The sequence below is a fragment of the Oncorhynchus mykiss genome, chromosome 30 (genome assembly GCF_013265735.2).
Source record: "Oncorhynchus mykiss isolate Arlee chromosome 30, USDA_OmykA_1.1, whole genome shotgun sequence".
NCBI lineage: Eukaryota > Metazoa > Chordata > Actinopteri > Salmoniformes > Salmonidae > Oncorhynchus > Oncorhynchus mykiss.
Genome location: NC_050570.1, coordinates 46,033,074 through 46,094,021, shown reverse-complemented (window position 1 = coordinate 46,094,021; position 60,948 = coordinate 46,033,074). Strand labels below are relative to the sequence as shown.

General features: G+C 42.2%; 1 protein-coding gene across 1 annotated transcript; it reads right to left on the bottom strand.

Annotated features, from left to right (window-relative positions):
- Nucleotides 1-5,924: 5,924 nt before the first annotated feature.
- LOC110521019 (thyroid hormone receptor alpha-like) lies at nt 5,925-31,139 on the bottom strand. The gene is made up of 10 exons (XM_036969007.1): nt 31,081-31,139; nt 30,368-30,468; nt 24,300-24,549; nt 12,751-12,812; nt 11,576-11,697; nt 10,949-11,096; nt 10,591-10,796; nt 7,829-7,975; nt 6,860-7,118; nt 5,925-6,500 (listed from the first exon to the last, which is right to left on the bottom strand). Exons 3-10 carry the CDS (start codon nt 24,353-24,355, stop codon nt 6,250-6,252), a joined length of 1,251 nt encoding a protein of 416 aa, XP_036824902.1. The 5' UTR covers nt 24,356-24,549; nt 30,368-30,468; nt 31,081-31,139; the 3' UTR covers nt 5,925-6,249.
- Between the last annotated feature and the right edge of the window lie 29,809 nt (nt 31,140-60,948).

The following is a 60,948-nucleotide window of genomic DNA, read 5'->3' as shown; positions in this document are numbered from 1 at the left end:
CTTGTCCAGATGGGTTAGGGCAGTGTGCAGTGTGGTTGAGATTGCATCGTCTGTGGACCTATTTGGGCGGTAAGCAAATTGGAGTGGGTCTAGGGTGTCAGGTAGGGTGGAGGTGATATGGTCCTTGACTAGTCTCTCAAAGCACTTCATGATGACGGAAGTGAGTGCTACGGGGCGGTAGTCATTTAGCTCAGTTACCTTAGCTTTCTTGGGAACAGGAACAATGGTGGCCCTCTTGAAGCATGTGGGAACAGCAGACTGGTATAGGGATTGATTGAATATGTCCGTAAACACACCGGCCAGCTGGTCTGCGCATGCTCTGAGGGCGCGGCTGGGGATGCCATCTGGGCCTGCAGCCTTGCGAGGGTTAACACGTTTAAATGTCTTACTCACCTCGGCTGCAGTGAAGGAGAGACCGCATGTTTTCGTTGCAGGCCGTGTCAGTGGCACTGTATTGTCCTCAAAGCGGGCAAAAAAGTTATTTAGTCTGCCTGGGAGCAAGACATCCTGGTCCGTGACTGGGCTGGGTTTCTTCCTGTAGTCCGTGATTGACTGTAGACCCTGCCACATGCCTCTTGTGTCTGAGCCGTTGAATTGAGATTCTACTTTGTCTCTGTACTGGCGCTTAGCTTGTTTGATAGCCTTGCGGAGGGAATAGCTGCACTGTTTGTATTCGGTCATGTTACCAGACACCTTGCCCTGATTAAAAGCAGTGGTTCGCGCTTTCAGTTTCACACGAATGCTGCCATCAATCCACGGTTTCTGGTTAGGGAATGTTTTAATCGTTGCTATGGGAACGACATCTTCAACGCACGTTCTAATGAACTCGCACACCGAATCAGCGTATTCGTCAATGTTGTTATCTGACGCAATACGAAACATCTCCCAGTCCACGTGATGGAAGCAGTCTTGGAGTGTGGAGTCAGCTTGGTCGGACCAGCGTTGGACAGACCTCAGCGTGGGAGCCTCTTGTTTTAGTTTCTGTCTGTAGGCAGGGATCAACAAAATGGAGTCGTGGTCAGCTTTTCCGAAAGGGGGGCGGGGCAGGGCCTTATATGCGTCGCGGAAGTTAGAGTAACAATGGTCCAAGGTCTTTCCTCCCCTGGTTGCGCAATCGATATGCTGATAAAATTTGGGGAGTCTTGTTTTCAGATTAGCCTTGTTAAAATCCCCAGCTACAATGAATGCAGCCTCCGGATAAATTGTTTCCAGTTTGCAGAGAGTTAAATAAAGTTCGTTCAGAGCCATCGATGTGTCTGCTTGGGGGGGGATATATACGGCTGTGATTATAATCGAAGAGAATTCTCTTGGTAGATAATGCGGTCTACATTTGATTGTGAGGAATTCTAAATCAGAATGTTAGGCGCCGTGATCAAGCTAGGGATTAGGGTAAGACTGCAGGAGAAGAGAGGTATAGCAACAGAGGGCATATATAGGGCAAATACAGGGGGAGACATCACTTTAGTGCAAAATAAATACCTGTCAATGGCTTTGAAGGAGAGGGGAGGGGGACATGTAGCGAAAGCTCATAGATGGCTGGGCGTAGGATTGGATGTGTGGGGAGGACAGTCAGAGAGTCATCTCAAAGGCTTTGTGGCTCTCTGTGGCAACCACTTTTCACACTTTAGGAGAAAGGGGGTTGCTACTGTGAATGATGCTGTAAAAGTACAATATGTGGCATGTTGCATCGGCTAGGACTCTCGGTCTTGTCTTGTCTCGTCTCTGGACCTGCCACATTGAGAACCAGGGTATCCATCCACAGGTGAACACTGCTGAACTGAGTTAAAGATTGGAGTTTTTTTCGTGTTTTCTTACCACGGGCTTTTGCCTGGCCCGTCCATTGAGCTCATTTGGCTTCCAAGGTGTACTGTCTGTCTTTTCCTCCGAAAGAAAGTTTCCTTTGAGTTTGTCATCAGACAGAGAATATTTATACCACCAGTGGGTTTGTTGTTTCTCCTGTCTTGAATCCTGGGGAATCCAGTATGAGTATGATAAAAATATGATAAAAATACTTATCAATACTCAGTATGATAAAAATACTTCAAAAAGAAAAGTGTAAAAGGTCTGCGGCCTCTCACATTTCAGGGGTCATAGAACCATACTGAACGGTGTAGTAGGGGAACAAACAGGTCCATATTGGCAGCTGTGGAAGTGTATTTATTTGCACTCAGAGGGGCAGCTGCTCCGACATGGGAGGTGAGGTAGAATCTGTCAGTGACATCCCCCCCCCCCCCCCCCCCCCCCCCCCCGCCCCCCCCCCGTCCCGTCCCTCAACCAATCCCACATCAGAGGGGGCGGGAGTCCTGTGTGATGGGCAGGGCAACATGGAGGAGACACACACAGTCTGCAACTAGGAAGTGCAGTGCAGCCCAAACGGGAGATGTAGTGGAGGTTTGGGATGGGTGGAATGACACAACCTAGGTGAGGATCAACTGTCATATGAGGTAAAAGAACAGTATTGTTTTGTGTGTGTACACACAGAGGTATGTATAGGAGAGGTACACATATACCCAGGTAGACAGTTATGTTAACTGTATATGTATATTCAGCAAAATATATATATGCATAAGGGTTAAGAGAGGTATGTAATCTGATGAGAAGTATATGGAGGTAAACCAGTGGGTATTATGCAGGTACAGAGATACATGTGCATGCAGTTAGACCGGTGTACTGTATACATGCAGTAAGATAGGTATACAGGACTTGTACAGTGCCTTGCGAAAGTATTCGGCCCCCTTGAACTTTGTGACCTTTTGCCACATTTCAGGCTTCAAACATGAAGATTTAAAACTGTATTTTTTTGTGAAGAATCAACAACAAGTGGGACACAATCATGAAGTGGAGCGACATTTATTGGATATTTCAAACTTTTTTAACAAATCAAAACCTGAAAAATTGGGCATGCAAAATTATTCAGCCCCTTTACTTTCAGTGCAGCAAACTCTCTCCAGAAGTTCAGTGAGGATCTCTGAATGATCCAATGTTGACCTAAATGACTAATGATGATAAATACAATCCACCTGTGTGTAATCAAGTCTCCGTATAAATGCACCTGCACTGTGATAGTCTCAGAGGTCCGTTAAAAGCACAGAGAGCATCATGAAGAACAAGGAACACACCAGGCAGGTCCGCGATACTGTTGTGAAGAAGTTTAAAGCCGGATTTGGATACAAAACGATTTCCCAAGCTTTAAACATCCCAAGGAGCACTGTGCAAGCGATAATATTGAAATGGAAGGAGTATCAGACCACTGCAAATCTACCAAGACCTGGCCGTCCCTCTAAACTTTCAGCTCATACAAGGAGAAGACTGATCAGAGATGCAGCCAAGAGGCCCATGATCACTCTGGATGAACTGCAGAGATCTACAGCTGAGGTGGGAGACTCTGTCCATAGGACAACAATCAGTCGTATATTGCACAAATCTGACCTTTATGGAAGAGTGGCAAGAAGAAAGCCATTTCTTAAAGATATCCATAAAAAGTGTCATTTAAAGTTTGCCACAAGCCACCTGGGAGACACACCAAACATGTGGAAGAAGGTGCTCTGGTCAGATGAAACCAAAATTGAACTTTTTGGCAACAATGCAAAATGTTATGTTTGGCGTAAAAGCAACACAGCTGAACACACCATCCCCACTGTCAAACATGGTGGTGGCAGCATCATGGTTTGGGCCTGCTTTTCTTCAGCAGGGACAGGGAAGATGGTTAAAATTGATGGGAAGATGGATGGAGCCAAATACAGCACCATTCTGGAAGAAAACCTGATGGAGTCTGCAAAAGACCTGAGACTGGGACGGAGATTTGTCTTCCAACAAGACAATGATCCAAAACATAAAGCAAAATCTACAATGGAATGGTTCAAAAATAAACATATCCAGGTGTTAGAATGGCCAAGTCAAAGTCCAGACCTGAATCCAATCGAGAATCTGTGGAAAGAACTGAAAACTGCTGTTCACAAATGCTCTCCATCCAACCTCACTGAGCTCGAGCTGTTTTGCAAGGAGGAATGGGAAAAAAATTTAGTCTCTCGATGTGCAAAACTGATAGAGACATACCCCAAGCGACTTACAGCTGTAATCGCAGCAAAAGGTGGCGCTACAAAGTATTAACTTAAGGGGGCTGAATAATTTTGCACGCCCAATTTTTCAGTTTTTGATTTGTTAAAAAAGTTTGAAATATCCAATAAATGTTGTTCCACTTCATGATTGTGTCCCACTTGTTGTTGATTCTTCACAAAAAAATACAGTTTTATATCTTTATGTTTGAAGCCTGAAATGTGGCAAAAGGTCGCAAAGTTCAAGGTGGCCGAATACTTTCGCAAGGCACTGTATTAGATTTGCCCCAAACATAACAATTTTGTATTCAATTTTGTATTCAAAATGTGTATTCATTTAATTGCTTTGTCACATTTTTTGCAGTATTACTTTAGTGCCTTGCTGCAAACAGGATGCATGTTTTAGAATATTTTTATTCTGTACAGGCTTCCTTATTTTCACTCTGTCAATTAGGTTAGTATTGTGGAGTGACTAAAATGTTGTTGATGCATCTTCAGTTTTCTATCACAGACATTGAACTCTGTAACTGTTTTATCATTAGCCTCAAGGTGAAATCCCTGAGCAGTTTCCTTCCTCCCCGGCAACTAAATTAGGAAGGACATTTTTCTAGTGACTGGGTGTATTAATACACCATCCAAAGTATAATTAATAACTTCACCATGCTCAAGGGAATATTATTCAATGTTCTTTTTTAATTTACCCATCCTCCATCAACCTTCTTTGCAGGGCATTGGGAAATCTCCCTGGTCTTTTTGGTTGAATCTGTGTTTGAAATTCACTGCCCCGACTGAGATACATTACAGATAATTGTGTGTGGGTTACAGAGATGAAGTACTACTTCAGAAATTATGCTAAACACTATATTATTGCACACAGAGTGAGTCTATACAATTTATGTTATTACTTATTTCAGCTTTTCAGTTTTTTATTAAATTGTATCCTTTTTTTCAAAAAACATAATTCCTCTTTGATATTATGGGTTATTGTGTGAATTATAGTGACCAAAAATCTAAACTGAATCTATTTTAAAAAATCACACAAAATAACATAAAATATGTAAATGTCAGGGGAAGGAATACTTTCTTAAGGCAAAATACAGTTTTATATCTTTATGTTTGAAGCCTGAAATGTGGCAAAAGGTCGCAAAGTTCAAGGGGGCCGAATACTTTCGCAAGGCACTGTATGTGTGAGGGTAAAGGGTTGCGTATATAAATGCAGGTACTCTTGCACCATTGCACAACAAATTGGATATTGTTTGTATTCATAAATAGGTATGTGTGTTTGCATTGTCATAAAGGGAGGTAAATGTGTAACTCTGCACATCAGGGGTGGAAGGGAAGAGTCCAAAAGAGAAAAGTGTGGGGGTACACTTGGTAACTGTCCCAGTGGAGGCTGGTGAGGAGGCTGGTGAAGAGGGGAGCTGGTTGGAGGGTGGAGCCCCCTGATGGAAGCTCGATTGTGGAACAAAATAAAGTAGCTATCTGCCCTCCTCGAGTGATGGGCAGCTCTGAAAAGCTATCTCAGTCCATGTACTGTATGAATATGTTTGTCTATAGTAGTGTGTGTGTTAGGTGAATGTAGATGTACATCAGTGGCTGTATGTGTGAGGTTTTGTAAAATTGTGTGATTGTGAATGTAAGTGTGTATGTTAGTGTCAACCATCTGCCTCTCAGAGTGATTGCCTTCCACTAACACAGAGCTCCATCAGTACCAGTACTCCAACCAGACCTTGTGGGTTTGGGTTTGCATACATGTGCACCAGGTGTATAACAACACAGGAGCAGAACACCGCTCAGGGCTGTTAGCTTCTCTGTTAGATAGAGACGCACAGCACAGCCATAGACCATCAACTCAGAGGGGGGGGGTGGGGGGGGGGGGGGGGGGGGGGGGCGCAGCCAGAGAACCCCAACTCAGAGAGAGGCCCCACAGCCAGAGAACCCCACTTTAGAGGGGGGCTCCACCCCCATACTCAAAGTGGGGCCCAGCAGCCACAAGAGCCCCAAGTGCAAATCACCAAAACAGCTATGCAAAAGAAAGCCTTTTTGTTTTTCTCTGTGACTTTTTTCTTGGTGACTATCGGTGTTGCTGGTGGTGATATTGTGTTTCACAAAATGAGGAAAGAGGCCAATTGTTACTCCTTTACTTTCCCCCCTCTCTCTTCTATCTCTTCCAGGTCAAAAGTCAGGGGTCAGTTCATACTTCCTGGTCCTCGAAGACCTCAAGGAAGAGCGGAGGGAAGAGTTCGTTGGGACACTCTACCTTCATGTGGAGGAAGCGGCTGGCGTGGCACGCCCCGATCATCCTCAGGTCCGTCACCTTCATCAGCAGCTTGGGCCAGAAGTGGGGAATGTTGTGCTTGCGGTGGTTGATGTAGTGCTCGAAGGCAAGCAGGTACGTCTCCTGGCACTTCTCGATCTTAACTACCGATGTCAGGCCAGAGCGATCTGAGAGGAACGCAAAATACATACCTTTAAAGACCAATAATAATAATAATAGAGAAATGGTAGAGATATTGAAGCTTGTTCATAAAATGTTACAAACATAGGGAGACCTTCAGTGTGTTCAATACAGTTGTTATTTGGTCATAAAGTGGTCATGTCTGTTCTTAAAGTGGTTATGTCTGTTCATGAAGTGGTTATGATCCTCTGAAGTCCTTCCATTGATTGCCTGTTTTATCTGTTAATAGAGCAGTTGCGTTTGTTCATAGAGCTGATATGTCTGTTCAAAGCACTTATGTCTTTTCATAGCTATTATGTATGTTCATAGAGTTGTTAGAACCTTTCACAGCCTCCTGGCTCCTCACCTGAGCTCATGAGGAGCACAGCCTGCAGCAGGGCCACCTCCGAGTCGTCCAGGTTAAACTGCGCCAGACTCTTGCCCAAATCAAAGATGGCGTCCGACACCACGCCCAGCCCGCCATTCTTCAGCTGCTCCCTCTTCACCGCCATCTCGCCGCTCAGGGTAAGCGTCTCGCTCTCTGGGTCGTAGCGCACGGCGGCGCGAAGCGACATGATCTCCATACAGCAACCTTTCAATAGGATGATCTGGTCCTCACAAGGCAGCTGGAGGGAGGAGGGGAGAGGGAAACTGTTAGAGTGTACAAAACATAAACACAATCAGGTCATCCCATGGCAGTGAGGGGCATGTTAGGAAACCTATAGTCAGCTGAAGTAGAAAGCACTTAAGGTCAAGACACACACACACACACACACACAGCAGGTCTCACAAGGTAACTATAGGGCATATGTACATTATACACACAGCCTGGGAACATAGTGACAGAGATAATATTACTAAATATCCAGTCATTCTAGCAGCTACCATAACCACAACAGTTAGCGACATTATTCCTCTGCTGGCCAGTGAGACAGTTATTTAGTCCAGCTACAGACTACATAACTGGTGAATCACAACCTTTCGGGACTGTTTGTCGGGGACTGTGGATGAAGGTGAGTAATGTGTGTGTGTGTGTGTGTGTGTGTGAGAAACAGCAGCATTATGTCCTCATTATAGAGCAGTATGAGTCATATAGAGGAGGCAGTGGTGAATATACAATTTAACAAGTGTAATAACGCACGCACGTAGGAATGAACAGACAGACACACCATAACAAACAGTTCTGCTGAAGGAGGAGGTAATCACAGTCAAATCTGTGTTGATGAGCCCCATTAGAGACACACAGGGCCAAATGAGGACACAGGACAGACAGACACACACAGCAACTTACACAAAAACACACAGGCACACACTACACAAAGCGCTTTAAACCCACCTCTGAGAACATGGTTAGTTTTTTGGCAAAGTCGACGACGCGTGTGATGGCGGGGGTGATGATCTTGGTGAACTCGCTGAAGGCCTCCAGGTCTACCTTGTCTCCGTCTGGGGTGGGAGCCCCGGGGGACTGACCTATGTCCTCAGGCTGGGGGCACAAGATGGCGTCTAATGAAAAGTCCCACTGGGCAAACACAGATCAATCAACCTTCTGGTTTGATATTTCGGTTGTCACTGGCTTCAAATTTATGGGTTCAAATTTATGCTCATTTAAGGGTTCAAATTTATGCTCTAAGTATTTTGTATTTATATACTTATTTTCATTGCATTTGAGTATTTTAAAATAATGTGGCAGAAATAAAGTACTTCTATTTGAAATATTTTTTTATTATTTGTAAATAGTTGTTTCCAAATACATTATTTCAAAAACCCCTAGGACTTAACAGACCTGAGTTAAAATGCATGGAGTATTTAAAAATGTGTACTTGAAATTAAACGTGTGTGTATTTGAGTACTTTCCAAGTGTATTTCCAAATACATTCCAATATTCCACTACCTTTATTTTCAAATATACAGTACCAGTCAAAAGTTTGGACACACCTACTCATTCAAGGGTTTTTCTTTATTTTTTACTATTTTCTACATTGTAGAATAAAAGTGAATACATCAAAACTATGAAAACAACACATATGGAATCATGTAGTAACCCAATATCTTTTAAACAAATTAAAAAATATTTCATACTTGAGACTACTTTACTTCAAAGTAGTCACCCCTTGCCTTGTCAGCTTTGAACACTCTTGGCATTCTCTCAACCAGATTCATTAAGTAGTCACCTGGAATGCATTCTAATTAACAGGTGTGCCTTGTTAAAAGTTAATTTGTGGAATTTCTTTCCTTCTTAATGCGTTTGAGACCATCAGTTGTGTTGTGACAAGGTCGGGGTGGTATACAGAAAATAGCCCTATTTGGTAAAATACCAAGTCCATATTATAGCAAGGACAACTCAAATATGCAAAGAGAAACGACAGTCCATCATTACTTTAAGACATGAAGGTCAGTAAATGAGGAAAATTCCAAGAACTTTGTCAATAAAACCATCCAGCGCTATGATGAAACTGGCTCTCATGGGGACCACCTCTGGAAAGGAAGACCCAGAGTTACCTCTGCTGCAGAGGATAAGTTAATTAGAGTTACCAGCCTCAGAAATTGCAGCCCAAATAAATGCTTCACAGAGTTCAAGTAATAGACAAATCTCAACATCAACTGTTCAGAGGAGACTGCGTGAATCAGGCCTTCATGGTCAAATTTCTGCAAATAAACCACAACTAAAAGACACACATAATAAGAAGAAACTTGCTTGGGCCAAGAAACACGAGCAATGGACATTAGACCAATGGAAATCTGTCCTTTGGTCTGATGAACCCAAATTTGAGATTTTTGGTTCCAACCGCCGTGTCTTTGTGAGACGCAGAGTAGGTGAACGGATGATCTCCGCATGTGTGGTTTCACAGTGCAGCCTGTTTAGTGTGTGTGCGCATGTGTGTGCGTGAGTTGACTGAGTGAGTGAGTGAAGCGATGTACTGAGTGAGTGAGGTGATGTACTGAGTGAGTGAGTGAGTGAGTGAGTGAGGTGATGTACTGAGTGAGTGAGTGAGGTGATGTACTGAGTGAGTGAGGTGATGTACCGAGTGAGTGAGGTGATGTACTGAGTGAGTGAGTGAAACGATGTACTGAGTGAGTGAGTGAGTGAGTGAGTGAGTGAGTGAGTGAGTGAATGTACTGAGTGAGTGAGTGAGGTGATGTACTGAGTGAGTGAGTGAGTGAGTGAGGTGATGTACTGAGTGAGTGAGTGAAACGATGTACTGACTGAGTGAGTGAAACAATGTACTGAGTGAGTGAGTGAGTGAGTGAGTGAGTGAGTGAGTGAGTGAATGTACTGAGTGAGTGAATGTACTGAGTGAGTGAGTGAGGTGATGTACTGAGTGAGTGAGTGAGGTGATGTACTGAGTGAGTGAGTGAGTGAGGTGATGTACTCAGTGAGTGAGGTGATGTACTGAGTGAGTGCGTGAGATTGTACCAGTGCTCCTTCTGTTATGCTTGTTTTCGAGGCTGTTGTTATCAACACCTCAGATATGCACTGGATCAATCCATTCTGAGCAGATCCACGTCGACTTTACTTTGAACAATAAAACCATTTAACATAGCCTCTGCATGCTATGTCTCCTTGGCCTGGTTGCCATGCAACAACTGTTTGGACCTCAGCGCCAAGGCAACTATCGTTACGGAGACACGTGTGTATGGGGAAGTACTTTCCTCTCAGAGGGGGCTACGTAGAATTGGTTGCTTTGGCAACAGGGCAGATTCAGTAATAGCTTTTCTGAATGACATTCCTATTGTTAGTACAGAGCAATGTCTCCCCACAGGAGGTGGTGTTCCTATGTGACAAGCAGTCCTCAACCAATCATTGCAGATGACATAAAACAACTATCTGACATAGAACAATGAGTAAGGAGATGTGACTTGTGCAATTCAGTCAGTGAGTCAAACATCCATTCACGAATTGGTGAATGGACCATTATTTTATGAAGATTTTTAATTTACTGAGTAAACCAATACACCCACAAATCTACCTGTTGTTGATTAGCTTAACTTAGTCTCGCTTAGCCCTGGCCTATCTTATTTAGCCTAGCCTATCCTATTTTAGCCTAGCCTATAGCTTAGCCAACTTTAGATTAGCATAGCATTAGCCTAGCATCTCACCAGGAACTTGCGTTTCTGTTTCCAGTGGGAGCCCTGCGCGTTGGTGTGGTGGTGGGCCTCTGTCACATGGCGGATCAGCTCCCACTCCGAGCTGTCGGGCTCCGGACGGGTCTGTAGAGTCTTCACGATCTCGTCCTTCTTCCTCTTCTCCCGGTTCTCCTCAATCAGACGCCGCTTGGCTACCCGCTTAGAGTCGTCCAGCACCACTAAGGACACAGAGTTGTTTTGTGAACCTACTGTATTTCAGTATTAAATGTAGAAGTAATTGAAATGTAAAGCAGCGAGAAGGTAGGTGTGATATATTGTGAAATATATGGTTGACACTTATGGTCCCACACTCATGGAGTGTGACACTCACGGTCCATAGCCATGCCAACTGCGATGCACTTCCTGAAGCGACACAGTTGGCACTGGTTCCTTGTGATCTTGTCGATGATGCAGCAGCCATCGTACTTACAGGAGTAAGCCGGGTGAAGGTTCTTCTGGATAGTTCGCCTGAAGAAACCCTGTGGACATTGCTTGCATCAACTTAGTTATTTCAAAGTACGATATCAACATAATGACGTTATATCAACCACATTGGTAGTTCATTAGCTTAGGGGCTAAGTTTAGAAAAATACAACTGGTTCTGCAATGTTGAAAATCCCATAAGGTGTGGAGACCAAAGTTTATTTTTCAATTTCAACTTATTTATCAAATAATTCTTTAAGAAAAGTGCAAGGGTGACAATATACGGTATTTGGATGCAACTGTATATATTTTTTAAATGTCACTAATATAATATGTCAATCATTTTGCGATAATTGTCGACAATTAAATTATTAATATACACAGTTTGAGAAATAACACTTCCTCCTTTAATGCATATACAAAGTAAAATCAGGTTATTCCCTAGTAGTTACTGTGGAATGCCTAGGTCATATAAAATGTTACCCAACCAGTCCTTGAAGTCCTATACAGGCCAGTCATGGGCCATGTCTCTCACCTTGCAGCCCTCGCATGTGATGCAGCGGTAATGGTAGCCGGTGGCCTTGTCTCCACATACCACACATGGCTCATCCTTCTCCAAGTAGCTGGGGATGTATCCTGGGACAGAGAGGCTTAGTGCTGAGGGAGAGATGGAGAGGAGGAGGAGAGAGGAAGTAGAGGAGAAAGAAAGAGGAGGAAAGAGGGAGTAGAGGAGGAAGAAGAGGGAGTAGAGGAGGAAGAAGAGGGGAAGGAGAGAGGCAGCAAAAGCGGAGGAAAGACAAAGTGGAAGAGAAAGGAAGAACATGAGGAAGATGAGAGGGAGGGAGCAGAGGAGAGGAAGAAGGGAAGGAGAAGAGAGAAGTGTTAGCATGGAAGCAACAAAAGCACATGTACAGGAGAAGTGTGTATGCCTGTGTTTGATTAGGTCTGTGTGTGTCTTGTGTGGGCACACACATATACCCACACACCCTTACCTAATAGCACTCCAGGGGAAATCCTAAAGTCACTCACCACCTAAAGTCTTCAGAGTATTTTTATTTTACCTTTATTTAACTAGGCAAGTCAGTTAAGAACAAATTCTTATTTTCAATTACGGCCTAGGAACAGTGGGTTAACTGCCTGTTCAGGGGCAGAAAGACAGATTTGTACCTTGTCAGCTCCGGGGTTTGAACTTGCAACCTTCCAGTTACTAGTCCAACGCTCGAACCACTAACCACTAGGCTACCCTGCCGCCCCGGTAGAGTAGAGAAACACATTTACTGCGTGGTGGTGCTAAGACCACACAGCTAGCTGAAACATAATTTTTCTTGATATTTCTAACTTGGAATCCCTTCTTTTCGAACAATCTATGTAAAATAACTGGTTTCTCTCTCCAATTCATCTCCTGAAACGCGTGCCCGCGTCTGAGTCTAAAACACTGAAAGCAATTATTTGGCAGATTCTCCACATACACCATATGGTTTAAGTAGAGAAAATACATATTTTTAAAATGATTTCACTGACCAGCTAGGAATGCTGTGTGTTTAAAACATGCCCCTCATAAAAATACTTTATAGAAATGTATCCAAAGCATGTGGCTGAGTGGCTAGAGAGTAAGGGCTTGGAATAGCTAAATGATGCAAAAATGTGTAAATGAGCATTGACTTGTCATTAACTGAGGAATAGTGGTCAATGGCTTGTACATGAACTTACCAGACATGCTCTTCAATGAACATGTGCTGTTCTTTCTCTTCCTTTTTGGTCCATTCGGCCAGCTGGGGGGGGGGGGGGGGGGGTTAACTTTTTAATTCAAACATACAAGCACCTTAAAAAATAACATTCCAAAATACAAGCCACCACCCACCAACCAATCACCACCCTGTAACCATAAATCCCAACACACACCAAAACACAATCAAAAAAAGACAACTACAAAGCAGGGCAGCCATACATATCTCTTCACAAGCTGATTACCATTTCATTGACAGGACAAACTACCTCCCATCCCCCAAACAACATATTCTTCTGAAAATCCCCCAATGTCATTCAGTTACTAGGCTCACAGTAACCTGGTTCCTATACGTAATCCACATGACATGACCATCTTAGTGACCTAACAAAACATACACCAGGCATAGATCTGGACTGCTGCCTGAAAAAACACGAGTGAGTGAGTGAGTGAGTGAGTGAGTGAGTAACATTAGAAACAGAGGGGGGAGCTAGAAAGAGAAATATCATTATTATGAATCACAAAATTCATAAGACAAATGTAGTTTCTGCTTAGAAAATTGAGGTTTCCTAACACACACCACACACATTAACATCAGTTGATACCCAATGTTACAACACATCTATTTGGGTATTTCAGTTTTATTTTACCATCAAAGTCATTGACGTGTGCTGCTGCTCCCCTTAGGAGGAACTGTTTTCTTTAGCCTGGTCAAGCAGGCTGACCACTGCACTCATGCTTCCTTTCACTTCACTTGTCTGAAGGGAAGCTATGGCAGATCAGGCTAGTTTCATAAGGACAGAGTTCTTTCTCTGTCCTGGACAGGTCCCGGTGTCTTTCTCTATGCATAACCTCTCTGACATGGTCAATATAATACACAGTCACTCCCTAACAACACCATTAGTTTTTGGCTCTTTCATTCGCTCAGCCTCAAGGGTTCTGTGGTTATGTGGAGGGGGAGGAGCAAAGGACATTCACTTAACCATGCTCGTGCACACACACTCACGTACACACACATGTACAGGCGTCACAAGGAAATGAGTTCCCTTGACACCATCATTCATCCATGTATGACAGTTTTACAGATCAACCTCCATCAAGTATCCCTAAATTGTGCTTCATCTAAATGACTGGTAACATCAAGTTACAGTTGAAGTGAGAGTTATGATTGGCTTAGCACATTGCCTTCAATGTGAGTTCAGTGATTCTCCGTCTTCTCTCCTCCTCTGTACCCCTCTCCGTCCTCTCTCTACCTGTCCCTTCTCTACCCATTTCTCCATTCAATCTCTCCCGGTTCCCTCTCTCCCCTTCTCCATCAGAGATATGTTATTCCCAAAATGGTTTACCCTCCTTTTCAAATGTGAAACGTGGCATTGGCTGTCATATGCTCACACGCACACACACACACACCTGTTGATGCAGTAGGGTTGCAGAATATGCATGGCTGCAGTCTGTATATCCCCCTGAGAGATCTGAATAGTATATCCTTCCAGAGCGATCCTCTCGGTACAGTATCTAGGATTCTGTGATGTTGGCTGGGTGCTTCAGCTCTCACTACTCTCTCTCTCACTCTCCCTCCCACTCGCTTTCCCTCTCCTTTTCTGGAAAGGAGTATGTTGCTTTCACTCTCCCAACCTCTCTCCCTCTTTCCATCTCTCTCGCCATCCTTCCCTCTCGCTCATGCTTTCATCTGTTGACCCCTTCCCCCTGATGACAGCCAATTGGTGATAACTAGGGATGCACCTTCATGAAACGTTTGGCCAATACCCATAAACAATATTTACAATTTTAGCGGCCTTTTAAGCATTCTAGTACAATGAAATAGTTTAAAACACACACAAAAAAGTTTTTTTTCTGGCATTTACACATGTCCCCATTACCAGTAAAGCATAATCAAAACCTATTTCTTTCACTTACTTGCTGTGCTGTTTCATTGTTTAGTCTCAACCAGGATTTCATCATTCATGTCAAGCAGTGAAGTTTCAGCTCTGTCTGTCCGTGGCCTCTTTTCCTCGGTGCGCACTGTGTCCGTTTCCAGCTTGTCCAGCTGTCTAACATTTCACGTAAACCCTGTTTGTCTGCATCAAAGTAGCGTTCCTTGTACCTAGCATCGAGCATGGGGGCGACACAGTAGAGGCTCAGAGAGAACGCTACCGAATCGCTAGTTCACAACCTCTAGTAGAGTACTCTTATAAGTTAACTCGACAGCCTGTGTTGGCATTTTTGTTGAGCAGGCGTTTCAATGCCATGACAGGTTATCACGTCTGCTGCAGACGCAGTTAGAACTTATTTCTCGAGTCAGTTGTTTGAATAGTGCTAGGAGTTCTAGGAGTGTTCATGTTCCAAGTTTCAAACATGTTCTCAAATGCCATTGAAATGGCAGCAGCGGTATGAGAACCAGCACATTCTTGAGCATGCAATACGGCTTTCCTCAGTATGAAATCCTATATTTTATGTGGCGTCATTACGTCATCTACCTACGTTATATTAGGTATGCACGTCAGCTTTGACATCGGTTTTGCACATCGGTGTTAAACTAGACATCGGGCAAATGCCGATGTTTGCATTTTAGCTAATATCGTCCGATTCTGATATGCTCATATATATCATGCATCCCTAGTGATAACTATCACCTCATGTGATAGAGCTTTAGAAGAAACCTCTGTCTCTCTCTGTTCCATCCCTCCCTTCTCAAAATCCCTCAGTCCTCCCCCTCAGAATTACTTGATCTTTAATCCCAAATCACAGAGGCTTTGCTTATGTAATCATGGAGATTGTAGAATACAATGGGACCCACAGCTACCATGTTGTGACATTTTTATGTAACACCTGGTAAGTATTCCAATGATAGTCTTTGAAAGGTGTTACAAAGGAGAAAAAAAAATAGGTAAATGTGTTTGATTGATCAATAATATAAATAGGTGTTTTATCAATTGCTCTTAGTTCTCAGTGTTTTGAAATTCACTGCCAGTGTTGAATTTAGAGAAAACACAAACTGAAACACAAGCAGTTTTTCATATATACACTGAACAAAAATATAAATGTAATATGTGACAATTTAAGATTTAACTGAATTACAGTTCATATAAGGAAATCAGTCAATTGAAATAAACCAGTCAGTATCTGGTGTGACCATATGCCTCATGCAGCGCGACACGTCTCCTTTGCATAGAGCTAGTTGACGTTGGAGGCGGCTTATGGTAGAGAAATTAACATAAAATTATATTGCAACAGCTCTGGTAGACATTCACAGTCAGCATGCTAATTGCATGATCCCTCAAAACTTGTGGCATTGTGTTGTATGACAAAACTGCACATTTTAGAGTGGCCTTTTTTTGTCCCCAGCACAAGGTGCACCTGTGTAATGATCGTGCTGTTTAATCAGCTTCTTGATATGCCACACCTGTCAGGTGGATGGATTCTTTTGTCAAAATAAAAATTCTCACCAACAGGGATCTAAACAAATTTGTGCACAAAATTTGAGAGAAATAAGATTTATGTTGGAACATTTTGGGAATTTTTGGGGCCAACACTTTACATGTTGCATTTATATTTTTGTTCAGTGTGTATATACAGTACCAGTCAAAAGTTTGGACACACCTACTAATTGAAGGGTTTTTCTTTATTTTTACTATTTTCTACATTGTAGAATAATAGTGAAGACTTCAAAACTATGAAATAACACATATGGAATCATGTAGTAACCAAAAAAGTGTTAAACAAATCAAAATATGTTATATTTTAGATTCCTCAAAGTAGACACCCTTTATTTGATGACAGCTTTGCAAAGTGAAAACATGTTTTTAGAAATGTTTGCACATGTAATGAAAACGAAATAAATAAATATCTATTTTACGTAAGTATTCAGACCCCTGAGTCAATACTTTGTAAAAGCACATTTGGCAGCGATTACAGCTGTGAGTCTTTCTGGGTAAGTCTAAGAGTTTTCTACACCTGGATTGTGCAACATTTGCCGATTTATTATTTTCAAAAGTCTTCAAGCTCTGTCAAATTGGTTGTTGATCATTGCTAGACAACAATTTTCAGGTCTTGCCATAGATTTTCAAGTAGATTTAAGTCAAAACTGTAACACGGTCACTCAGGAACATTCACTGTCTTCTTGGCAATCAACTCCAGTGTAGAATTGGCCTTGGGTTTTAGGTTGGTGTCCTGCTGAAAAGTGAATTCTTCTCCTAGTGTCTGGTGGAAAGCAGACTGAACCAGCTTTTTCTCTAGGATTTTGCCTGTAGGATTTTGCCTTAGCTTCATTCACTTTCTTTTTTATCCTGAAAACATCTCAGGTGCTTAAAGATTACAAGCATACCCATAACATGATGTAGCTAACACTACGTTTGAAAAAGTTAATAGCTTTGCCACATTTTTGGAGCATTTACTTTAGTGCCTTGTTGCAAACAGGATGCATGTTTTGGAATATTTTCATTTTGTACAGGTTTCCTTGTTTTCACTGTCAATTAGGTTAGTATTATTGAGTAACTACAATGTTATTGATCCATCTTCAGTTTTCTCCTATCACAGACATTAAACTCTAACTGCTTTAAATTGACCATTGGCCTCACGGTGAAATCCCTGAGTGGTTTCCTTTCTCACCAGCAACTGAGTGTCACGTTCTGACCTTAGTTCCTTTATTATGTCTTTGTGTTAGTTTGGTCAGGGCGTGAGTTGGGGTGGGTAGTCTATGTTCTTTTTTCTATGTAGTATTTATGTGTTTGGCCTGGTATGGTTCTCAATCAGAGGCAGGTGTCGTTCGTTGTCTCTGATTGAGAACCATACTTAGGCAGCCTGTTTTCCCCACTTGAGTTGTGGGTGATTGTTTTCTGTGTCTTCACCATACAGAACTGTTTCGTTTTCGTTTCTGTCTTTCACTTTGTTATTTTGTATTTCCGTGTTCAGTGTCTTGTCATTAAAAATGACGAACACTTACCACGCCGCACATTGGTCCGATCTGTCATACTCCTCGTTGGAGGAAGACGAATTTCATTACACTGAGTTAGAAAGGATGCCTGTATCTTTGTTGTGACTGGTTGTAGTGATACACCAAGCAAAGTGGAATTAATATGACCATGCTCAAGGGAATATTCAACGTCTGAGTTTACTTTTTTTTCTTCTTTAAAAAAAATCTACCAATAGGTATTTGTGGTTGAATCTGTGCTTGAAATTCACTGTTCGACAGAGACCTTACAGATAATTGTATGTGTGGGTTACAGAGATGAAGTAGTCATTCAAAAATCATGTTAAACATTATTACTGCACACAGAGTGAGTTTATGCAACTTATTATGTGATTTGTTAAGCACATTAACACTTTCACTCCTTTACTTATTTAGGCTTGCCATAACAAAGGGGTTGAACACCTGACAGCTTTTGATAATTTATTAATTTGTAAACATTTTGAAAAACCTAAGTCCAATTTTCCATCATGGTGTATTTTTTTTATTCAGGCTGTAGTATAACAAAATGTGGAAAAAGTACATTGGGTGTGAATACTGTTAGGCACTGTATATACAGTACACACTATACAGTGTATTCGTAAAGTATTCAGACACCTTGACTTTTTCAACATTTTGTTACATTACAGCCATATTCTAAAATGGATTATATTGTTTTTATTCCATCAATCTACACACAATACCCACATTGACAGAGCAAAAACTGTTTTTAAGAAATTATGCCGATTTATTAAGAATAAAAAACTGAAATATCTTATTTACATAAGTATTCAGACCCTTTACTCTGTACTTTGTTGAAGCACCTTTGGCAGCGATTAAAACCTTTGAGTATTCTTGGGTATGACGCTACAAGCTTATCATGCCTGTATTTGGGAAGTTTCTCCCATTCTTGTCTGCAGATCCTCTCAAGCTCTTTGTGGTTGGATATGGAGTGTTACTGCACAGCTATTTTCAGATCTCTCCAGAGAAGAGAGATTGGGTCCGGGCTCTGGCTAGGCTACTCAAGGACATTGACTTGTCCCGAAGCCACTACTGCGTTGTTTTGGCTGTGTGCTTAGGGTAGTTGTCCTTTTGGAAGATGAACCTTCGCCCCGGTCTGAGGTCCTGAGCACTCTGGAGCAGGTTTTCATCAAGGATATATCTGTACTTTGCGCGGTTCATCTTTCCCTTGATCCTGACTAGTCTCACAGTCCCTGCTGTTGAAAAACATCCCCATAGCATGATGCTGCCACCACCATGCTTCACCGTTGGGATGGTGCCAGGTTTTCTCCAGACTAGCTAGGCAATCAGCCCAAAGAGCTTGGTTTCATCAGACCAGATAATCTTGTTACTCATTGTATAAGAATCATTTAGATGCCTTTTAGCAAACTCCAAGTGGGCTGTCATGTGGATTTTGCTGAGGAGTGGCTTCCGTCTGGCCACCCTACCATAAAGGCCTGATTGGTGGAGTGCTGCAGAGATGGTTGTCCTTTTGGAATGTTCTCCAATCTACACAGAGGAACTCTGAAGCTCTGTCAGAGTGACCATTGTAGTAGAAATCAAGTAGTAGAAACAACAAGGGTGATCAATGGAAACAGGATGCACCAAAGCTCAATTTTAGAGTCTCACAACAAAGGGTCTGAATACCTTATTAATAAGGTATTTCAGTTTTTTATTTTTAATAATTTGCAAACATGTCTAAAAACCTGTTTTCACATTGCCATGATGGGGTATTGTGTGTAGATTGATGAGCAACATTTTGTATTTAATACATTTTATAATAAGGCTGTAACGTAACAAAATGTGGAAAATGTTAAAGCGTCTGAATACTTTCCGAATGGACCTTACCTACAAAAGTATGTGGACACCCGTTCAAATTAGTGGATTTGGCTATTTCAGCTACACCCGTTGCTCCATAGACAAACATTGGTAGTAGAATGGCCTTACTGAAGAGCTCAGTGAATTTAAACTTGGCATAGTCATAGGATGCCTGCTTTCCAACAAGTCAGTTCCTCAAATGTCTGCCCTGTTAGTGCCGTTATTGTGAAGTGGAAACATCTAGGAGCAACAACGGCTCAGCCACGAAGTGGTGAACCACACAAGGTCACAGAGTGCTGAAGCACGTAAAAATCGTCAGCACAATAACTGTTTGTCAGGAGCTTCATGAAATGTGTTTCATGAAGCCTAAGATCACCATGCGCATTGACAAGCTTCGGTTGGAGTGGTGTAAAGCTCGCTACCATTGGAAACACGTTCTCTGGAGTGATGAATCACGCTTCACCATCTGGACGAATCTGGGTTTGGCCAGGAGAACCCTACCTGCCAAAATGCATAGTGCCAACTGTAAAGTTTGGTGGATGAGGAATAATGGTCTGGGGCTGTTTTTCATGGTTCGAGCTAGGTTCCTTAGTTCCAGTGAAGGGAAATCTGAATGCTACAGCATTCATTGACATTCTAGACGATTCTGTGCTTCCAACTTTGTGGCAACAGTTTGGGGAAGGCCCTTTCCTGTTTCAGCATGACAATGCCCCCGTGCACAAAGAGAGGTCCATACAGAAATGGTTTGTCGAGATCGGTGTGGAAAAACTTGACTGGCCTGCACAAAGCCCTGACCTCAACCCCATTGAATACCTTTGGGATGAATTGGAACGTCAACTGCAAACCAGGCCTAATCGCCCAATGAATGGAAGCAACTCTCTGCAGCAATGTTCCAACATCTAGTGGAAAGCCTTCCCAGTAGAGTGGAGGCTGTTATAGCAGCAAATGGTGGACCAACTCCATATTAATGCCCATGATTTTGGAATGAGATGTTTCGGAGAGCAGGTGTCCACATACTTTTGGTCATGTTGTGTATATATAAACCACATCAGGGAACAGGATATCATGTTAACACCTTTTCACAACTTCCGGTGAAATTGGAGGGCACGCAATTCAAATAAATAATCATAAAAATTATGGATATTAAACATTTAGGTACATACAAGTATCTTATATCGGTTAAAAGCTTAAATTCTTGTTAATCTAACTGCATTGTGCGATTTACAATAGACTTTACAGCGAAAACATGCCATGCGATGTTTGAGGACTGCACCCCACATCAAAATATTTTTCAACCAGCACAGGCTTCATAAAATCACAAAGAGTGATTAAATATTCTCTTACTTTTTGAAAATCTACCTCTGATTTGTAATCCAAAGGTTACCAGGTTACCAGGTTGCAAATCTGCAATCCGAAGGTTACAACATGCATGATCATTTTGTTAGATAAAATCCTTCTTTATATCCCAAAAAGTCAGTTTAGTTGGCGCCATCGATTTGAGTAATCCACTTGTTCAACATGCAGAGAAAGGAATCCAAAAAGCTACCGCCAAACTTTGTTAAAACAAGTCAAAATACATTTCCATTTAATCCTCAGTTTAATTACATTTTAGGGTACCTATCATATTTAATATGGAAAGAAGTATGTTCGATAGGAAAGCAAAATTAGCAGGTGCGCGTCCTCTTCGTCATGCTCGCACAGACTGATTTCCAACTGACTCCCTGTACTAAAACTAAATTCTTCCTCGTTTGGGAAGAAACAAGCCTGAAATCTTGAACAAAATCTCATGGAAGCCATAGGAAATGCAATCTGGGAGCTGGAATTGCATATGCCCCATAGCTTTCCATTGTAAGAGCATGGGATCTCAAAAAACACAATTTCAGGTTGGTTATTCTTTGGATTTTCTCCTACCATATCAATTGTGTTATAGTCTCATACATTATTTTAACATTTCAACAAACTTCAAAGTGTTTTTTATCCAATGGTACCAATTATATGCATACCTTGGCTTCTGGGCCTGAGTAACAGGCAGTTTACTTTGGGGACGTCAGTCAGGCGGAAATTCAGAAAAAAGGACCCTAGTCTGAAGAAGTTGATGTTTGACAAGTCTTGACCACCGACTGACAGACCAAACATATATATTTTTTTACTGAACCTTTCATTACATTGAGATTGGATTAATGGTCTGCTGGCTGGTTTCTTTTCACAGATCCTCTTTACCTCAGGAGGTCTTATGTATCTGGTCCTGTTCCTGTTCACTCAGAAGTCAGGTGTGTGTATCTGCCTATTAACTTGGCTGGGTTCTTGGACTGTATAGCTTTCAGTAATCAAGGCTGTGATGTCATACGCTGGCATCACTGATATGACTATTAGCTGATGTCACTATCTGGCCGTGATTAGAAGTACTGTGCTTTGTGATAACAAAGTAAACTACGTTAACCACCTAGTAAACTAACATGCGTAAACATTCTCTCAGTCACTGACCAGCCCATTAGGCCAAACATTAGTCAATAACTGCGCACACACACGTGTACACATGCATGCGCACACACACAGTCCTAGGATGTCACCCATGCAGGAAAAAGCTTGTGAATAATAAACAGGCTTGTTGTTGCAGGACAGGACATAGTGTTTGAGTCTGATGGGAACACAAGCTGGTCTCAGAGCATTTCATATTATTCTGTAAGTAAATCCATGTACCCCATTTGGTATGATATGTTACACTTGGCATTGTTACATAAGACAGATGGTTACTGAAGGCCAAAACTAAAGTAGGGTGGTTGGTCTGGCGTATAACGCAAACGTCTAGCAACCCAAAGGTTGCAAGTTTGAATCTCATCAGACAACTTAAGATGCTGTCTTAGCTACTTTGAAACTAAGTAGCATGTTTGTAATTCGTAACATATCATACGAAATAGGTGATGGACATCCACAAATTAATACATACCACATGAAACTTAACATATTATACTAAATGGAGTATGTCAGATTTAAGTACAGAATAATTCGAAATGCTCTGAGATCAGGTTGGGGAACAACATAAATACAGGTTGGGGAACAACATAAATACAGAGAAATGTTGTTAAATCTTATTGACAGACATCTCTGGGGACATGCTGTGTATGTACACGCGTCGTGTGCATCAAGTTAAACACTGACCCCATTTTACAGGACACGTAATATCAGTCAAGGAAGGCAAGTAGAGTACTGAGAAATGTAATTATTTTTTCTTCACTTATCTAGATAATGTTTTATCGAATATTCTTAACAATTATCTAAAGCAGGGCTCTTCAACCCTGTTCCTGAAGAGCTACCGTCCTGCAGATTTTCGTTCCAACCCTAATCTAGTGCATACGATTATAATAATTAGCGGGTTTTTAAACTTAATCAGGTCATTTACAACTGAGGTTGGGGCGGAAACATACAGGAGGGTAGCTCTTCAGGAACATAGTTGGAGAGCCCTGATCTAAAGTGATACTGAAAGAGTATATTGATCAATGCATTAAGTTAATATCAATATCCACTTGTACCTGAAGTCAATGAATAATAAAGGTTTGAATTTGAAACAGCTTGAGGACTCTTTGGTTCCGCTGTTGATCTTCAGATTGGATAAGCAAGGCCCCAGAATATATTTGTATTCATAAACGCTTCCTTTTTCACACTCCTTATTAAATTAAAGCTGGTAAGTGAAATGATGTGGTGGGCGCCAAACTTCCCTGAGTATGTTCAGACGCTGCTCTATAGAGTTAATCCTAATGCGCACACACAGTAGCGGCATCACTGTGATTGCCCCAGGGCTCCGTGTGTGTGTGTGTGAGACCAAAGAGCTGAGTGACTCAGAGATCACCGGGGGGGGGGGGGGGGGGGGGGGACGACTAATGCATGTGCACAGACATACTCTGCGCGCACACACACACAGTGACATACACACATGCACACAGATGCACACACCCACAGAGCGACACACACACACACATCGAAACATAAATAGTGACACACCAGAGACAATCCCCTGCTGGCGTCACATATGGATGTGTCCAGAGTTGTCATCCGCTTTCCTGCCGTTCCATCTGACCACCACTTACTCCTAATCCTACACTCTGTTATGTTAATCCCTGCACAGTGGACACACACACACACATGAACGCATGCACACATAAACACAAACACTCACACACCATACACCTCCACCACATCCTCTGTAGTATAGGCAAAATAATCCATACATCCTTTCATTAACATATAAAATACAGTACATTCGACACACACAGATTTTAAATCTAATGTTTGTATTTCTCTACCGCGGTCTGTGCTCATTTAAAAATGTGACTCCAATTTGCTGAAAAAATTCAGCATCTGCACATTTAATGAGAAGGAAGGCGCTACGAATGTGAGGGCACGTGTTGGGCAGGAGGCAGTGCTTCTCAACAACTCCCTCTACATTCCTCCCCTCATTTTTACATTGTGTTTACTGTAGATCTATGGAGTGTGTATGAGCGTCCAAGCCTATGTGTGTGTGTGTGTGTGTAACTGGATGTATAAATCTGGATCTCCAGATTTATACATTAAATTGCATTATATAACTTCTCTCTCTTCCTCTCTACATATGACACACCGTTATGCAATCCTCAGAGGCAGCGTTAAAAAATCCTTTGGGATGAACTAAGTGCAGTATTGTGTATCTGAAATGTTACGGACGTTGTTGTTACAAACCCACACACAGAAATCCCCCTCGTACACACCAGGGAACTGGGAGGAACATGGACTGACCGTTTCACATCTCGCTCTGATGAGTTGGGGTCCTCAACGTTGGAAATGGGCTCCATTCACCTCAATTCCATCCATTAGCCAAAGAGCGGAGACTGAGGGCGGGCCCCAACCTCACTAGCCTGCTCAGCATTCACAATTTTCCCCGATTTCCATCGATGGATGGCAGCAGTGATCCGTTCCCCGGAGATGGTTGTGTGGAACATCGGTGGGGCAAGCCCACCCCCAGTTCTAGAGTCTAACACGTGATGTGCTGAGAAAAGGAGACAAACAGAGAAATTAGAAAAGGTTTGAACCATGTTAAAGATTAGCAGAGACGAACAGATACATAAAATATACATAGTAAGACATAAATGCATTATGAGACCACTGGTAATCTTTATGAATTTATAATAGCTGTTATATCTAAAAGGTATATTAATAGCTGTTGATCGATTTTACTGAAATCATTCATCTGAAAGTATTATGGCATTTAAATGTTTGGAGAGCAATACATAATTCATGACAATTTTGTTGTTGTTGTCCCCTCTAATTGGGCCCAAGTTTCATGAGCTGAAATAAAAGATCCCAGAATTTTTCCATAGCTTATTTCTCTCACATTTTGTGCACACATTTGTTTACATCCCTGTTAGTGAACATTTCTCACTTGCCATGATAATCTATCCACCTGACAGGTGACTAAAATGTGCAGTTTTGTCACACAACACAATGCCACAGAGGTCTCAAGTTGAGGGAACGTGCAATTGGAATGCTGACTGTAGGAATGTCCCCCAGAGCTGTTGATAGAGAATTTAATGTTCATTTCTCTACCATAAGCCGCCTCCAACGTTGTTTTAGAGAATTTGGCGGTACGTCCATCCTGCCTCAGAACCACATACCATGTGTAACAACTCCAGCCCAGGACCTCCACATCCGGCTTCTTTACCTGTGTGATCCTCTGAGACCAGCCACCCAGACAGCTGATGAAACTGAGGAGTATTTCTGTCTCTAATAAAGCCCTTTTGTGGGGAAAAACTCATCTCAACTGGCTGGGCCTGGCTCCCCAGTGGGTGGGCCTATGCCCGCCCAGGCCACCCATGGCTGCACCCCTGCCCAGTCATGACATCCATAGATTAGGGCCTAATGAATTTATTTCAATTGACTGATTTCCTTATATGAACTGTAACTCAGTAAAATCGTTGAAATTTATGCATTTTGTGTTTAAGCAATAAGGCCCGAGGGGGTGTGGTATATGGCCAATATACCACGGCTAAGGGCTGTTCTTACGCACTAAAGGCTGTTCCCGAGGTGCCTTATTGCTATTATACACTGATTACCAAATGTAATTAGATCAGTAAAAATAAATGTTTTGTCTTTCCCATGATATACAACACTCCTTCAGTGGTCTCCAACTGTACTTAAAAGCTAGTAAAACCAAATGCATGCTCTTCAACCGTTCGCTGCCCACACCCGCCCGCCCGACTAGCATCACTACTCTGGACGGTTCTAACTTAGAATATTTGGACAACTACAAATACCTAGGTGTCTGGCTTGACTGTAAACTCTCCTTCCAGACTCATATTAAACATTACCAATCCAAAATTAAATCTAGAATCAGCTTCCTATTTTCAACAAAGCCTTCACTCATGCCGCCAAACATACCCTCGTAAAACTGACTATCCTCAACTTCGGCGATGTCATTTACACAATAGCTTCCAATACTCTACTCAGCAAACTGGATGCAGTCTATCACAGTGCCATCCGTTTTGATACCAAAGCCCCTTATAACACTCACCACTGCAACCTGTATGCTCTAGTCGGCTGGCCCTCGCCAGACCCACTGACTCCATATCTCAGCTCACTGGTCACGATAACAACACCCACCCGTAGTACGTGCTCCAGCAGGTATATTTCACTGGCCATCCCCAAAGCCAACACGTCCTTTGGCCGCCTTTCCTTCCAGTTCTCTGCTGCCAATGACTGGAACGAATTGCAAAAATTGCTGAAGCTGGAGACTTATACATTTCCATCATTGACTTTAAACATCAGCTATCTGAGCAGCTAACCGATCGCTGCAGCTGTACATAGCCCATCTGTAAATAGCCCAACAAATCTACCTACCTCATCCCCATATTGTTTTTATTTACTTTTCTGCACACCATTATTTCTACTTGCACATCATCATCTACTTATCTATCACTCCCGTGTTAATTTGCTATATTGTAACTACTTTGTTACTATGGCCTATTTATTGCCTTACCTCCTCACGCCATTTGCACACACTATATATAGACTTTTTAAAAAATATTGTGTTATTGACTGTACGCTTGTTTATTCCATGTGTAACTCTGTGTTGTTTGAGTAGCATTGCTTTGCTTTACCTTGGCCAGGACGCAGTTGTAAATGAGAACTTGTTCTCAACTGGCCTACCTGGTTAAATAAAGGTGAGAAAGAAAAAAAAAAAAAATATATTATATATATATATATATATATATATATATATATATATATATATATATATATATATATATATACATACATATACCACGGCTTTCAGCCAATCAGCATTCAGGGCTCGAACCACCCAGTTTATAATTATATTTTTGTTCAGTATAACTCAGCTACCAGGAGGTGTGACTAAAAGCTGGTGACACAGTGCAGATTGTGTGTGTATGAGACTGACCATTTGTCTAGGAAACCTTTCCTTTGAGCTTTTGTGAGTGGCTTGCCCATGGCTAATTCTGGATATACAATGCTTATCTGCAAAAAGCCACAATTCTGAATTTGTGTTGCAGCCCAACTGCAGTCCCTCCACTTGGTTTGCATTCATAGATGGACTGATAGCCCATGAGATCAATATGATAATACAAATATTTCAAAACTATAGTTTCGAAACAAATTCAGATGACAAAAAAAAGAGTAAAATGTGCTTATATTTTGGGTTATGATAAGGTAAAACAGTTGAACTAAGCTCATGAGGTTATAAGTTATATTCTTCAAGAATCAATGGGTTTGTATCTTCAACTGAAATGACCATTGAGCAGCAGTAAATATTCCAGATTGCCCCTTTATGTTAAGTGCGTGTCCTGCTTGTGTTGTGTGTGTAAACTGGTTAGCCTGCATACAGTCACGGCCACACTTGTGTCATCTAGGATCAATGGGAAGAATGAAGGAATAGTGCAACATCCCACGTCGACTCAACATCCAATGGATCCATTGCTGATCAATGCTTTAGTCAAACACTGAACAGAGTCTCTGAACAAGCTAATGTTTAGTGACCTATACCTAATTTAATCAATGCTTTGAAATAGATGAAGCATCTGTATGGAAAAAGGGGTGTGGCAAGACAGGTTCATAGAGTACACAGTATACTGGAAAAAACTAATATATATACATACATAGAATAGAGTAAATCTCTACTGTATCATTGTTGCAATGAGAGTACTAGTCAGGACAACCTGCACAGTTCTACTAAACATAGAGAGAAAAAACCGACTGTTTCCCCAGTAATCACTTCACTTCTGTTGCACTTCTGTTGCTAGATGGCGCATGTGATTTCAGGTCAGACATTGTTAACGCTCTATAGCACATGATGTAAAGCCCTACTGGGACACGGACACACACACGGGCACACACACACACACATACATACAGTTGAAGTCGAAAGTTAACATAGGTTGGAGTCATTAAAACTCATTTTTCAACCACTCCAAAAATGTCTTGTTAACAAACTATAGTTTGGCAAGTCGGTTAGGACATCTACTTTGTGCATGACACAAGTAATTTTTCCAACAATTGTTTATAGACAGATTATTCCACTTATCACAATTCCAGTGGGTCAGAAGTTTACATACACCAAGTTGACTGTGCCTTTAAAACAGCTTGGGAAATTCCAGAAAAAGATGTCATGGCTTTAGAACTTCTGATTGGCTAATTGACAACATTTGAGTCAATTGGAGGTGTACCTGTAGATGTATTTCAAGGCCTACCTTTAAACTCAGTGCCTCTTTGCTTGACATCATGGGAAAATCAAAAGCAAATAAAAAAAATTGTAGACCTCAACAAGTCTGGTTCATCCATTGGAGCAATTTCCAAATGCCTGAAGGTACCACGTTCATCTGTACAGACATTAGTATAAACACCATGGGACCACGCAGCCGTCATACCGCTCAGGAAGAACACGCGTTCGGTCTCCTAGAGATGAATGTACTTTGGTTTGAAAAGTGCATATCATTCTCAGAACAGCAAAGGACCTTGTGAAGATGCTGGAGGAAACAGGTACAAAAGTATCTATATACAGTGTAAAACGAGTCCTATATCGACAACCTGAAGAAGCCACTGCTCCAAAATCACCATAAAAAAAGCCAGACTACAGTTTGCAACTGCACACAGGGACAAAGATTGTACTTTTTGGAGAAATGTCCTCTGGTCTTGATGAAACAAAAATAGAACTGTTTGGCCATAATGACCATCGTTATGTTTGGAGGAAAAAGGGGGAAGCTTGAAAGCCGAAGAACACCATCCCAACCAGGAAGCACGGGGGTGGCAGCATCATGTTGTGGGGGGTGCATTGCTGCAGGAGAGACTGGTGCACTTAAAAAAATCGATGGCATCATGAGGCAGGAAAATTATATGGATATATTGAAGCAATATCTCAAGACATCAGTCAGGAAGTTAAAGCTTGGACGCAAATGGGTCTTCCAAATGGCCAATGACCCCAAGCATACTTCCAAAGTTGTGCCAAAATGGCTTAAGGACAACAAAGTCAAGGTATTGGAGTGGCCATCACAAAGCCCTGACCTCAATCCCATAGAAAATGTGTGGGCAGAACTGAAAAAGCATGTGGGAGCAAGGAGGCCTACAAACCTGACTCAGTTACACCAGCTCTGTCAGGAGGAATGGGCCAAAATTCACCCAACTTATTGTGGGACGCTTGTGGAGGCTACCCGAAATGTTTGACCCAAGTTAAACAATTTAAAGGCAATGCTACCAAATACTAATTGAGTGTAAATCTTTCTCTCTATTATTATTCTGACATTTCACATTCTTAAAATAAAGTGGTGATCCTAACTGACCTAAGAGGGAATTGTTACTAGGATTAAATGTCAGGAATTGTGAAAAACTGATTTTAAATGTATTTGGCTAAGGTGTATGTAAATTCCGACTTCAACTGTATACTGGGAGACACACACATACATACACCGGGACACACACATATACATACCGGCACACACACACATACATACCGGCACACACACACACACACACACACACACACACACACACACACACACACACACACACTTGCTGCAGCAGCATCTCTAGCGCTGTCTCATGTGATACTCTGCTCAAAATAGGCTCTATGTTATGTACGTGTGATAAATAAGATACATGAAGACTAATGAAAATACACAGGCGCCAATCTAATTCCACAAAATTATGCAAATGAACCTATAGACCAATAAGCAAGACAGTCAAATATATTTCCATCGACTGGTACTTCCATCAGTGAATAAAAATGACTATTTTGCAATGGGATTCTTTTTTCTCCCGGTCAATTTGGATGCCTGTTGACTAATAATACCTGCGGGGCGGGCGGGTTTAAGGTCATGAAATATTGTGTGGATGAAGGACAGGTGGGTGGCAGGCGGGTTGAATAAAAATAAAACAATTAAAAATCCATAAATGTATAAGTCTTGTGCAATTCATATAGGCTACATTGAGGTTTTTCTTTCACTGTTTTTATTTGGCATTAGTGTGTAGCCTAAGCATTGGGGCCTAACTGTAGCAGTGTAATTGCCAAACGCTGTTGGGAACTTGGGGTAGTTCGAAAATCCAAAAAGACAATACAAGTAAGTTGTGTCTAGTAAAATGTTTATGCCGGGTGCCAGGACTCTCCATTTAGAGATATCAGTATCAATACCGCCTGTCAGTCTGGACATTATCACATGATCTTATCTTGCAAGTCTCCAAGTGCTGGCTCTATAGATGCATCTGTGAACACATACACAGTAACTTTTCTAATACTGATGGCAGTTAGGATAAGTGATATCTTCCAAACAAACAGTTTGAACAGTTCAGACTAAACCTACCTAAATCTGGTCCCCCCGTCGACGACCGTTGGTGAGCGGGCAAGAGGTGAGACTGGAGGTAAGGTCTTTGCCAGCATGGCAGTGTAGATCAACTCCTGGCCCTTCAAATCAAATCAAATCAAATCAAATGTTATTGTCACATACACATGGTTAGCAGATGTTAATGCGAGTGTAGCGAAATGCTTGTGCTTCTAGTTCCGACAATGCAGTAATAACCAACAAGTAATCTAACTAACAATTCCAAAACTACTGTCTTGTACACAGTGTAAGGGGATAAAGAATATGTACATAAGGATATATGAATGAGTGATGGTACAGAGCAGCATAGGCAAGATACAGTAGATGGTATCGAGTACAGTATATACATATGAGATGAGTATGTAAACAAAGTGGCATAGTTAAAGTGGCTAGTGATACATGTATTACATAAGGATACAGTCGATGATATAGAGTACAGTATATACGTATGCATATGAGATGAATAATGTAGGGTAAGTAACATTATATAAGGTAGCATTGTTTAAAGTGGCTAGTGATATATTTACATCATTTCCCATCAATTCCCATTATTAAAGTGGCTGGAGTTGAGTCAGTGTCAGTGTGTTGGCAGCAGCCACTCAATGTTAGTGGTGGCTGTTTAACAGTCTGATGGCCTTGAGATAGAAGCTGTTTTTCAGTCTCTCGGTCCCAGCTTTTGATGCACCTGTACTGACCTCGCCTTCTGGATGATAGCGGGGTGAACAGGCAGTGGCTCGGGTGGTTGATGTCCTTGATGATCTTTATGGCCTTCCTGTGACATCGGGTGGTGTTGGTGTCCTGGAGGGCAGGTAGTTTGCCCCCGGTGATGCGTTGTGCAGACCTCACCACCCTCTGGAGAGCCTTACGGTTGAGGGCGGAGCAGTTGCCGTACCAGGCGGTGATACAGCCCGCCAGGATGCTCTCGATTGTGCATCTGTAGAAGTTTGTGAGTGCTTTTGGTGACAAGCCGAATTTCTTCAGCCTCCTGAGGTTGAAGAGGCGCTGCTGCGCCTTCTTCACAATGCTGGATACTGGTTGGTAACACACAAACACAGAGCACTGATTGCATTATAAATGGTGGTTATGATTAGCATGGTGGAACTAACCTAATCAATGCATTCAACTTTCTTTTTCACTTCAGATATCATGATAGAATGGTAAACAGAGCGATCAGGCTGCTGCCACCTTGCTAGGTTATGAAGGTGAATTGGGACAAAACATGCAAGGGTCCCCATGCTTGTGTTCTCTACTGTATGTTGCATGTTCGGCTGCAAACTGTTTGTTTTTTTCAATTTCTGTTTTGAAGCTCATTTTCTGCAAATCTCCATCATTTCACATGACTTAGCCCCATGACCAGGGTGGAATAATAAAAAAATAGAGTCATAGACCGGATGTATTCATGACTCTTTAAAAAGTTAAATACACAAAAATTGGACCACTTGGTTTGAAGATACTTTGAAATTATTTGGGCATGAACTTTTGAGTACGGCAACTGCAGGACATTACATTGGTTTTTGGTTAGAAAATGCTAATATTAACGGTTGGTGGCAGTGGCTAACCCTAGGATGGATTGCAGTTGCTCCTTGTCCATAAGAAACAAACACTTAAATAAGTAATTCATTTGGGTGAACTATCCCTTTCAAATAGGACCGTAGAAAATCCTGATGTTTCCCAAATCCTGTGGTTTGAATATGTGATATTTAAGTTCTACAAACCACTTCACATTTAAGAGAAATATAATGAATACCAATTTTCAGGTGGTTGAGACTGATTTGTAAAACCTTGTCATCTCCTTACTCTATATAGGCAAGATCTTTTGCATGTATGCCTACCATTTCTGCCTAGCAGCTTGTGCACAATACTGAAATGTCTAAACTGGATGAGGCAAGGGGCATTTAAATATAGCCTATATTCAACATTATCCATCAATGTTTACAAAAAGCCCTCATTGCAATTTCTAAATCAATTTTTAAATAGATTATCAAAGACAAATAAAACAATCAAAGTATGAGTTAAGGGGTTGTAAGTAAGCATTTCACTGTAAGGTCTACTACACCTGTTGTATTCGGCGCATGTGACAAATTAAATTTGATTTGATTAGTAGTGTTCTTACAAACTAATTAGTATATATTTTAACCCATTGAAGGGGATGGGAATTGTTCTAATGGCTTACAGCACCAGTTAAAAGCTTGGACACACCTACTCATTCAAGGGTTTTTCTTTATTTTTTACTTACTTTATTTGTACTATTTTCGACATCATATAATAATAGTGAAAACATCAAAACTATGAAATAACACATATGAAATCATGTAGTAACCAAAAAAAGTGTTAAACAAATCAAAATGTATTGTCAATGTAGCCAACCTTTGCCTTGATGACAGCTTTGCACACTCTTGGCATTCCCTCAAACAGCTTCATGAGGTAATCACCTGGAATGCATTTCAATTAACAGGTGTACCTTGTTAAAAGTTAATCTGTGGAATTTCTTTCCTTCTTAATGCATTTTAGCCAATCAGTTGTGTTGTGACAAGGTAGGGGTGGTATACAGAAGATAGCCCTATTTGGTAAATGACCAAGTCCATATTATGGCAAGAAACGCTCAAATAAGCAAAGAGAAACAACAGTTCATCATTACTTTAAGACATGAAGGTCAGTCAATACGGAAAACGTAAAGAACTTTGAAAGTTTCTTCAAGTGCAGTCGATAAAACCATCAAGTGCTATGGTGAAATTGGCACTCAAGAGGACCGCCACAGGAAAGGAAGACCCAGAGTTACCTCTGCTGCAGAGGATAAGTGAATGAGAGTTAACTGCACCTCAGATTGCAGCCCAAATAAATTATCCAAAGTTCAAGTAACAGACACATCTCAACATAAAATGTTCAGAGGAGACTGCATGAATCAGGCCTTCATGGTCAAATCGCTGCAAAGAAACCACTACTGAAGGACACCAATATGAAGAAGAGGTTTAATTGGGCCAAGAAACAAGAGCAATGGACATTAGACCCGTGGAAATCTGTACTTTGGTCTGATGAGTCCAAATTTGAGATTTTTGGGATGAGTTGGACCTCAGAGTGAAGGAAAAGCAGCCAACAAGTGCTCAGCATATGTGGCAACTCTTTCAAGACTTTTGGAAAAGCATTCCTCATGAAGCTGGTTGAGAGAGTGCCAAGAATGTGCAAAGCTGTCAAGGCAAAGGGTGGCTATTTTGAAGAATCTAAAATATATTTTGATTTGTTTAACACTTTTGGTTACTACATGATTCCATAGTTTTGATGTCTTCACTATTATTCTACAAATAATACAAAAAATGTAAAGATAAAGAAAAACCCTTGAATGAGTAGGTGTGCCCAAACTTTTGACTGGTATTGTACATCAGCTATTGTGAAAGACCAAATAAATTAAACAGATAATACAATCTCTTGAAGATATGACATAAATCTGTGCTTACATCCAACCCAAATTATATTTTAATGCATTGTCCCCCACTAAAATCAGTTACACATTTGGGTAAAAAATCTGTTTGGGCAAAATCCTGTTCATAGTTAGACAAATAAGATCCTCCTACAGAAGTTCCTGCTGAATGCTGCCTTTTTGATGTTACAGCCTAATAAACCTAGTGCTAAATTGCCAATGACCAACTTAGGTGAATAATGTAGTTTATGGATCAGAGCTCATGCAAGTGGTGGATTAAATCACTAGTATCACATGCTGACAAAAGGAAGCATTCTGCGACAGGGACAGGAGTAACATCAAATAGTTTTATACAAAACAGCGCTACAAGTTGCCATGCTGCTTTTTTGAAAATATAGTTCATAAACTGTGTTCAACATAGAACAAACATGCCTGCCAAGTGTCATAACCCTCCTCTTGTGATGATCTCAAGGATCAGGTTACAGTGGGTCCGCTCTACAGCGCGGGAAGTCTGCTGTTTTATGGCGGTCATGCAATACGCTGCCTCTGTGCTCTGTAGTGTTCGAGGTTGGAATGTGGAACACAGTTTACAGTGGTCCGTGGACACCTAAGGGACAGTCATGACGAAGTTGTTTCATTTGGTGACCTCATGAAAGACAGGAGACCCACATTACTGTACCTCTGTTTGTGTACACTTTTCAATTATCAGATTTACATTTAGACGTTGGATAAAATGAATGAGTAAATATGAAACTATTTGTGAAAAGATATAATGTGATGTTAACCTTTTAAACGAGAGTATGGATTTTCATATACAGTTTAACTAGTCAATGGGCACACCCCGTGAGCAAGACAGTATATCAGGGGTCATGGAACCCCACTTTTCTACTCCAGAGTATAAAACTACCCGTGATTAAATTTACATTTCATGCCAAAGAGACACAGGGTAAGCCGGACGTCGCGAATGGTTAAGAAGACTAGAAAACATGCTACATGTTAAATGGTTAAGAACTACAACTTCATACGCCAGGAGACCAGACAGCATGTAGTGTTGGCTACACGGCTCAACACTGATACTATCGATCACTACAGAATAAGAGCAAATCCTAGACGTAGATTTACTAGTTTGCAGCTGGAAATTACATAAGTCTTGTATGAGAATACAGACAACCGCGGAAGCATCTGTCCTATGCAATTACCATCTGTACACCGGACGTAATCATTACAACAGACACTATACAGAGCCGCTGAGAAAGCGAAAACTACGAAAGACATTGTGACTTCTTGGGAAGTTAACCAGAGACTCTCTGATGAACTGACTCTCCAGCAGACGGACCGGCGATTCCAACAGAGAAGACAAAGACATATGAGCGTAAATATATACTTTGCAATTATTTTTTAATGAGCGGCCGTTCATGTGCAAAGGATTAGCATTTGAATGAATATAATAATCAACTGTGTGTAGTGAATACATTTAGTCTTTCCCGCTTTTTATCTGTCCCCACCCCTTTCCATTGTCTACCAAGCCCTCATACCGGTTTAGCCCACTAGCCCATTCGGCAGGGTAGCCTAGTGGTTAGAGCGTTGGACTAGTAACCGGAAGGTTGTGAGTTCAAACCCCCGAGCTGACAAGGTACAAATCTGTCGTTCTGCCCCTGAACAGGCAGTTAACCCACTGTTCCCAGGCCGTCATTGAAAATAAGAATTTGTTCTTAACTGACTTGCCTGGTTAAATAAAGGTAAAATAAAATAAAAAATAAAAATTCTGTGACATACAATTTTCTCCTACCATCTTGAAATGTTCAGTTACAGATGAGACTGACTTTATAATAATCAATAGTGTGGTTAGGGTTATTGGTTCTCCCTTTATTGCAACATTTTCACTATGTTTGAGTAGTGTCAAATGTACTGCCTAGTAAGGAATTCATTTAAAATATTCAATACAAATTGTGTGAGTATTTGATGTCTATCTGACATACTGTACGTTGTAACACATGGTTGCTGAATGTTTGGGAAAAATAGGATACAAATTTGTAATTTGAACCACTTCTGTAGAATGACCCAGATATCAATGTTTCAGCTAGCTTGCTAGCCTGCATTGGCTGTGTGTAGGTCTACTAGCATTAGCATAACATATAGCTTTGTCTAGGCTAGCTGCACAAAACCAATGGACCATGGAGGACTTCAGCTACAGTATACTGGATAACTGCCTCATGTCATCTTATACCTTCACTCCTTCTTTCCCCTTTCTCGTCAATCTCTCCTTTATTCTCTCTTTTGCACTCTTCTTCCACTACCATCTACCTTTCTGGCTATTGTTTGTTTATCTCAATTATTTTCTTTTCATTTATCCCGAGCCTTTACATGTCTCTCTTCTGTGCACATTTCTTGCTCCTCTCAATTACTATGCTGTGATTTATTGCAGAGTCAATTAAAATTTCTGTGTACATGCCTCGAGACAGGAAATTAGCCTACTAAGTATTACTGAGGCACAATTTTCATACATTTTCTGGCTGCAGTCTTGGCGGTTCCAAACTTCTTCCATTTAAGAATGGAGGAGGCCACTGTTCTTGGGGACCTTCAATACTGCAGACATTTTTTGGTACCCTTCCCCAGATCTGTGCCTCGCCACAATCCTGTCTCGGAGCTCTACGGACAATTCCTTCGACCTCATGGCTTGGTTTTTGCTCTGACATGCACTGTCAACTGTGGGACCTTATTGAGACAGGTTTGTGCCTTTCCAAATCAATTGAGTTTACTACAACAATCAAGTTGTAGGTACATCTCAAGGATGATCAATGGAAATAGGATGCACCTAAGCTCAATTTCAAGTCTCATAGCAAAGGGTCTAAAAAAGGTATTTATGTATACATTTGCAAAGATTTTGAGAAATGTTTGAATACTTTCCAAATGCACTGTATACCTTCTAATATATCAATGGCAAGCTTACATTCATAGCTAGCCATTCGACATTGCTGGAATGTTGAAGTCAACAGAAATTTGACCTTTGACCTCTAGCGTACATAAAGAATTACCTGTATAAATCGCTTAAAAAAGAAAACCCCGATACGTTAATCTGTTTGACAAGTGGTTCTGAAAGGTCATGAAATAAACGTTCAATTTATATATAATATAACCAACTTTGAAAGCACCAGCTAAAACTAGTGTTTAAAAATAGGCCATATGGTACTATTAACATTAGAATGGCAGTTACGTTTTTGGATTGTACCACATTTCACACACACAGCTAGAACAGGGTTTCAAAAAGATTTATAGATACAGGACCATCACATGATTCATGTACAGTTGAAGTCAGAAGTTTACATACACTTAGGTTGGAGTCATTAAAACTTGTTGTTTTCAACCACTCCACAAATTTCTTGTTAACAAACAATAGTTTGGCAAGTCGGTTAGGACATCTACTTTGTGCATGACACAAATAATTTTCCCAACAAATATTTATAGACAGATTATTTCACTTAACATTTACTGTATCACAATTCCAGTGGGTCAGAAGTTTACATACACCAAGTTGACTGTGCCTTTAAACAGCTTGGAAAATTACAGAAAATGATGTCATGGCTTTAGAAGCTTCTGATAGGCTAATTGCCATCATTTGAGTCAATTGGAGGTGTACCTGTGGATGTATTTCAAGGCCTACCTTCAAACTCAGTGCTTGGCATCATGGCAAAATCAAAAGAAATCAGCCAAGACCTCAGAAAAAAAATTGTAGACCTCTACAAGTCTGGTTCATCCTTGGAAGTAATTTCCAAACGCCTGAAGGTACCACGTTCATCTGTACAAACAATAGTACGCAAGCATAAACACCATGGGACCATGCAGCCATCATACCGCTCAGGAAGGAGACGCGTTCGGTCTCCTAGAGATTAATGTACTTTGGTGCGAAAAGTGCATATCAATCCCAGAACAGCAGCAAAGAACCTTGTGAAGATGCTGGAGGAAACAGGTACAAAAGTATCTATATCCACAGTAAAACGAGTCCTATATTGACAACCTGAAAGACCGCTCAGCAAGGAAGAAGCCACTGCTCTAAAACCACCATAAAAAAGCCAGACTGCGGATTTGCAACTGCACATGGGGACAAAGATCGCACTTTTTGGCGAAATGTCCTCGTCTGATGAAACAAAAATAGAACCGTTTGGCAATAATGACCATTGTTATGTTTGGAGAAAAAAGGGGGAGGCTTTCAAGCTGAAAAACACCATCCCAACCATGAAGCACGGTGGTGGCAGCATCATGTTGTGGGGGTGCTTTGCTGCAGGAAGGACTGGTGCACTTCACAAACTAGATGGCATCATGAGGGAGAAAAATTCTGTGGATATATTGAAGCAATATCTCAAGACATCAGTCAGGAAGTTAAAGCTTGGTCGCAAATGGGTCTTTCAAATGGAGAATGACCCCAAGCATACTACCAAAGTTGTGGCAAAATGGCTTAAGGACAACAAAGTCAAGATATTGGAATGGCCATCACAAAGCCCTGACCTCAATCCCATAGAAAATGTGTGGGCAGAACTGAAAAAGCCTGTGCAAGCAAGGAGGCCTACAAACCGGACTCAGTTACAGTAGCTCTGTCAGGAGGAATGGGCGAAAATTCACCCAACTTGTTTGACCCAAGTTAAACAATTTTAAGGCAATGCTACCAAATACTAATTGAGTGTATGTAAACTTCTGACCCACTGAGAAAGTGAAAATAAAACAAAATGGTGATCCTTTACTGACCTAAGACAGGGGATTTTTACTAGGATTAAATGTTAGGAATTGTGAAAAACTGAGTTTAAATGTATTTGGCTAAGGTGTATGTATGTAAACTTCTGACTTCAACTGTAACATAAGCCTTTTTCCAATATGGCCACCAAACAACTGTTGGGCTCCCGAGTGGCGCAGCGGTCTAAGGCACTGCATTCCAGTGCTAAAGGCGTCATTACAGAACCTGGTTCGATCCCGGGCTGTATCACAACCGGCTGTGATCGGGAGTCCCATAGGTGCGGCGTACAATTGGCCCAGCCGTCCTGGTTAGGGTTACGCCGGCGTAGGCTGTCATTGTAAATAAGAATTTATTCTTAAATGACTTGCCTAGTGTAATAAAAGTAAAATAAAAAATAAATAAAAACTTAGGGTCTTAGATAAATTTCGCATTACCATACTTGAAATATAATTAATATCTTCATAGTGATGTAGAATACACAACCAAATGAGCCAGCTGTGCAGATATAAAGATTAGTCACAGAATTGTAAGAATGTGCCCAAAAAGCTGTCTGAATCACTGATTTCTGCAGGTGGCAATCAAATAATTGCAATATTTAATCTCCAAACAAGTCAAATGGATATGTACAAGTGAATAGTCATGGATGACTAAATTATATACGTTATCCTATTAAGGGTTTCTGGTTGATCAGCTCAGATAAGATCTCTTTGTACAAAACCATCTAATACAAACGCGGAGGCTTTGCTCCCCGGTGGGGAAAGGAAAAGAAAAGGAGATACGTCGCTCTGGAGTGTCTGTCTTATGACTCAAATGTAAATGTTAAATGAGATAAGGAGGAGGGGTGGACAAGAAGCAGAAGGAGAGGAAGGGATCTTTATTGTAAAAGTGCCAGATCCATGGCGAGGATCAAGGGAGGGTAGAGGGAGTGGAACCACTGTCACATCTCATCAACACTACAAAAGATGGAAGTTTTTTAAAATACTTTCATCATATTGCTTTTCTCCTTCTCTTTCTTCTCTATAGCTAGAAGGCAGTCATGTTCAATATGTTGAGCAATATTAGAGGGGGGAGGGGTGGTAATGTAAAGCTTTATGTGGTGCAGCCACAATCTGCTCATGGTGGGAAGTCTGTGGCTTAAGCACCAGCTATCTTTATAATAACGGTCTCATGTAAACAGGGGCTTGATTCAATCGAAAATCATATAACAAAGACCTAGCTACTACTAGGGTTGCACATTTTGGGGAATGTTCAGAGGTGGAAACTTTCCGTGGGAATTAACGGGAATATATGGGAATATATAAGAATTAAAGGAAATATATGCAAACTAATATTAATACCATTTAAATAGAGGTGTTTTTTGCATTGGCTATATTTATTTATTTATTTATGGAGACAGAAACATACACCTTTGCCTTATCATAAGTAGACAATTGCAAATGATTAAATCCTTCCAATAAAAATGTTTAAAAAACTACACTGCTCAAAAAAATGAAGGGAAAACTAAAATAGATTCCTAGATCTGAATGTATGAAATATTCTTATTAAATACTTTTTTCTTTACATAGTTGAATGTGCTGAAAACAAAATCACACAAAAATTATCAATGGAAATCAAATTTATCAACCCATGGAGGTCTGGATTTGGAGTCACACTCAAAATTAAATTTGAAAACCACACTACAGGCTGATCCAACTTTGATGTAATGTCCTTAAAACAAGTCAAAATGAGGCTCAGTAGTGTGTGTGGCCTCCACGTGCCTGTATGACCTCCCTACAACGCCTGGGCATGCTCCTGATGAGGTGGCGGATGGTCTCCTGAGGGATCTCCTCCCAGACCTGGGCTAAAGCATCTGCCAACTCCTGAACAGTCTGTAGTGCAACGTGGCGTTGGTGGATGGAGCGAGACATGATGTTCCAGATGTGCTCAATTGGATTCAGGTCTGGGGAACGGGCGGGCCAGTCCATAGCATCAATGCCTTCCTCTTGCAGGAACTTCTGACACACTCCAGCCACATGAGGTCTAGCATTGTCTTGCATTAGGAGGAACCCAGGGCCAACCGCACCAGCATATGGTCTCACAAGGGGTCTGAGGATCTCATCTCGGTACCGAATGGCAGTCAGGCTACCTCTTGCGAGCACATGGAGGGCTGTGCGGCCCCCCAAAGAAATGCCACCCCACACCATGACTGACCCACCGCCAAACCGGTCATGCTGTAAGATGTAGCAGGCAGCAGAACGTTCTCCACGGCGTCTCCAGACTCTGTCACGTCGGCCCCATTGCTCAGTGTGAACCTGCTTTCATCTGTGAAGAGCACAGGGCGCCAGTGGCGAATTTGCCAATCTTGGTGTTCTCTGGCAAATGCCAAACGTCCTGCACGGTGTTGGGCTGTAAGCACAACCCCCACCTGTGGACATCGGGCCCTCATACTACCCTCATGGAGTCTGTTTCTGACCGTTTGAGCAGACACATGCACATTTGTGGCCTGCTGGAGGTCATTTTGCAGGGCTCTGGCAGTTCTCCTCCTGCTCCTCCTTGCACAAAGGCGGAGGTATCCATTATCAATGGAAATCAAATTTATCAACCCATGGAGGTCTGGATTTGGAGTCACACTCAAAATTAAATTTGAAAACCACACTACAGGCTGATCCAACTTTGATGTAATGTCCTTAAAACAAGTCAAAATGAGGCTCAGTAGTGTGTGTGGCCTCCACGTGCCTGTATGACCTCCCTACAACGCCTGGGCATGCTCCTGATGAGGTGGCGGATGGTCTCCTGAGGGATCTCCTCCCAGACCTGGGCTAAAGCATCTGCCAACTCCTGAACAGTCTGTAGTGCAACGTGGCGTTGGTGGATGGAGCGAGACATGATGTTCCAGATGTGCTCAATTGGATTCAGGTCTGGGGAACGGGCGGGCCAGTCCATAGCATCAATGCCTTCCTCTTGCAGGAACTTCTGACACACTCCAGCCACATGAGGTCTAGCATTGTCTTGCATTAGGAGGAACCCAGGGCCAACCGCACCAGCATATGGTCTCACAAGGGGTCTGAGGATCTCATCTCGGTACCGAATGGCAGTCAGGCTACCTCTTGCGAGCACATGGAGGGCTGTGCGGCCCCCCAAAGAAATGCCACCCCACACCATGACTGACCCACCGCCAAACCGGTCATGCTGTAAGATGTAGCAGGCAGCAGAACGTTCTCCACGGCGTCTCCAGACTCTGTCACGTCGGCCCCATTGCTCAGTGTGAACCTGCTTTCATCTGTGAAGAGCACAGGGCGCCAGTGGCGAATTTGCCAATCTTGGTGTTCTCTGGCAAATGCCAAACGTCCTGCACGGTGTTGGGCTGTAAGCACAACCCCCACCTGTGGACATCGGGCCCTCATACTACCCTCATGGAGTCTGTTTCTGACCGTTTGAGCAGACACATGCACATTTGTGGCCTGCTGGAGGTCATTTTGCAGGGCTCTGGCAGTTCTCCTCCTGCTCCTCCTTGCACAAAGGCGGAGGTAGCGGTCCTATTGCTGGGTTTGTTGCCATCCTACGGCCTCCTCCACGTCTCCTGAAATACTGGCCTGTCTCCTGGTAGCGCCTCCATGCTCTGGACACTACGCTGACAGACACAGCAAACCTTCTTGCCACAGCTCACATTGATGTGCCATCCTGGATGAGCTGCACTACCTCAGCCACTTGTGTGGGTTGTAGACTCCGTCTCATGCTACCACTAGAGTGAAAGCACCGCCAGCATTCAAAAGTGACCAAAACATCAGCCAGGAAGCATAGGAACTGAGAAGTGGTCTGTGGTCACCACCTGCAGAACCACTCCTTTTTTAAGGGTGTCTTGCTAATTGCCTATAATTTCCACCTGTTGTCTATTCCATTTGCACAACAGCATGTGAAATGTATTGTCAATCAGTGTTGCTTCCTAAGTGGACAGTTTGATTTCACAGAAGTGTGATTGACTTGGAGTTACATTATGTTGTTTAAGTGTTCCCTTTATTTTTTTGAGCAGTGTATTTAGTTACAAATTGAACTTTAATTAAATGAGTTGATTTCACTGAACAACAAAAGGGAATACTGAATGATCCATCGCATCTCCCCCAAAAATTTCAACATACATCTGTAAAATTATAGTCTAGAAACTAAAGCTTTGGTTGTCTTCCTCTCAGGCTTCCATGTCTTCTCCCTGTACCTCCTCAATGTCCACCTCTTGAACATCAGACTGAGGCCTCATCGTCACTGTCACTTTCAAACCTTGTTGAGGATGGCTCGTTGTCAGGCTCAAAAACCCTCAAATTTGCCCAGATGGCAACCAATATTTCAATCTTGTATTGGTCAGCCTGTTGCATGCTTTGGTGTGGGTGTTCCCAAACAAGGACCAGTTGCGCTCTGAGGTGGCTGATAATGGTGGGATTTGGAGGTTGATGGAGGCAACAGGGGAAAGAGCGTCAGATCCACAAAGTTCCTTCCACCAAGTGGCTGATGAGATATGTTGGCACGAATGCCATATTGCATCTCCAACCCAAAGCCCATGCTTGGAAGTGTACTTAGCCAGACTGCCAAGAACCTTGCCCTTACCCAGGCCAAGGTGGCGAGACATGGTAGTGATGACACTATAGGACTTGTTGATCTCTGCACCAGACAGGATGCTCTTGCCAACATACTTGAGGTCCAACACGCTGCGGCATGTATGGGCTTTAGGCAGAAGTCTTCATGCTTTTTGATGTATTTCAGAACTGCAGTTTCCTCTGATTGGAGCAACAGTGAAGTGGGCAGGGCAGTACAGATTTATTCTCTTACATCTGCAACCAGAGTCTGAACATCAGACAGGATGGAATTGTCTCCCTCAATCTGTGCAATGACTACTGCTATAGGTTCAGGAGTTTCAGGCTGCGTACCACTCTCTCCCAAAATGCATCATCCAGGAGGATCCTCTTGATGGGGCTGTCCATATCGGCAGACTGTGATATGGCCATTTCTTGGGGACTCCTATCCCTCCAGGAGACTGTTAAAAATGATGACAACACCACCCAATGGGAGTTGCTGGGCAGCTTCAATGTGGTGATCTTATTCTTCTCACTTTGCTTGGTGAGGTAGACTGCTGCAATAACTTGATGACCCTTCACATACCTAACCATTTCCTTGGCTCTCTTGTAGAGTGAATCCATTGGTTTCAATGCCAATGCATGAGCAGCACAGCCAACGGGTGTGATGTGAGGGTAGAACTCCTCCACTTTAGACCAGAAGTCTTCATGTTCACAGCATTGTCCGTCACCAGTGCAAATAGCTTCTGTGGTCCAAAGTCATTGAAAGTCACTGCCTTCAGCTCATCTGCAATGTAGAGACCGGTGTGTCTGTTGTCCCTGGTGTCTGTGCTCTTGTAGAATACTGGTTGAGGGGTGGAGATGTAGTTAATTATCCCTTGCCCACGAACAATTGACCACCCATCAGAGATGATTGCAATACAGTCTGCTTTTTCTGTGATGTGCTTGACCTTCACTTGAACTCTGTTGAACTCTGCATCCAGCTAATGAGTAGATAAGGCATGTCTGGTTGGAGGGGTGTATGTTGGGTGAAGAACATTCAGAAATCTCTTCCAATACACATTGCCTGTGAGCATCAGAGGTGAACCAGTTGCATACACAGCTTGAGCAAGACATCAGCATTTCTCTGACTACGTTCCTCCATTGTGTCGAAAAAACTTCTGATTCCAGGAGGATCATGAGCTGTTGTTATTGATAAGGCGTCTGATTCACTTCAAATAGAAGTAGATGGAATTTTGAGGTTGCTTGTTGTGAGCGCTGAGGGAACTTTACACACTTGGCCAAATGATTCTGAATCTTTGTTGCATTCTTCACATATGATTTGGCACAGTATTTACAAATGTACACAGCTTTTCCATCTACATTAGCTGCAGAGAAATGTCTCCACACATCAGATAGTGCCTGTGGCACAATTACAAAACATTTTGTAAAAAAACAAAAACTAATACAATTCCATGTACAAATAAATAGTTAAGAAATTAGATTAAACAACTCCTTGGTAAAATACATGTTTTAAAATGAAACGTACGGAAACAGGTGAATTAACACTCAGTTAGCAGGCTCAAGCAAGCTAAAACCCACATGGTAGCAAAAACTAACTAGCAGAAATTGCTAACAAGTTAGAAATGATTTAAACACACTTTGTTGTAGGCTACCATTTACTAGTTAACAAAAAATCATGTCATATAAAATGTATTCACTCCACCCGGTATTGTAATCAAAACTTACCAGAAAGCATGTAGTCAGTCCTTGGCTCAGAGAGTTTAGTAGTGTGGGCTCAATAGGATCTCATTAGTATGCAAGATCTTGAGAATCAGCTATACATGTGATGGAAGAATGCACTATGCATGCAGAGGTTTGCCACAAGACCTAGAATTGCCTTATGTGTATCTCACAAAAAAGGTTCACTGTTATAAGCTAACTTTTTGAGCAAAATTCCCCAAATTCCAGGGCTTAACTTCCCATGGAAAATTTCCGGATATTTACCAGAAAGTTTCTGACCTTTTGCAAACCTAGCTGCCCTAGCTACTACTACCAGGTGCTTCTGCTGCCTCTACTCTGGAGCAAGAGCAATGACTCCCAGGCAGCTGCCCTGGCCAATGGGTTGGTTTGGTGGCTAGTCAGTCCACTCAGCCTGCATGCCTGGCAGCTTTTATAAATGGGGCATGCCCAAAACCCCTGCCTGGCTGCGTCACCACCCAAACACACAGCGCAGGGAATCCTCTTCCCCTAGCTGGGGTGGCAGGTAGCCTAGTGGTTAGAATGTTGGGCCAGTAATTGAAAGGTTGCTTGATCGAATCCCTGAGCTGACAAGGTAAAAATGTCATCCTGCCTGTTGGCCTACCTGGGAACAATGGGTTGTCATTATAAATAAGAATTTGTTTTTAACGGACTTGCCTAGTTAAATAAAGGTTACATGAAAAAAAATTCAAGCTGCAACCGGAGTGTCTGTCTGTGTGTGTGTGTGTGTGTATGAGAGAGAGGGAGAGAGAGAGAGAATGTGACAAAGCACTCAGGTAAGAGTAGTAGCACAATGTGAGAGTGCCACACACACACCTTTGCAGTGAGGCTGACAATTTGCATTCCAGTGTTCACAGTACACCATCAAACATTAGAACATTCCATAAAAACAAGAGTTGGTGCTGCTGAGAAGGGAAATAAAACCTCTCACTCCCCCCCTCCCCCTTTTGTGAAAACAGAAGCTTGACTGTTGAACGTGCTGTGAATCACAAAAGATACGATTGTTACTGTAATGAATGCTAATATACTGTTTTTCCTATAATGAATGCTTCAGAAAGACCAGTGTTAAACCAGCAATACAGAACATACAGATGGATCTGCGTCCCAAATGGCACCCTATTCCCTTTATAGTGCACGACTTTTGATCAAGGCCCATAGAGCACTATAGTAGTGCACTATATAGGAAATTGGGTGCCATTTGGGATGCAGACAGTGTCTACAGTAGATACCTATATTGTTCTCCAGGGGGAGGTGACTGGGAGAGGAAGGGCAGAGGTTGTGTGGTGGAGGGTCTCTGGTTTCCTTATAAGGAAATGTCTATAGACATAATCTTGCATGACCGCGGACAATGTTCTTCAAAAGGCGAGGCAGCACTGGCCTTTTATAGGGCCCCTGATAACCGTGCCCCCCTACACAATCAATGGACATGAAAGACCCTGAGTGTACACGGTGATTGCAAAGGCAATATTGGCAGGAATATGGGGATAGGCTTGTGGGAGGAAGCAGAAAGCACACCAAACCTCGGAGCTAACCTTGCATGTTTGGAAACACTAACGTTGAATTTATGTTTTGAATATCTTGCTCTCTCTCAGGTCTCGGAAAAAACACAACCACAACATACAGTCAAACTTTACCCATACACACCTCTAACACCCAACCCCCCCAGGCCAGTTGTAAAGTGTTAACATGTGAGCCTAACCATGTCTAAGATTCTCTACTTCACTTTGTCTGTCTTCCACATCTCATCCGCACATATAGGCAGAGGTGTAATGTGTGTGTGTGTGTTTGTAGGGGAGTAATCAACAACTTGTTGTGTTTGTTAATTAAGGTTGAGGCATTCCAAATGGGTTAAAGTTGAAGCCCCAGACTACAGGCAGACATCACGCCTCCCGCTGTCAGTGTGTCGGCACGGTAACAAGCTGCAATCAGGGGTCATCCTTACAGAGAACAGACAATATATTAATTCTCAGTAATAAATACTGGTAGAAATTAAGAACAGGTTAGTAGACAGGGCTCTTTTAGCAATTACATTTACTTATCATACTTAAGTATCAAAAGTAAAAGCATACATAATTTCAAATTCCTTATATTAAGCAAACCATATGGCCGATTTTCTTCATTTACTGATAGCCAGGGGGACACTCCACCACTCAGACATAATGTACTAACCAAGCATGTGTGTTTAGTGAGACCACCAGATCAGAAGCAGTAGGATGACCAGGCATGTTCTCCTGATAAGTGCGTGAATTGGACCATTCCTGTCCTGCTAAGCATTCAAAATGTAACGAGTACTTTTTGGGTGTCAGTGAAAATGTACGGAGTAAAAAATACATAATTTTCTTTCGAAATGGAATGAAGTAAAAGTAGTCAAAAATATAAATTGTGAAATAAAGTACAGATACCCCAAAAAACTACTTAAGTAGTACTTTAAAGTATTTTTACTTGAGTAGTTTACATCACTGATCTTTATCAATCAATCCAACTTTATTATAAAGCGGAGACATTACTAGGGGAATTTACGAAAGGTAAAAAAGCGTCACTGGTCGCATTGGTTATTGTTTTTGTAATTTTTATGAAAAGGAGACTAAATCCACTGGGCCAATTGTGCGCCGCCCTATGGGACTCCCAATCACGTCCGGTTGTGATACAGCCTGGAATCGAAACAGTGACGCTTCTAGCACTGAGATCCAGTGCCTTAGAACGCTGTGCCACTCGGGAGCTGTTCTATTGTGTGTGCAATGATGTACAACAGTGTTGGTTGTTTAGCTTAAAGTAATGTCTTTGTTGTTGTAATGTCGCAAACCGACGTGGCAGTTTCACCCCAACGGATTCCAACTTAAGGAAAGGCATTGCCAATTTTGTATGTGTTGGGGGGTTCTGCATGTCATTAAAATTGTGAAATACTTCTAGTTCTGTGGACACGTCAACAACTGGACATCAATGGCAGATTTCCAAACTTGAAGCTGAAGTTTATCATGTGTGATGGGTATGAAACTAAGGCTTGGAGGGAATAGAAGCCAGACCTGTTGGCTGGTGCTAGGCAGACCAGGCCTGCTATTAAAATATGGGCTGCTCTCAGACTTGATATACTGTACATGCTGGTTTCTGACTTGATATAGTGTGTGGGTGTGAATTCTTGTTCGCCATGCATCCATCAGTCTGTCTGACAAGTCGACAGAGCCGTGAGGCTAACATTTGCTGGACTTTATGGCTCCGTAAAGGGATAGTTCACTACAGAATCAAAGTTCTTTCAGACTTTTTAGGATCTCAAACGTCGAGATGAGTTCCACAAAATCTGTTGTGTATATCCAGCTATAATCCTCAATCCCAAATAAATGGGAAAGATAGGCACCATTTAAAATGTTAGATTTTTCCCCCCTATATTTAACTTCTTATGGCTTGGGGGCAGTATTTCGACGTCTGGATGAGAAGCGTGCCCAAAGTAATGCATATGCATATAATTGGTAGATTTGGATAGAAAACACTAAAGTTTCCAAAACTGTTATAATAATGTCTGAGTATAACAGAACTGATATGGCAGGCGAAAACCTGAGGAAAATTCATCCAGGATGTGGGATTTTTTTGATGTGGGTATTTTCAATTGAATGCCTATAGAGTATCTAATGGGTTTGGACCCAGATTGCTGTTCCTATGGCTTCCACTAGATGTCGACAGTCTTTAGACATTGTTTCAGGTTTGTTTTCTGAAAAATGAAGAAGAATGAGACCTTTCTCTTAGTGGACTGTAGAATCATGCAGTGCTGGTTTGCGAGCATGACCGAGTGCGTGCCCTTCGTTCTTTTTCCTTTCTATTGAATACGCTATTGTCCGGTTGAAATATTATCGATTATTTAGACAATTGACAACCTGAGGATTAATTATAAACATTGTTTGACATGTTTCTATGAACTTTACCGGTACTATTAGGATGTATTCTTCTGCATGTTTTGACTGCCTTTGAGCCAGTGGATTACTGAACAAAACGCGCCAACAAAACGGAGCTTTTGGGATATAAGGAGGGACTTTAATCGAACAAAACCAACATTTATTGTGTAGCTGGGACTCTTGTGACTGCAACCATATGAAGATCTTCAAAGGTAAGTGATTCATTTTAATCGCTATTTCTGACTTTTGTAATTCCTTTACTGTCCGCCGTAAAGCCTTTTTGAAATCTGACAAAGCGGCTGGATTAACAAGAAGTTAATCTTTAAGCCGATGTATAACACTTGTATTTCTTATGAATGTCTATTATGACTTTCTGTATTTTGAATTTGGCGCTCTGCAATTTCACCGGATGTTGTAGAGGTGGGTTGCTAGCGGAACGCCTGCGCCAGAAAGGTTAACCAGGTAGGCCAGATGAGAACAAGTTCTCATTTACAACTGCGACCTGGCCAAGATAAAGCAAAGCAGTGCGACACAAACAACAACAGAGTTACACATGGGATAAGCAAATGTACAGTCAATAACACAATAGAAAAATCTATGTATAGTGTGTGCAAATGTAGTAAGATTAGGGAGGCAAGGCAAAAATAGGCCATAGTGGCGAAATAATTACAATTTGGTATTAACACTGGAGTGATAGATGTGCAGATGATGATGCGCAAGTAGAGATACTGGGGTGCAAAAGAGCAACAACAACAAAAAATAACAATATGGGGATGAGGTAGTTGGGTGTGCTATTTACAGATGGGCTGTGTACAGGTTAGCTGCTCTGACAGCTGATGCTTAACGTTAGTGAGGGAGATAAGTCTCCAGCTTCAGTGATTTTTGCAATTTCTTCCAGTCATTGGCAGCAGAGAACTGGAAGTAAAGGTGGCCAAAGGAGGTGTTGGCTTTGGGGATGACCAGTGAAATATACCTGCTGGAGAGTGTGCTATGGGTGGGTGCTGCTATGGTGACCAGCGAGCTGAGATAAGGCAGGGCTTAACCTAGCAAAGACTTACAGATGTCCTGGAGCCAGTGAGTTTGGCGATGAATACGTAGCGAGGGGCAGCCAACGAAAGCATACAGGTCGCAGTGGTGGGAAATTATGACAGAAGATATACAGCCTCATCCACACAACAGATGGCATGGGTCATGCCATGAACTCATCTCAAACATTCATTTTGGCGTGAACTGTTCCTTTAAATCAGGAATCTGACTGACTACAGGCCAAATGTCATAATGGAGCATGAAGGTTTACTTTAACTATACTGTAGGTCTATCTGTGGAACAATCTAGTGCTCATGACCGCGGCCACAACCAGGGCTAGACCAGTCAGTATTATTTCAGAGCAGTGGTGTGGTGGGCGGAATGTTCCGGAGTGTGTTTGGCCTGAAACTCCCCAGCAGCCGCAGCAGTAGAGCAGTAGGACCCAGGTGGGATTTATGAAGTGTTGAGAATGTTTTGCTCTCAAACCCCGATGCAGGCCTGGCCATCTGGGAGCAGTCTACACCTCACTGGTGCCTCGCCCTCCATCACTCCCTCCATCCACCCAAAAAACACTCAGTGTATTTAATGTACAGGGAGGGAGCCTGGTTAGGGTAGGAGACGGGATGTTAATGAGTTGAAGACCATGCCCTCTTTTCACGAGCCACAAGGCCCCCCACAAACCCAATAACAATCTCCATCTGTCCCAGGCAGGCTGTCACATTCCTTACCCAGAACACCCAACCCATCTCTACCCAATAGAGACTGGACTGTTACATTCGGTACTTCTGTCAAATATGTCTAAAGAGATTGAGAGGATCAAGTCTATCAGCACAGCCCATTTATAGCGCGAAGAGCAAAGCCTGATCCACTTACTCATTCATTGCCAGAGCTGTCTGGGCTTCATTTGCTCCCCAGTCCCCATGCATGCTGCACAGAATTGACACACTTGAATAATGCAACACGGCATGTAGAAATGTAGAAACTGTTCATTACTGTTTTCACAAAACAAAGTCCTTACAGGCCAGAACACATTACAATGCAAGAAGATCCCGGTAGTTAATTGTAGGCCAACTTTCCTTCTCTTTAAAGTTTCAAATAAAATAAGTCCTAAATGGAAGTGATTATTTGTCATCTGTAGCCCCTTGAAATCAGCTAAAACAAGCTCAATAAAAATCAATGCATGCACATACTGCTATTGAATAATATGCACTGACCTGTATTGTAAAGTATTGTCAATACAGGCTACCTTTTGATTTACTCAGTTTATCAATAGAGACTTACCATTCAAATAAATGATTAGCATTATGCTGTTTTTCAATTAGATTGGTAAAACTAAAAGTAACATTTATTGTATAATTGATTAAATTAATGCATACATGGCTGCCTCAATAATTGACAGAAAAAAATTCAAATGGAATGAAAGAGCAGTAGCTGAGTTTTTTTTGTCTGGATCAAGTGCCATTCTGTGACTTTGGCTAATGCGCATTTTTTTTGTGTGGTATTGTTTTGGTATTGTATAGTGCGATACTAAACCTGGTGTAGGTATCCAAGTCAAAATTCTGGTATCGTGACAACACTAGTTGTAGGGATATAGGCAAGTGTCATAGATTCTCCAGGCGACCTGCTTGTCGTCTCTGACTGGTAACATTGATCTGTATGATGAAAGCATCTACCTTTAACCCGGTTTGCACTCTGTAGTCTGGACACACGCTGAGCTTCAGCAGGCACGGACACACACACACAGAGACAGACACAGACACTTTGACGATACCAGTATCACAATATTCTTTCCATGCCAAAAAATGTAAACGCGAAGCATACCAAACTCTTTGGTCCTTCAAAAACCTGCTGCTTGTAAAAAAAATAAACACGTGAGTCTGGATGACAACATAATGTTTGTTTCCAACATTAGGGATGTTTTCCCCCAAAAAAGTTACATACACTTTGTGTTTTGTTTCCTTGCCATGATACTAACAATTATCATAATACTGGTATAGTCCCAGCCCTAACACATGCACACAGACAGACGGACACAAACGCACACACAGATGCGAGCACACACAGAAGCACACATGCTAGCACGCTCACAAACACACAAACACATAGCTTTCCACAAGTTCCGTAAGGTGAACTCTCCATGGCAGGAGCCTCTCTGATTGGTCGGCCTAGGGTTCTGGTTTCTGATTTTGTCTTAGACTATGACGTACAACAGTCAAACATCAACTCCGAGGTGTGTCCACACCAAATGTGCCAGATTGGTGTCAGCAGTGGGATATAGCCATAGCCCCACAAACAAACAATCCGGAGTGCACTAGCACAGTCATGTTAAAAGGCATACAGAAAAGGGCTCGAACAAAGGACCAGGTCGCGTATTCATAAAGAGTGCTGATCTTGGATCAGTTTAACCTTTAATAGATCATAATGAATAGGATTATATGGAAAAGGAGGACCTGATCCTCCATCAGCATTCCTACTAAGAGATGGTTTTTGAACATGGGCCCTGTTCAGTTGGATCAGTCACTTCGATCTCGGACAGTCTAGCTCCTCCTCCACTTTGAATCTCTCTCCCAGAAACCCTCACGCCACCTGGCGGGTCAAAGAGGATTAGCCAATCAAAGGGTCAGGGGTACAGGGAGCTTCCAGTGGATTAACGCCACAGCCAGACAACACACAAGAGGCAGTGGATGGACTGGTTTACTCAGGCTACTCATGTTGGGAAATAAGTTAGTCGACCGCGTTTTGAGAAACTCCTTGACTCAAGAGCACCTTAAGAGCACCCTAACTCTATACCATAAACCTTGAGATAACTTTGCCCCTACTCCTCAAATTCCATGTGCAGATACATATATAAAAGAGCTGAAGCTCTGAGCTATCCAACCAGGCCCTATTCCTACTACTTCTGTTGTTTCACCCACTGCATCATAAGGCGGCGAGAAAGGGCCAAGTGGGAAGGAACCAGAGAACTCACCAGTGGATTGTTCTGATCACCGCGCTCTGCTGGGTCTTACTGTTCTTCTTACAGCCCTTTCCTCGTGGTGAGCTATTATTGGCCGATGATGCAACCCAGGCTCCCTTATTAGTCCATCTCAGCCCCTAATGCAGCGCGCTCCTCTTAAGTTCCAGAAACCATTCAGGCCTGCCGCTGTGCTGTTTAATGTAAGTGACTGTCCCCCAAGCATGCAGCTTTCTGGTTTTGACTGCCTCCCAGGCGTGCCATTTTCCTGGGTCTGAAGATGTGATGCTGCCACCCAGGCAAACTGTTTCAGGCTCTTTCCGTGTTGGTTTTTGGCAGCAACCCACTAGCTCGGCAAGCCCTGGGTCTCAAAGCCTCTGAGACGTGCACCACCGCTCTGTCCTTGTCTACCTCCCGAAAAGGTGCTTTCCAGTGGATCAATCTGCCTGCAACTGTAAGACACACACAGATTAGTAGGGATTGACATAAACACAAAGAATCCGATTGAGTGCGAAACACCTTCAAACTCACAGGGCAGACTATCAGCGGACTTGTTTCCGGAACACAGATTAAGCCTAGCATTTATCATCCAATCCCTGTCTGCTCTAGCAGCCGCTAATACCTGCATGACTGGTTTGAAATCCGATAAATGAATAGTTCTTGCTCAAAGGAACACACACATATTCACTCACACACTAGCCTATACGACGCATACAGTTGAAGTCGGAAGTTTACATACACTTAGGTTCGAGCCATAAAAGTCATTTTTCCAACCACTCCACAAATTTCTTGTTAACAAACTATAGTTTTGGCAATTTTACCAACAATTGTTTACAGAATGATTATTTCACTTATAATTTACTGTATCACAATTCCAGTGTGTCAGAAGTTTACATACACAGTCAAGTGCATTTAAACCGATTAGAAAATTCCAGAAAACTATGCAATGGCTTTAGAAGCTTCTGATAGGCTAATTGACATAATTTGAGTCAGTTGGAGGTGTACCTGTGAATGTATTTCAAGGCCTACCCTCAAACTCAGTACCTCTTTGCTTGACATCATGGAAAAATCTAAAGTAATCAGCCAAGACCTCAGAAGAAAATTGTAGACCTCCACAAGTCTGGTTCATCCTTGGGAGCATTTTCCAAACGCCTGACGGTACCACGTTCATCTGTACAAACAGTACGCAAGTATAAACACCATGGGACCACGCAGCCATCATACAGCTCAGGAAGGAGGAAAGTGCAAATCATTCCCAGAACAACAGCAAAGGACCATGTGACGATGTTGGAGGAAACCAAAGTACAAAAGTATCTATATCCATAGTAAAAGGAGTCCTATATTGACATAACCTGAAAGGCCGCCCAACAAGGAAGAAGCCACTGCTCCAAAACCACCATAAAAAAGCCAAACTACGGTTTGCAACTGCACATGGGGACAAAGATTGTACGTTTTGGAGAAATGTCCTCTGGTCTGATGAAAGAATAATAGAACTGTTTGGCCATAATGACCATCGTTATGCTTGGAGGAAAAAGGGGGACGCTTGCAAGCCGAACACTTGCCAAAGACTGGTGCACTTCACAAAAGATGGCATCATGAGGAGGAAAATTATGTGGATATATTGAAGCAACATCTCAAGACATCAGTCAGGAAGTAAAAGCTTGGTCGCAAATGGGTCTTTCAAATGGACAATGACCTCAAGCATACATCCAAAGTTGTGGCAAAATAGCTTAAGGACAACAAAGTCAAGGTATTGGAGTAGCCATCAACGTCCTGACCTCAATCCCATAGAAGATTTGTGGGCAGAACTGAAAAAGCCAGACATTATGGACCTGTGTGTGTGTGTGTGTGTGTGTGTGTGTGTGTGTGTGTGTGTGTGTGTGTGTGTGTGTGTGTGTGTGTGTGTGTGTGTGTGTGTGTGTGTGTGTGTGTGTGTGTGTGTGTGTGTGTGTGTGTTCACTACGTATGGAGTGCCATAGAGGCACTGGGGGAGGTAGTGGAATTTCCTTTACACAAACTTAGTAGAACCAACCTCTTTCACTGGAGAGAGAGAGAGGTTACACCAACCCCTTTTAGAAAGAGTGGGAGAGAGCAGAGGAGGGAGATGTTTACATTGCTTTGGCACTGCTTTGGCAATGTAAACATACGTTTCCCTTGCCAATAAAGCCCATACATTTAAATTGAATTGATAGAGGCTCTGCCAACCATTTTAGGTAAGAGAGAGTTGGGGGAAATGAGTGAATAGCAAAGGAGAAGAAAAAAAGCATACTAAAGCCAAATCTTTGAGAAAGAAAAGGAGGGAGAGAGAATATGTGCAGAAGATCTAGGTGCTGCTGTAGGCCCTCCTTGGTTGGGTACAGAAGCACCAGATCATCAGCAAACAATAGACATTTGACTTCAGATTCTAGTAGGGTGAGGCCGGGTGCTGTTCTAGTGCCCTCGCCAATTTGTTGATATATATGTTGAAGAGGGTGGGGCTTAAACTGTATCCATGTCTCACCCAATGGCCCTGTGGAAATAAATATGTGTTTTTTTGCCCATTTTAACCACACACTTGTTGTTTGTGTACATGGATTTTACAATGTTCTATGCTTTTCCATCAATTTGTATAGCAGACCCTAATGCCAAATTGAGTCAAACGCTTTTTTGAAATCAACAAAGCATGAGAAGACTTTGCCTTTGTTTTGGTCTGTTTCTTTGTCAATTAGGTTGTGCAGGATGAATATGAATCTGTTGTACGGTAATTTTGTAAAAAGCCAATTTGACATTTGCTCAGTACATTGTTTCACTGAAAACCTAAACAGGGAAATGTTAATGATAATGCAGAGGATTTTCCCAAGGTTGCTGTTGACGCATATCCCACGGTAGTTATTGGGGTTAAATTTGTCTCCACCTTTGTGGATTGGGGTCGTGCGTGCGTGCGTGCGTGCGTGCGTGCGTGCGTGCGTGCATGCGTGCGTGTGTGTAATGCATACAGCAGCCCTTCTGACACATAGCGCCTACAAAAAGTCTACACCCCTTGGAACTTTTTTCACATTTTGTTGTGTTACAAAGTGGGATTTAAATAGATGTAATTATATTTTTTTGTCATTGACATTATCAAATATTTTGTGTAGATCAAAGAGAAAAGAAAATTCTACAAATGTTTACAAATTAATAACTAAAATAAAGTCATAACATAAGTATTCACCCCCTTTGTTTAGGCAAGCCTCAATCAGTTCAGAAGTCAAATTTGTCTTAATAATTGAAATAATAGGGGTTGACATTATTTATTTTTTCAAGTATTACATTTTAAGTACAGAATCAACTACAAAGACCAGGGAGATGTTCAAAAGCCTCATAAAGAAGTGCAGTGATTGGTAGATGGGTAACAAATTCGACATTGAATATACAATAGTGGCCTATTAATTACAATTTAGCAATTAAACACTGGAGTGATAGATGTGCAAGTAGAGATACTGGGGTGCAAATGAGCAAAAAATAAATAAATAACAGTATGGGGATGAGGAAGTTGGATGGGCTGTTTACAGATGGGCTATGTAGAGGTGCAGTGATCTGGGAGCTGCTCTGACAGCTGGTGCTTAAATTTCGTGAGGGAGATATAAGTCTCAAGCGCCAGTGATTTTTGCAATTCGTTCTAGACATTGGCAGCAGGGAACTGAAAGGAAAGTAAGAGGAGGAATTGGCTTTGGGGGTGACCAGTGAAATATTCCTGCTGGAGCGTGTGCTACGGGTGGGTGCTGCTATGGTGACCTGAGATAAGGTGGGGATTTACCTAGCAAAGACTTATAGATGACCTGGAGCCAGTGGGTCTGGCAACGAATATGAAGCAAGGGCCAGCCAACGAGAGCATATAGGTCGCAGTGGTGGGTAGTATATGGGGCTTTGGTGACAAAACGGATGGCACTGTGATAGACTGTATCCAATTTGCTGAGTAGAGTCTTGGAGGCTATTTTGTAAAAGACATCACCGAAGTCAAGGATCGGCAGGATAGTCTGTTTTACGATGGTATGTATGTTCGGCAGCACGAGTGAAGGATGCTTTGATGCGAAATAGAAAGCAGATTCTAGATTTAATTTTGGATTGGAGATGCTTAATGTGAGTCTGGAAGGGGAGTTTACAGTCTAACCAGACACCTAGGTATTTGTAGTTGTCCACATATTCTAAGTCAGAACCGTCCAGAGTAGTGATGCTGGATGGGAGGGCAGGTGCGGGCAGCGATCAGTTGAAGGATCAGAGAATCACCAGCAGCAAGAGCGACATCATTGATGTATATAGAGAAAAGAGTCGGCCCGAGAATTGAACCCTGTGGCACCCCCATAGAGACTGCCGGAGGTCCGGACAACAGGCCCTCCGATTTGACACACTGAACTCTGTCTGAAGTGTTTGGTGAACCAGGCAAGGCAGTCATTTGAGAAATCAAGGCTGTTGACTCTGCCGATAAGAATGGGATGATTGACGACACAGACGTCGTATTTTAAATGACAGTGATTGACGACGATTAATGTCATTTTATATATATAGGTTTTGGGCATGCCCCATTTATAAAAGCTGCCAGGCATGCAGGCTGAGTGGTCTGACTAGCCACCAAACCAACCCATTGGCCAGGGCAGCTGCATGAGAGTCATTGCTCCTGTTCCAGAGTAGAGGCAGCAGAAGCACCTGGTAGTAGTAGCTAGGGCAGCTAGGGTTGCAAAAGGTCAGAAACTTTCTGGTAAATATCCAGAAATGTTCCATGGGAAGTTAAGCCCTGGAATTTGGGGAATTTTGCTCAAAAAAGTTAGCTTATAACAGTGAACCTTTTTTGTGGGATACACATAAGGAAATTCTAGGTCTTGTGGCAAACCTCTGCATGCATAGTGCATTCTTCCATCACATGTATAGCTGATTCTCAAGATCTTGCACACTAATGAAATCCTATTGAGCCCACACTACTAAACTGTCTCAGCCAAGGACTACATGCTTTCTGGTAAGTTTTGATTACAATACCGGGTGGAGTGAATATATTTATATGACATTTTTTGTTAACTAGTAAATGGTAGCCTACAGCAAAGTGTGTTTAAATAATTTCTAACTTGTTAACAACTTCTGCTAGTTAGTTTTTGCTACCATGTGGGTTTAAAATATATAGACTTGTTTATACTGTATTATTGACTGTATGTTTGTTTTACTCCATGTGTAACTCTGTGTCGTTGTATGTGTCGAACTGCTTTGCTTTATCTTGGCCAGGTTGCAATTGTAAATAAGAAATTGTTCTCAACTTGTCTACCTGGTTAAATAAAGGTGAAATAAATAAAATAAAAAGATTGCTTGAACCTGCTAACTGAGTGTTAATTCACCTGTTTCCATACATGTTTCATTTTAAAACATGTATCTTACACAGGAGTTGTTTAATCTAACTGCTTAACTATTCATCTGTACATGGAATTGTATGGAAAATGGCACGGACTCTATCTGATGTGTGGAGACATTTCACTGCAGCTAATGTAGAGGGAAAAGCTGTGTACATTTGCAAATTATGTGCCAAATCATATGTGAAGAATGCAGCAAAGATGCAGAATCATCTGGCGAAGTGTATAAAGTTCCCTCAGCGCTCACAACAAGCAACCTCTGACAAAAGTTTCTCTACTTCTAATCGAGGTGAAAATGGTGAATCAGACACCTTATCGATAACAACAGCTCATGGGACCTCCTGGAATCAGGACCATGGGGTTATAGCGGCGAGACAGGGCATCCGGCTTCACGTTCTTGGACCCCGGCCGATAGGAGGGAAAGTTGAACCGGGTAAACAGCAGGGCCTATCTCGACTGCCTGGAGTTGAGGCGCTTGGTGGTGCGAAGATACTCCAGGTTTGTATGGTCGGTCCACACAATGAACGGATGTTCCGCCCCTACGAGCCAGTGCCTCCATTCCTCCAATGCCATCTTCAACGCGAGAATCTCCCGATTCCCCACATCGTGATTTCTCACCACCACGAGTGGAAGGCCGCCTTCAACATGGCTAGCGGCCACTGCAAATATCTGGTCATTCCCTTTGGCCTTACCAACACCCCTGCCTTTGTTCCAGGCTCTGGTGAATGACGTTCTCCGCGACATGCTGAACCGGTTAGTCTTCGTCTACATTGATGATATCATTGTCTTCTCCCGCTCCCTCCAAGAACACGTGCTCCATGTCCGGCAGGTTCTCCAGTGCCTTCTGGAGAACCAGTTGTTCGTTTAGGCAGAACGTGTGAATTCCATTGCTCCACCATACTATTTCTGGTCTACATCATCTCTCCTGTGAGCTTCAAAATTGATGCTGAGGTGAAAGCGGTGGTGGATTGGCCTCAGCCTATGTCCATGGTGCAGCTGCAACGCTTCCTGGAGTACTTTTATCTGCGTTTTATCCGGGCTTATAGCACCCTGCCCTCCCTGTGTCTGCACTCACCTCTACCAAGGTTCTGTTCACATGGTCCACGGCCATGAACCGGGTGTTCCGGTACCTTAAACACTGCTTCATCATGGCTCTGATCCTGGTTAATCTGGACCCTTCCCGTCAGTTCATGGTGGGGGCTGTTGGTGGGGGTTTTTCTGTCCAACATTCTGCCCTGGACCTTAAGCTGAATCCCTGCGCCACCTTCTGCATCCCTGCGCCGCGTGTCGATGCGGTGCGTATTCGGAAAAAGGACTGTCGTTGCTCCAATGTGTACCTAACCATAAACATCAATGCCTTTCTTAATATCAATACACAAGTATATATTTTTAAACCTGCATATTTATCTGTGAAGACTATTTCTTCCTAACAAAAACAGCCAACTTTGTCAAACGGGGGATGATTTAACAAAAGCATATTTGCGAAAAAAGCACAATCGTTGCACGACTGTACCTAACCATAAACATTCTTAAAACCAATAAACCGAAGAATAGATGTTTAACCCTGCATATTTAGCTGAAAGAAATTCATGTTAGCAGGCAATATTAACCAGTTGAAATTGTGTCACTTCTCTTGCGTTCATTGCACGCAGAGTCAGTGTACAGTGGGGCAGGCAAAAAGGTATTTAGTCAGCCACCAATTGTGCAAGTTCTCCCACTTAAAAAGATGAGAGAGGCCTGTAATTTTCATCATAGGTACACTTCAACTATGACAGACAAATTGAGAAAAAAAATCCAGAAAATCACATTGTAGGATTTTTAATGAATTTATTTTGCAAATTATGGTGGAAAATAAGTATTTGGTCAATAACAAAAGTTTATCTCAATACTTTGTTATATACCCTTTGTTGGCAATGACAGAGGTCAAACGTTTTCTGTAAGTCTTCACAAGGTTTTCACACACTGTTGCTGGTATTTTGGCCCATTCCTCCATGCAGATCTCCTCTAGAGCAGTGATGTTTTGGGGCTGTTGCTGGGCAACACAGACTTTCAACTCCCTCCAAAGATTTTCTATGGGGTTGAGATCTGGAGATCTCCAGGACCTTGAAATGCTTCTTACGAAGCCACTCCTTCGTTGCCAGGCGGTGTGTTTGGGATGATTGTCATGCTGAAAGACCCAGGCACGTTTCATCTTCAATGCCCTTGCTGATGGAAGGAGGTTTTCACTCAAAATCTCACGATACATGGCCGAAGTTCATTCTTTCCTTTACATGGATCATTTGTCCTGGTCCCTTTGCAGAAAAACAGCCCCAAAGCATGATGTTTCCACCCCCATGCTTCACAGTAGGTATGATGTTCTTTGGATGCAACTCTGCATTCTTTGTCCTCCAAACACAACAAGTTGAGTTTGTACCAAAAAGTTATATTTTGGTTTCATCCGACCATATGACATTCTCCCAACATTCTCCCATTCTCCCGATATTTTTGCTCGCTGTTCTTGTGATAATTATCAGTGGTCTAGTATATCTTCCATTTCCTAATAATTGCTCCCACAGTTGATTTCTTCAAACCAAGCTGCTTACCTATTGCAGATTCAGTCTTCTCAGCCTGGTGCAGGTCTACAATTTTGTTTCTGGTGTCCTTTGACAGCTCTTTGGTCTTGGTCATAGTGGAGTTTGGAGTGTGACTGTTTGAGGTTGTGGACAGGCGTCTTTTATACTGATAACAAGTTCAAACAGGTGCCATTAATACAGGCAACGAGTGGAGGACAGAGGAGCCTCTTAAAGAAGAAGTTACATTTCTGTGAGAGCCAGAAATCTTGCTTGTTTGTAGGTGACCAAATACTTATTTTCCACCAAAATTTGCAAATAAATTCATAAAAAATCCTACAATGTGATTTTCTAGATTTATTTTCTCATAGTCTGTCA

Coding starts and splice junctions, on each gene's coding strand:
- LOC110521019 (XM_036969007.1), bottom strand. CDS start 24,355: ATGGAGCCCATTTCCAACGTTGAGGACCCCAACTCATCAGAGCGAGAT. Junction 12,813..24,299: donor TCAGAGCGAGATGTGAAACG/GTCAGTCCATGT, acceptor CCCCCCCCCCAG/CTGGCCGAATGGACCAAAAA. Junction 11,097..11,575: donor TCACATGCGAGGGCTGCAAG/GTGAGAGACATG, acceptor CAATGTCCACAG/GGTTTCTTCAGGCGAACTAT.